General features: G+C 40.1%; 1 protein-coding gene and 1 long non-coding RNA gene across 9 annotated transcripts; one reads left to right on the top strand and one right to left on the bottom strand.

Moving 5' to 3' along the window:
* Nucleotides 1–16,840: 16,840 nt before the first annotated feature.
* Nucleotides 16,841–19,205, bottom strand: LRATD1 (LRAT domain containing 1). Its single transcript, XM_058178724.1, has 2 exons — nt 18,983–19,205; nt 16,841–18,115 (listed from the first exon to the last, which is right to left on the bottom strand). The coding sequence occupies exon 2, from the start codon at nt 18,076–18,078 to the stop codon at nt 17,200–17,202; it is 879 nt and encodes a 292-aa protein (XP_058034707.1). The 5' UTR covers nt 18,079–18,115; nt 18,983–19,205; the 3' UTR covers nt 16,841–17,199.
* Nucleotides 19,206–19,393: 188 nt separating this feature from the next.
* Nucleotides 19,394–62,456, top strand: LOC131196216 (uncharacterized). 8 transcript variants are annotated; one of them, XR_009154672.1, is made up of 6 exons: nt 19,394–19,580; nt 19,747–19,924; nt 20,253–21,448; nt 34,166–34,343; nt 36,610–36,748; nt 38,805–45,184. It is a non-coding gene; the product is annotated as an uncharacterized LOC131196216 (long non-coding RNA). The 8 variants fall into 8 exon arrangements; XR_009154668.1 differs by lacking the exons at nt 19,394–19,580; nt 19,747–19,924; nt 38,805–45,184 and adding exons at nt 50,742–50,906; nt 58,229–58,364; nt 60,875–62,456 and having other exon boundaries at nt 19,936–21,448; XR_009154671.1 differs by lacking the exons at nt 19,394–19,580; nt 19,747–19,924; nt 38,805–45,184 and adding exons at nt 45,201–46,847; nt 50,742–51,692 and having other exon boundaries at nt 19,932–21,448.
* Nucleotides 62,457–72,089: the final 9,633 nt, after the last annotated feature.

Here is a 72,089-nt window from a genome sequence, read left to right as displayed (position 1 = left end):
GCATCTATCCGGTCATTTTACCATACAATGTCTAAATATTCTGTGATTAAGAAACATATATTACTAGGCATTTATTTTGTAACATTAGAACACCCATTCTTTTGTCTGTGATGTTTGAATTAAGAACCTCATAGCCGTGCTTGAAGAAGTATACTGACCACCAGAAAACTGTCTTTTACCCTATATAGGTACTCCATGACTTGCAACCACAACTGAACCCAAAATTTCTGTTGCTAAGCGAGACAGTTGTTAAGCGAATTTTGCCCCATTTTATGACCTTTCTTGTCACATTTGTGGTGAGTCACTGCAGATAGTAATATTGTTGTTAAATGAATCTGGTTTCCCCATTGACTTTGCTTGTCAGGAGGTCGCAAAAGCTGATCACATGATCGCAGGACACTGCAGCCATCATAAATATGAGTCAGTTGCCAAGCGCCTGAATTTTGATCACCTGACCATAGGGGTGCCGCAATGGTCGTAAGTGTGGGAAATGGTCCTAAATCACTTTTTTCAGTGCTGTTATAACTTTGAACCGTCACTAAATGATCTGTTGTTAAGTTGAGGACTACCTGTATAGTAATTTAGAAGGAAAAATTGTTTAAAAATCCAAATTTCAATTAATCTCCAATTCCAGCAGCTAGCAGGGATGATGGGGCACATTTAACTTTTCCTCCTAGTTCTGTATTCAGATTTAGAGTTCCCGTGTCAAAATTACTACCCAAAATGGAAGAAAGGAGAATGGAAAAAAAGAAATAAGGAAGAGGAAGACACAGGCAAGATATATTCACCTGATCTCTCCCCTCCCCTTAAAGGGGACTAACAACTGAGGGAGATATTTAAGCCAGAAAAGTACCAGCAAAGAAGAAAAGTTGTCTGCTCCAATCACAATCACAAGCATGAAGGAATAATACCTGCTTAGGGAATATGTAAAGCCAAGAATAGGACTCCACCCGGACTAGATGGTCTACCCCGGTGAGGGAAACTGTAACGAGCATATATGGGTGTCAGGTGAAAGGTAGAGATAAAAAAGACTACCAGGGTGGATCGAGCATACGTGATAAGAACATGAGGGTGAATGTACCAATATAACGGGTGCAACCAAAGGCCTTGGAAAGAGCAAGTAGGGAGGGATGGTTCCGGGCCATTGAGATGAACTTGAAGGTGTAACCAGCGGTCTTGGAAACCTTCAGGCTGGATTGGCTTCATCTAAGTTACAGAAGGAAAGATATATTGCCATCAAGAAGCATTGAGGGAGAAAAACACAGTTCTGACTAGAAATGTTTCAGGGAATGGCTCCCCCCCCCCATCATACTTATACATGATTAACTGAACTATTAAGCCAACATTAAGGGCTGGGAAGTGGCTCACCAAGCTAATGCAGCCTGTTATTAACACACAGCTGCCTGCAATTACAATTACTGCAGGCTCGAGTCCCACCAGGCCCAAGGTTGACTCAGCCTTCCATCCTTTATAAGGTAGGTAAAATGAGGACCCAGATTGTTGGGGGGGCAATAAGTTGACTTTGTATATAAATATACAAATAGAATGAGACTATTGCCCTACACAATGTAAGCCGCACTGAGTCTTTGGAGAAGGGCGGGATATAAATTCAAATAAAAAAAAAAACATTCTGGACTTGCATGACCTAAAATCATAAAATAACAACTGGGCCATGTTTATAGCCATTTGCAGCACCTTGAAGTCATGTGACTGCAATTTACATTTTTGGCAGAAACTAGCATTTTCTTCTGGTTTCTGGTGAAAATGCCCCCTAGTGAACAGCATTTACTTAATGGCTTCCGGAAAAAAAGGTTATAAAACTGGATCTGGTTATGAGGGTGATCCACTTTATGACCATGATGACTGACAGCTATAATTGCGGAACTCCATTATAGTCATAATTTGAGGATGACCTGTCATGCATAGGACCGGGTTATTTACGGGACCGCCTGCTGGTACCAATAGGGTTATCATGCATAGGACCGAGTTATTTACGGGACCGCCTGCTGCTACCCTCCCTATGGGACCCGTGCACTCCCATAGGGAGGGTCTCCTCAGGGTGCCATCAGTCAAACAATGTCGACTGGCGACCCCCAGGGAGAGCGCCTTCTCTGTGGGGGCTCCTGCCCTCTGGAATGAGCTGCCTCTGGGGATACGTCAACTCCCTGACCTCCAGACCTTCCGACGCGAGCTAAAGACTTCTTTGTTTCATCGTGCAGGGCTAGCTTAATGTAGTTGTAATGGGGGTTTTACTATAGTTTTAGTCTGTTTTGGCCTGATCGAATTAGTTTCTTAATATGTTTCTTAATTTTTATGATATTTGTTTTTATTTGGCTGTAAACCGCACTGAGTCCTTCGGGAGAAGGGCGGTATATAAATTAAATTAAATTAAATTAAATTAAATAAATAAATAAATAAATAAATAAATAAATAAATAAATAAATAAATAAATAAATAAATGCTGTTCTGAGCTCAAATGAACATTTAGGTGTACCTGAGTTTAGAAATCTAATTAGAAATCCATGTTATTATTGAAATTTAATGTTCTGGAAGTAATAGGGGCCTCTGTGGCTCAGACTGCTAAGACAGTCTGTTATTAACACAGCTGCTTGCAATTACTGCAGGTTCTAGTCCCACCAGGCCCAAGGTTGACTCAGCCTTCCATCCTTTATAAGGTAGGTAAAATGAGGACCCAGATTGTTGGGGGCAATAAGTTGACTTTGTATATAAATATACAAATAGGATGAAGACTACTGCTAACATAGTGTAAGCCGCCCTGAGTCTTCGGAGAAGGGCGGGATATAAATGCAAATTAAAAAAAAATAAAAATCTGCATTTGAATAAATTATTTCAATGTAACCGAGTTATACTATTTCTTAATAATGATAATAATGATAGAAACAATATAAAAAATAGGACTGATAATGACTTAGGCTTATTTCCCCTTTTAATTCAGCCTGACATATATAGCCTCCCTTATCTACAGTTGGCTGGCTGCTGGCAATGGATTTGAACTATGCGATAATCTCTGACATTTAGTGAATTTTAAATTTTAAAAAGAAACGTACTGTTTGAGAAACCAAATCTTAAAACGTAGATGGTCAGTTTACCTGAGAACATGCTTTTCCAGCTATCAACCACACCCTCAGTGTGCAACCTTGCAGTAAATCTCATTGTACACAGAAACAAACTATCCTAGCACAAAATAAAATATAGAGATAGCTGGAACTTGCCCATGCTATGCACTGGCTTAGTAAAAGCAGATAAACAACATGTTTACCTGTAAGGATTTGAAAGGAGAAGTAAAAGTCAGCGCTTCTATTTCATGAAAAATATTTCTAACTCCAGATGTAAGAGCCATGTGAAAAATCACACCTTAATCCAATACATTGGTAATCTATTGTAGGTCCACAATAATCCTATTTTAAGAAATCTCCCATACAATTAAAAAGAGAGAGTACTATAAGGCTGCCACCCTTTTAAGTGAATCATCAGTTCTTCTCAACATTGCTGGGTTTGCAGAACAAGCAATGATTGTTGGTTCTGCGAAGTCATGATTTCCTGCATAATCCTTAATTGGCTGAGTCTGCACATCGTATTAAGCCATAAAGCATGTTAGGTAGGATCATGCTACATTCAGAGCAACCAAGCCACATGTTGTTCCTTATTACAGGTAGCCCTCAACTTACGACCTCAATTGAGCCCAAAAGTTCTGTTGCTAAGCGAGACATTTGTTAAGTGGATTTTGCCCTATCTTTCTTGCCAGTTTTTAAGCGAATCGATGCAGTTATTACATTAGAAACAGACTTGTTAAGTGAATCTGGCTTCCCCATTGACTTTGCATGTCAGAAGTTCGCAAAAGGGGAACATGATCCCAGGTCACCACAACTGTAGTAAATACGAGTCAGTTGCTAAGCATTTCAATTTTCATCACGTGACCAGGAGTATGCTACAATGGTCGCGAGTGTGCAAAACGGTCGTAAGTCATTTTTTTTTCCAGTGCCATTGTACCTTCGGTCATTAAATGAACTGTTGTAAGTCAAGGACTACCTGTATAATGCGAAACGAACCGAGGAAGCAAACCTATTGTTCATATCTTTGAAAAAAAATCTCTCTAGAGGAAAAAAAAAACAGTTAAGACTTTTGACTTACATGTGCGTTAGGCAGTTTTATCCTTTGCTGCTGAATGTAAGACTGAAGGGGACAAAGTATAAGAACAAAATGAGAGCTGGGTTTAATACTTGTTTTCTCAGAGCTTCTTTTTGTGCACGTTGGTTCTGAGGTAATCTGCGCCTGGGGATGAACAATGACTGGAAAATGAGGTCCCTACAACGTTGTTGCCCCCCTTCCCCCATCAATCAGTTTCTCCCTTCTCCACCAGTCCTCTGGGAAACCAGGAGAGGATTGAAGGGGAATTCCTTGGCCATCTCCCCAACAACCTGGTTAAAGATAGAGAAGGAAACCACTACAGCTTTGGGAATCTGGTGCTCAGCCAACCTGAGGCAGGTGCTAGAGGGCTTCTTGTCAACTCCAAGATTTAAGCAACTTTCTTAAAGGTGCCAAAAGGAAAGAAGCTTCTTTCTAACAATGCAGTTAGAAAGAGGTAAAACAGGTTTTTAGCCAAACAACTCAAGTTTCCAACCTTGCCTGAGGTCAATCCCTCATCTGTGACAACCAGCCAGTTCTCTAAAGCCCCCCCCCAAAAACATTTATCCCCCTCCCCCAAATCTGATAGGGCTGCCTTTTCCTCTATTGATGGTCAAGACTGAGGAAGAGACATCAGGCTGGCTTGTTCTGTAAAGGGCAAAGATCTCCCCGGTGTATTTTGGAATCATCTACTGTGTTCATCCAATTCCTCAATGGGTGACTTTGTTCCATCACTAAACATGCTTCTGTTGACACCAAAGCAGTGGTGGGCTGCTGCCGGTTCGGACCGGTTCGGTCAAACTGGTAGTTCCGACCAGCATTTGGCTCCGCCCACCCACCCTGGTGCTAACACGTCTTATATAACCACCATTTTTTCAATGCCGCGCAAACATTTTCGGTTCCGAATGAACTGGTTGTTACAATCGGCAGCAGCCCACCACTGCACCAAAGAGCCAGAGGAAAATCGTTTTATAACTCTGCTTCTTTGGACTAGTATCCCTTCCTCTCCCGAAATTAGGCTGCTTCCTAAACCTAAGAAGCAAACAAGCAAGCATGCATGTCCTGATGTTAAAGCTCCGTGAGACAATGTTTGGTCTCACATGTTTCATTTGCAGAAGAAGAAAAACCAGAAAAAGGGTACCGTGTTTTATGCCTTCTTCATTGTCAGTGTAAAATCCTGTACTATTTCACATGCTTTTTAAGGTGAATTTTAAAAGAAAAAAAAACGATTAACAGGCACATTTCAGCCTTTCAAATTGGAAAGTGTGCGCCTTTGCTGGTAGTTTTGTCTCTCCTCTGATGTTGCACCCCTATTAGAAGAAAGCAAAGCTTCCACACACCCAAATACGAAATACATCTTGCTCCAGAAACTCAACCTGCAGAAAGTGTCCAAAGAGCTGCAAGGAAGACTCATTTCTATTCTCCTATTTGCATTCTCCTAACAGAAACAAAAAGCGGCAGAGAATCCTTTGGCAGAGGATTTTTTTTTTTTACATTTATATCCCGCCCTTCTCCGAAGACTCAGGGCGGCTTACAGTGTATAAGGCAATAGTCTCATTCTATTTGTATATTTACAAAGTCAACTTATTGCCCCCCCAACAATCTGGGTCCTCATTTTACCTACCTTATAAAGGATGGAAGGCTGAGTCAACCTTGGGCCGGGCTTGAACCTGCAGTAATTGCAGGCTACCGTGTTCTAATAACAGGCTCCTTACAGCCTGAGCTATTCCGGCCCTTCCTAAACCTAAGTATGATTTAAGTATGATTTTCCATCCTTTACACGAAGGAGCAAGGAGAGAAGCATCTCCTTGTACATCTTCCTTGAGAAATAAAATGATTAATTGAAAAGGCCTCATTTCTCCCTGCATGCCATCTTTCCAAGCCATGGGGAATAAAGAGAGAGTAATGAAGGTTCCCCCCCCCCCCGCCTTTTAATTTTTGGGTTTGAAGTTGCTAGCTGATTGAGCATCTGAGGTAATCTTCATTCTCAGTGAAATTCCTTATGCATTAAAGATGAGAAAAGGGAAAAGTAACCCCATTTTATTCTGAGGCCAACCAAAGGACAAGAAAATAATACATCTAAACTAGTCCACCAACCTACCTACTACATTCTTTTTAAGTTTCTTAGGGGTCAATTGAAATTTTCACAAATTTTTCAGTTTTTAACCTCATTTTGTAGGTTTTTCTTTTGAATATTCTCCAGCTTCTTTTTCTGGTTAAGGTGCCAGTTATCATTTTTCTACACAGACTTAATAATGTTTCAGGATACCCTTTGCACTGTTGAAGGATTAGATCCCATCAGGTCAGCATCAACTCTTAGCAACCATGTAGACAGATTTTTTTCCAGAGCTATCTGTACCCAACCTAATTTTTCAGGGCTTCCAACAGTGCATCTATTGTCATTAGAGTTAAGCCTATCCACCTTGCTCCTCTTCTTCTTGTTCCTTCCACCTTTCCCAGGATTATAGACAATTCCAGAAAGTTGGGTCTGCACATAATGTGGGCAAAGAATGACAAATTAAGGGCCTCTGTGGCTCAGACTGGTAAGACAGTCTGTTATTAACAGCAGCTGCCTGCAATTACTGCAGGTTCAAGCCCCGCTAGGCCCAAGGTTGACTCAGCCTTCCATCCTTTATAAGGTAGGTAAAATGAGGACCCAGATTGTTGGGGGCAATAAGTTGACTTTGTATATAATATACAAATGGATGAAGACTATTGCTTGACATAGCGTAAGCCGCCCTGAGTCTTCGGAGAAGGGTGGGATATAAATGCAAAAAAAAAAAAAATATTGAAGCTGGTCACTTGTGTCTTGAGTGAGAATTCTGGATTGATTTGTCCAATGCTCCATTAGTTTATCTTCTTGCCTGTCCACAGTATTCTCTTTTAAGTATGATTTTCATTAGAATTTTTTAAACATAGATAAAAGATAAATATGGGAAAATATAGAAAATGATCATTAGAAAAAGAAGAAAAAGTGCAGTAGAAAAGGAATGAAATACTTAAAAAAGTTTATAGAAGCAGTTTCTGATCTTTCTTACAGCAGGCACAAACATACTTTTTTCCACTTCTTCCCCATCAAAGACATAGTTCACTTATTATGATATTCAACCCTTTTCAATCAGCAAATCCAGAAATCATAGCTGTCCATGGTATACTTAGGAATCTTCCATTTCGAAAGCATCAATACTCTTATAATTTCGCTTTTCAAAGTCCACTTGGCATTGTAAGACATTAAAAAAAAAAAAAGCACTTGGACTGCCATTATGGCAGTAACGTACCAGTTAATTTCCCATCACTCCTCAAAAGTGGTTAGAGCAGCTCTCCTTTTGTAACAATAAAGGAAAATAACTCCCCTCCCTACACTTTGCTTGCACAAATTGTGTGGAGGATTTTCAGAAGCCATGTGACCGCAGAGTCTTCTTTAACATCAATACAGGACGGAGACAGGGATGTATATGATCACTATTCTTATTGCTCCTCTCCATGGACCCTGTTATGCAGAGAGCTATGGTTAACCCTAGCTTTAAGCATCCCATGGGCAATAGCCCATCTAACAGATTTATATTTTGCAGATGTTATCACACTGCTTGGTGAAACAAAGGGATGCTTGCAAGAAATGACCACCAATTTAGATAATGAGGCCAACAAGATTGGCTTACGTGTAAAGTTTGAGAAGACCAAGGTCATGCAAGTCAGAAGTGCTCAAGATAATACAATACGCACTCATGATGTCTCGCCTGGATTACTGCAATGCTCTCTACATGGGGCTCCCCTTGAAGGGCATCCGGAGGCTACAGTTAGTCCAGAATGCGGCTGCGCGGGTGATAGAGGGAGCCCCTCGTGGCTCCCGCATAACACCCATCCTGCGCAGACTGCACTGGCTACCTGTGGCCTTCCGGGTGCGCTTCAAGGTTTTGGTGACCACCTTTAAAGCGCTCCATGGCATAGGGCCGGGTTATCTACGGGACCGCCTACTGCTACCGAATACCTCTCACCGACCCGTGCGCTCTCATAGAGAGGGACTCCTCAGGGTGCCGTCAGCGAGGCAATGTCGTCTGGCGACGCCCAGGGGAAGGGCCTTCTCTGTGGGGGCTCCCACCCTCTGGAACGAACTACCTCCAGGACTTCGTCAGCTTCCGGACCTTCCGCCGCGAGCTTAAAACATACTTATTTAACTGCGCAGGACTGAGTTAGATTTTAAATTATGGGTTTTAAATTGGTTTTACTTTTATATTTTTAATTATTGGGCTTTTAGAATAAGTTTTTTAATTGTTTTTAGATTGTATTTATGTGTTTTTAAATGCCTGTAAACCGCCCTGAGTCCTTTGGGAGATAGGGCGGTATACAAATCTGATCAAATAAATAAATAAATAAATAACAATCCACGGTCAGGCTCTAGAATAAGTCCAACAATTTACTTGTCTTGGTAGCATTATGTCTATCAATGGAGGTACAGATAAGGACATTAACTATCAAATTGGAATGGCAGTGGATGTGTTTCAATGCATGCGCCCAATTTGATCTATGGCAGCCGTAAGTATTACTACGTAGATAAAAACTCTTCAAGAGTGTTGTTATACCAGCTGCAAATATGCTTGTGAAACATGGAAGTATACAACCAAGAATGATTAAACGGTTAAATGCTGCTTGAGAAGACTCCTCCATGTCTTCATATTGTGACCGCCTCACTAATGAAAAGGTCCTACAAAGATCAGATTTAGAATACCTATCGAGAACTGGGAATGTAGCTTGTTGGCCATATATTACATATGCCTAAAGATCGGCATTCAAAAATTATACTATGTCGGAAACCTCCTGGAGGAAAATAGGAAATAAGGCTAGCCTTGGAAAACTTGGCACAAAACACTTAAGGAAGATCTTAAGATCATTAATGTCCCTTTGGGTGCAGAAAATGCTGTGAATGATTGAAACTGTTGGAAAATATTTGCTGCCCAATGTGCCCTGCATAGGACTTGATGATGATTTGATCTCATATTTAAAACTTAAGCGTGTTTTTCTTTCTAGAATAGATCAATATAATATCCAAGTAGAATAACTCCAAAATTAATAAAAACAAAAGAAGAGGCAAGTATTACAAGTTGTGAAACCATTTTAGGTTTAAAAAATCCCAACAATCCAAAATGTGGTGGGACCCACCATAATATTGAACTTTACAAGCTTGTAAATCCATTACTACCACGCATTTAAAAGGAAGTGCAGTGCTACAGAGATTTACATGTGGCTTGTGAACAAATAATAATTGCTGGTGTCACCCAATGCCTGCTATAATAAACTGTGGTCCACAAAGTAGGATATCTGTTTCACACAACGTGCTAATGCCCAATCATACAAGCCCCATGATGCTTATAATGCAAGTCTAGACTGCAGTTGTTAGATGATGAAGTATGCTGGTGAAAGTTGATTAAGCTAATAACAGCATGTTTAGCCTTCAAGCAGCATCAGCGAATGACAAATGAACAGGAGGGAAAAAATATCAGCAGAATTGTGGAATAGCTCTTCTCCCCAGATTGAATGGCAGCTGCTGAATGAAAAAAACAGAGATACTTCATAAAGAACTACAGTCAGGTGTTCTCTTCACAGTTTTGTATGGCCCAGGGCAACTTTTTGGAATTATTTTTGAAGCCTAGCCCCATCCACCTATTATTACTTTATAAGTCTGCTATAATGTTTTTGATTCCATGAAGTCACAGACTAGAGTTTTTCCTCTTATCATCTCAGGTCTTATTTTCCGGCCCAACCTGACAGACATCCTAACAGGAAATTAAAAAGGAATGGAAAAGAAAATCTGGTTTAATAACTATTATTTAAGAGACTAAATTTAGAAACACTCTTTGGATGTCTTGGGAAAAAGATCATTTTAATGCTGCTTGCCTTAAAATTAAACTGATATGTTTTATAAAAGCAAATTATGATTGAGCAATGCTTGAAAAGCTCTCCAAAGATATTGCAACAATGCTTAGAATAGGAAAATCAAGGGAAGATGAACTACCATAATAAGAAATCAATTGGTATTATGTGGAGAAATTAATAATTTTTTTAAAATGTTCTGAAAATAGAAAATCAAGAAAACGTAATTAACTAAAAATCCTAAAGTAGGTTGCAGCCAGAAGTATACAGCTTCTTTTGCAATCCCATGTATACAGAACTGGTCTTTCTGGTGGAAATGAGGTGCTATTTACCCAGAGCAAAGGATTTCAGATTAAAAGCTTACTGTTCAGTGGGAAACTTTTAAGCCCTTATGCAATTCGGCTGGTGAAATCACCCGAATTTAACGTGCTTCACTGCACTTGGCTGGATCAGGATAATGATTAATTAATTTCTTCCTCTCCTGAGTAATCCACTACCATGTGCAAATAATCAGAGTGAAAGAGAGAAGGTCTGCATAATCAGTAGTTTGGAAAGAAAACAGAACCTTAACTACAATTAGAACTTTGCTGCCTACAATGGAGATATAGCAAGGCTATTTTGGGGACGATCATCGATGTCTTTGGAAGATTTATATTGCCCTCCCTTATATGCATCCTACTCTGATCACAGCTTGTGTGGGGGAGCTGGAAAGAAAGATTGCATAGATTGGTAGAACATTGTATCACATCTAAGTTCTATCCCTTAGACACACTCACATAGGAATAGGACATTAAAATAGGGATGGACAATCATCATTAGGAATGAACAAACCTATTTCACTCTGAATATCATTTTCCCGATTATACATTGATTTCAGTCTATTCCAATTGGATCCGATTAAAACAAAGACAGCATGAACATTAATATAACTTGTGCTGTTTCACATGCACTTCTCCTAATAAATCTATTTTACAGTATATGCACTTTCCCAGAGGTAAGATACTTTCAGAAATTTCTACTCACAGAAAGCATTTTTGTTCAGTCATCCCCCATAGGAAAACATAGGCAACCTGTGTCCTCCAGATACTACAACTCCCACAACCTCTTGCCATTGGCCATTGAAATTGAGTGCCTTGGGGGTTGGTTCAAATCACCTGCAAGATACCTGGTTGCCCATCCCTGCTCTTTTAAGGCACTCTTTTTTTTTTTGCTTTTGAGCAAAAATGAGTATGTTGCCTACTGTATTACAAATTCTGGAAGGGATGTTTTGTAAAGATTCACAAGGTGCCGTTTGCACAAACCGAAGGAACAAGTTTTCTCTCTTACCCTAATCAAGTTATAACAGGTTAAATCAAATCTGTACAATATGTAGTCCACCAAACTGAAAGAAAGTACATGGCATCCAGTTAGTTAATTATAATCAAGTGTGCATTATTGTTACTGAGCTCTTGATAAATTGCCATCCTAGATTACCAAAAGACTGGTGATGGTGATCTGATGGGAGTCCAAATTGAGCAGTTTAGATAGAATTAGGGGAGTTTTTTAAAAAGGGGTTGTCAATCATTTTATTAGTTTTGGTACAAAGCCCTGAAAAGCTTTAAGAATCCAAGTAGGTATTTAATTTCTAAGCATATGAAAGTCTATTGTAAAACCCACATAAACCAGGTGCCTGGATTTAAGATGATTTAGTGCTAGTGAAACCATATCATAATAAAAACCAATGGAACCAGACTGACCTAATATTTTTAGCTGGAGTGTAGATCAATTTCAAAGTTTCAGCCAAGTATATTGCTATTTATATGTTGAAAGCTGAGCTTGAGGAGAATGGCTTCTCTAAATTGCTCATTCTCAGCAGTTTTCTTTTTGAATGGGATTATACTATGGGCAAGAAGGCATACTGCAATTTTCAGTTGCGGGGGGCCTTTCTATAAGTCAGTCCTATAACTAAAATAGAATAAACCAAGAATCCAAAATGAATTACAGGTTGTTTTCTACTTCACAACTACAATTGAACCCAAATTTTCTGTTGCTAAGTGAAGCATTTGTTTGAAGTGCATTTTGTCCCATTTTACGAGCTTTCTTGCAGCAGTTATTAAGCGAACCACTGCAGTTGTTAATTTAATAATACGGATGTTAAGTGGATCTGGCTTCTCCTTTGACTTTGCTTTTAAAGTCACAAAAGGTGATCACATGACCCCAGGACACTGCAACCATCTCATGAATATGAGTCACTTGCCAAGTGTCTGAATTTTGATCACATGACGTGCTGCAATGGTTGTAAATGTGAAAAATGGTCAGAAGTCACCATTCAAGTTGTAACTTTGAACGGTCACTAAATGAACTGTTGTAAATTGAAGACTACATGTAGTTATTCCTATGATTATCCCAGTGTGAGAATAACTTATTTGCAAATTGGAATTTTCATTACAGGAGTGACTTGAAGAGTTTCCAGAAGCAAATATATGGCAAAATATTTGGCTCTGAGAAAGACTCAAACATGCTTAAATGCTTGTTCTTTCTTTGCATCTCTAAAGTCTACAATGCTCACTCAAGTGCAAATTCAAAGTACTGTCAAACTGAAATCAGTACTTGAAATGGAATATAATTTGGATCCTAGATTCTAAAATATCCATACACAAACATCCTTTCCAATGATCTCTATAAAATTCTATTGAAGTAAATTTTAAGGAATGAACATGAAGTCCTGAAGGATTGATCTAGCTTTGAGGGTTAACACACACAACACTTTCTATTAAAAAAATTAACCCACAATTGCGATGCTTCTAAGAAATTGGCATGCTTCTGCAGAAAACATATAACCCTAACCCTAACCAATATATAACCACTGTTGATGTGAGTACAAGCCACCACAAAACTATAGCTACTCAAATATTTTGCGGTAAGCATGCTCATTTCAAGACCCCCTAAAACAATGCAGAATGGATTAGTCTGAGCAGTTCAGCATGGAGTGGGATCAAAGGGAATGATAAAGTATTTGCTAAATAGGCAGGGTTAGAAGGTATTCTAACCTTTTGCCTCAAGAAGCTTAATTCATCCAGCCAACCAACCATCACATATTTAAGAAAGGGGGAAACGTCTTTTTCAGGTGTTACTTCTCCTCTTATGAGAGGCTCTGGTGAAGGCGTGTCTCCTGCTGACATCACTGAGATGACATCATTCAAACGGGAGAAAGAGGTGTTATTCCATTAACAGTGGTGTCAAAATCGCAGCCCGCAGGCCGGATGCATCATGCATTGGCCACGTCCACCTTGGTTTATCACGTGACGACAATGTGACGATGCAAATTTGACACCCCTTCATGAGAAGTTTTACATACTATACCCTTAGTAAGGAGTGATGTCCAATTCATGCGGAAGGTGGAGGCCTTCAGTGACTATTGGATGTATCCGTGATCTTCATATGGATTACAGCACCAATAGTGTGATTGTGCCAAAATACTTTGCAGAAAGCAATGCAGATGCAAGTGTGGCTACATCTACTGTTTCTGTTCACACATAATAAGCATTGCATTGGTGATCATATGAACAAATGTTAAACCCACACCGATTTAGCGATCACCCAAGCTATGAACAGCAGGCACGTATCTCACTATATTCTCAGTGGGATTCTTTCCAATTGAATATTTACAGGTTATTAAATCTAAAGGAAGTAAAATCCCCTCTTATTTATTTAATGAATGTCTACAGATCAGAAAAGTTTAAACTAATAAACTAGCTAACATTGGAGGTCAGTTTTCTTTCCTACCCGGGCTTCAGATTTGATGTATTTTGGCCATGCTCATTATTCAACTGTCAGTCAGTTATTCTATAGCAAAATAATATATTGAGGCAATAAATATTCGTTAATTTAAGACATGTGAAGATTGCATTGTGAAGGGCAAAGTAATGCATAATTTCGTATGCTATTGCTTAATAAGCTTTCAGAGTAAGAGTACGTGCAAGAAATGGATCAGTTGAACAAAAACATCATGTTAATAGAATTAGAATGTACTCCGCTCAGAATACTTTATTTTGGGAGATGTCCCTGTTTTTCTTTACTCAGATTTGATTAACACTGAGGACAGACAATAAAGATTTTAAATATATGAAGCACTCCGTTCTTTCAACGTACGGTACGGTACATTTTCTGTACTTAACAACAACAAAGAAGTCAAACCAAATAGGGCTTGTGATCAGTTTGAATTTCAAGCAACTCAGCAACAATCTTTTTGCGGCTTTTCAAAGAACTATCACTAACCAACAGCTTATTATCGTCTGGAATCTATACTTACCTTTCTTTGTTTTCCTGAAGAAAGGTGCCTTCTGGGAAGGCAGAGAACAAAGCTGTGCAATATGTGGGAGTCCAAAGTTGAAATGATCCATAAATCACTTAAGCAAAGTAGGCCCATGGAAGAAAAAGGATTATTATGCTGGAGTAATTCCACAGAAGAATTCAAGTATTATTCCAAAGAAACATATACAAAAACATAATTATATAGCATTCAATATGATTCATGGGTTACCATGTAGTCAATCCCCACAGCAAAACTATTTGGCTTAGTTTTATCTAAAGATAACAGTTCCTACATATTTACCTCAGAATAAATCTCACTGAATCAGACAGTATTGCATCTGACTGTAGATGCATAGCAGAAAGGCTGCAATCCTGGGTCCACTTACCTGAGAGTCCACTGGAGACAAGAGAGACTTATTTGAGTAAAAGGACAGAGTAAATCTATATATAGAAATGTGAGAATTCCAACCCACAGCTGAATTATTGTGGTTATGTTATTGTTGTTTTCATTTCTATTAGTATTGACTTCTTGAGAGGTATGGATTATGGGAATAGATTAAGTCTCTCGCCCTCAGTTCCCCTCAAGCACCTCATTATAATTGGAGAAATAAGCAGTAGCACAGTCCTATGCAAGTTTATTCAGAAATAATAGTCTCAAAGAATGCAGATGGGATTAAAGTAATTTTTTAGATCACTGAAACATGGCTGCCTTCCAAGCAGAAGGAAACATTTAAGAAACCACTAAGAATATTAGCAAGTGAAATACAAGCTAAAATCTTGAGTGGGTCATTAAAAAGGAAACCATCTTCTCTCCCTTCCAATGTGTTTAACAGAACAACCTTTTAAGTCTTGTTCTGCTTACCACACAATTTAGTTTAACTCTTTCTACTGTGTGCCTTGTAATTTTTGATCCAGTCCAAGCCTGCCTTCCCCAATCATGCCCTGATTAAAACACCTAGAATTTACATTCAGGAGAATTTAAAAGGCAAATTGGAATTCTAAAAGCAGCAATTCCAAGGTCTGAGAAGGCCATGTACAAAATATTTATATTTCATAGGGTATAAACACAAAGAGCAGCAAGCCCCAGTTGCATTAATATGGGGATGTCTCTGAATAAACAGATATGGAATTGCAGCTTTAAGGTCTTTTTAATCTGCATCACTTGGTCCCTTGGTTGAAACATAGGATAGGCTAAATGAAATTTATCCCCCAACTTCCCAATTTTAGCCACACCATGCCTGTGAAGTCTAAAACAACAGAAAGGGAGGAGGGCATTATAAAGGAACTAAATCCCCTTCTTGAAATTTCAGTGCAGTTTCAGGAAACAGAACAGATTCAACTGCTTCTGCAGTAATTGATAGCAAGATGGGAAGTATGGTAATTTAATAAGTAAATACATAAATAAGTAACCATATTTATCATACGGTCATTTGCAGGGTGCCAAACACTGAAACATGTGATATCATTATGCAAATGCTGTGACTTTCCTACATGTAAATATTGTAATTATTGTATAGGATACAAGTTCAATCAACACAGTATTTATGGGCCAATGTTACCACTGATGTGCTGTCATTTTGGCATCAGGCAACCCTAAATAACACCATATGGCTTTACCATAAAGTAAAATCTCCACTCCAAACAAGAGACTGTGTTAATTGCTAAGTGGGGGGGGGGGGCAACTGCTACCTCTTTAAAGAAATCATAACTGTAATAAAGATAAAGCATCTCTTGGTGACTTTATATCCATAAAAGAGAATTTTGGCAATTTCAGATTTTTTTTAAAAAAAATTTCTTAGCCTAACCCAAGATCTCCTGATGGCCCCCCATCCAAATACTAACCAACCGCATTCCGCTTAGCTTTTGCAAGATCAGTCAAGGTCACTGAGGAAATGCTACGCAGACACCAATATAGCTTAATTTGAAGGAATTTTTTGCTGTTTTAACCATATAATGGCCTAAGCACAACCTTTCACTCTACCTAATGCCATCCAAGCAGATTAAGACTGTAATTCCCTGGGACTGTAATTGTCCAGGTGGCAACAGCTGCATAAAAGTCAGATCCAGGACTGAAACTGTATTGTGAAATCCTATACATGCTTACTCAGAAAACAAGCCCAGGTAAGTTGCATCAGATAGCTATTTTTCCTTCTTGCAATTCTACGTCATGTTTGTATCAGTCTTAACACTCTGGAAACTGATAAAGAGCCTTTCAGGAAAGTGATTTTTAAAACCCTGGTGAGTAATTCTACAAAATTTATCATCCTATAAAATTGCCATGCTGTAAAGAAGTAACTGCACTCCCTCTGCAAATAGTGGTCAAGGGCAACACCAGCCAAAGTATCAGGAGGGCATCAGGTTGCTCACTCTCCCCCACAACACCCCATCAAAAGTTCTTGCACACTCAGAACCCCCAAAAAACTAATCTCTGTTTTTACCTTAACAAAAAATTCGCCATGGTTCTTAGTGGATTAAAGCCAGGAACATCTTTTTTTTTTTTTAGAAAAAAAAGGGGGTGTAATTTTTTTTAAAACATTTTTTTTTTATTTAAGCAGGATGGGAAGTATGATGAACACGGAGTGACTTTGTCCACATAATTTGCTCATCGCGTGGCCGACCCCACCCCTTTCCACCCCTTCCTCCGGGCGGTCGGGATCATTGTGACGGCGATCCCGGTTCGCGGGAGGCGAACCAAGCTCCGGCCGAGGCCAAGGGGAGGGCAGCCGCTGGTTTCGTTTGCAATGTGCCCATGATTTTCCCTCCATGGGAAAGACCGGAGGAGAAAAGGCGGAAGAAGCCGAGCAACCAGGCGGCGCTGCGAGTCCGCGGGGAGGACGGGTGGTGCTTGCCGATCGGGCCACGGCCGGCGTCCCTTCTACCCACTCGCGCTTTTTATTCTTTGCCATCATCCACGATCGCCAGCTCTTGGATCACCCTCAGTTTACCACTGGCGTCGATCCTGCGCTTCTCCCTAATGAGGTCCTCCAAGCTTTGGAACCGCACCGTGTGGCCCTTATTGTCCGCCAGGTGGATCTTGAGATAGTATTGCTGCTGAGGCTGAGAGCCCGAGGCCGGCTGGAGCTCGCCGCCCGCTTTGAACTCCCGTTTGCCGAAGCGGCACCAAGCGGCGAAGCTCTCCGAGTTCGTCCAGCAGATCTCGTGGCTCTTTAAACCCAGGTGGCTGCAGGCGTTCTGCACTACCAGCTCGGCCACTAGGGGGCGGAAGCGGTACCAGCTACTCACCACCCGGCCCACGTTGCCGGCGGCCGCCTCGTACAAACTGTCCTGCCGAATCTGGCCCTGGTGCAAGTGGATGATCTGAGCGTTGCCCACATAGACTGCCCACTGCGGGGGCGGCGGAGGGTGGTCGGACGGGCCCAGGTAGAGCAGCTCCAGCAGGTCTCCCGGCTTGCACAGGGCGGGCAGGGAAGACGCCGGGTAGACGCTCAAATCTCCAGTCTGGGAGTCTCCGCTCACCTTGGAGAAGATGCATTCCTGGCCGCGGAAGGCGGAGAACTGAGTCTCACTCAGCACCAGCTGCGGCGTGTGGTGGTGGTGATGGTGGTGGCGGGTGGGGGACTCTTGGGCCGGGCTGCTCGAGCCCTTCACGCAGTACTTGTCCGGCTGCCCTCGCTCGTCCAGATCCTCCTCCTCGTCGGAGAAGAAGTAAGCCACTCCGACGCGCAGCTCGTCTTTCTCGATCCCCGAGGGGTCCCCGGTCGGCAGCTCGCTGTAACTCAGGTGAGTGATGCGATCCAGTTGATTTCCCATCAATGACAGGGCGCGGCGAGAGCAGGAATCGCCGGATCTGAGAGACAGCAAACGGGAGAGAAGAAGCAGGAGATTAACGCCATGAGGGGTGCCGGGGTGGGTGGGGGAACATAACAATGAAATACGCACACGGCACGGAAAGGGGGCGCAAGATGAGAGGGGGGGAAAATCCTATTGTGCGGGGTCTCAGCGCCCCATCTTGGCCAAGGAAGAGAAAAAAACTGTCGCTGGCGGATCCTTGGTTTTGGGTTTTTGTTTTTTTTGCCCCCCTAACACGCCCACCCTTTCGCCCGACCCTACCCTTAAGACGGGCAGGGGATGGTTCCTGGTCGCCAGAGGTTGCGAGAAGCCCCCCGGGCTGCCCTGTTTTGCCAAACCCACCCACCCCCTACGATCTGCTGCCGGTTCTCCTAGGAGACCCAGCGGTGCACAAAGGGGGAAGAGAGAAGCGGCGGGGAGGTCGCCTGTTTCGGACGGCACCCAAAATGCTCTTCCCTCCCCAAAGAATCAAAGCCACATCCAGGCTCGGGGTGGATTGGAGATGTCCCGGCGAGAGGTTCCTCCCGCCCCTTCGCTTTGTCTCTCCAGTTGTCGTCCTCCCCTTCCCTTCTCCAAAGCAGCAGCGGCGGCGGCCACTTCTCGCCGAGAAGTCAGGGAGCTTCCAAGCCGCCGCTCTCCGGCTTTATCAACGCACGCTTCTGCTTCTGCACCCCGACCAGCTCGGTCGTGGCTCTGCCCTTTCTTGAAACTCCTGGCCCGGTAAAAAAATAAAAATAAAAATAAAAATAATCTCCCAGTGGCGGGCAAGCAAAACCTGTCCCGCTGGCGGCCTTCCCAGAAAACGAGCAATTAGACGCGACGCGATGCAAGGTGGGAAGGATCCGAGTCGACGACAGCTCCGTACCCGGAATCGCCCAGATGCCGACCAAGCCCCCGAACTCCTTTAAAGTCCTTTGGTCGCCATGGGGGCTGCCGCCGGGGAAGCCGAGGAGTGGAGCCGGGTGGCCCCTCAGCAGGACCCGCCGCCGTCCAAGCGCTGGCGACTCCCCGGCCCCGTGTGTCCGAGCTCCGGGTCTCTCTCGCTGGCTTGCTGGCTTCGCGCGCCCTTCACCTGCGCCGTCCGGCTCGGCTCTGGGCTCCCCTCGGCAGCGCCGGCGAGTCTAAAGTAACAGATACTACTGATGCCAAGGCCCGCCCCCGGGTCGCGTTCATTGGCTGCTCGGCTCTGCGCTTGGAAAGCTCGAGCCGTCCTCTGGGGTGTCAATCACGGGAGCTCCAAGGGTGGGATTCCAGACGCCCGCCGTCTGCTCGCTCGCTCGCGCTCTTATTTCTCTCCCTGCGGCGGGGCAGACCCTGACCGACTCCCTCTGCCTGGCGTGCCCGGCTTCCTTGGCGGGGTTTGAGGTGGTGGTTCCGCTGGTGGCAAGCCGCCGCCGTAGGAGGGGAAACCCAGGGCTAACCCCCGCCCCCCACCCCACCCCACCCAGCCGGTAGCCCACCAGGTAATGCATAACCGTGCCATTAATCGCGCTTCATTCTATATTATTATTATTATTATTATTATTATTATTATTATTATTATTATTATTATTATTATTATTATTATTATTATTATTATTATTATTATTATTATTATTATTATTATTATTAACCTTCCGATCTTCCTAGGCTTCCAAACCGCGCTTAGGTTTGGAATCCGCCTTTGCTTTCCAACAGTTACCCAGACTTTCCGATTACACGCCAGCTCGACTTGGCTTGCGAAGGGAAGAGAAAATAATAATAAAAAATTAGGTATCACGAAGGAAATCTTTTGTGTATTTCTCGAGAATGTGCCCATTACGTTTCAGTGAGTACCTCGTTTATGTGGTTTGCGTGTGTGTGGGGGGTGTGTGTGTGTGTGAGTGGAAGGGGAAGGCTTTATGGCATGCTCTGAACAAAAGCAATAAATACAACTGTATCAGAGGTTGGGGAGTTATAATCTCAGTTGCCACAGATACCAAAACTGCACTGCCTTCCCAGCTATCCCGACAATGAGGGGATTTTGCAGAAATGGTTGTCAGCGGGGGATAAAGTAGTTGTTTTGGAAATGGTGGGCGCCCTTTCTCTGGATGTCTTCAAACACAGGCTGGATATACAGGAAACTCTTCCTTAATTTGGATTTCTGCACCAAGCAGGGAAATGGACCCGGAAGACTGAATGTCCTCTTCCAACTCCAAGGAGGGCAATTGGTAGAGTATACTTTTCCATGCATACCCAGTTAAGGTAAAATCGGTTATTACAGATCGTTTATAAAAGACAGATAAAAGAGTTGGACCAAAATGCACATGGTGCGACATAGCAGAACCAAGCAAGGAAGACATTCCAAAGCTAATAATAATAAGAATGATTATTATTATCATGCAGTAGTGAGGTGTGCAAATTAAATGGCTCTGAAAAACAGTTGGCAGTAAAAGAGAAGACAAAAGGGAAGATAGGGAACAAAAATCTATAAAGAACTATAACCATCAAGGGTCAAAGGCTAGTGAATAAAGTAGGTTAAAAGAATAAAGGACCATACCCAGACAATATGAAGAAACGTAAAATAACCAATCATATGTTTGCAACTCTGTATACAGTAGTTCAGGATTGAAAATATTTTATGTGGGAGCAATCTTCAATGGTAAATCCCATTATTTCTTTCCAATGTGGGGAGTTTTCTGTATTCTTCTCACCCTGTATCCAGGCTTAGTTAAGTTGGTCTTGGGATGTTTACCCCACTGCATCATTCATTGTGTAGCCAATTGCTGTTATCACTGGCACTGTGAATTTTCCTCAGGTAATTTTTTGTGTTATCTCTGGTATAAATTAAAGGTACACATGCTGGCTTTTTTCATTTAGTTCAACTCAGAGCCCTATTATTGAATGTTATTTTATGCATACGACTCTCTTCTCCATTTAAATAAACGGTGGGCCTTTAAGGGTGTATTACCACCCAGCCCCACTCTTGCTTCAAATCCTGCCTTGAAATGTGTTTATGGGAGTGTCTATTGCTAGACAGTAGGGCACACTCTTTAAGAGAGTCTAAACCCTGAGAAGGAGGAGGGGGAGTAGTAGTATTGGTATGCTAGATCTACTTTGATGCAATGAAGAAAAGTAATAAGTCAACTCCCTCTTTCTATTTTTCCTACAACAACCTTGTAAGATGAGTTAGGCTGAAAGAAAGTGACTGGCCCAAGATCACCCACCTGGCTTTCATGGCAATGATGGAACTAGAACTCACAGTCACCTGGTTTCTAGCCTAGGGCCATAATCACTAAACCAAACTGTGCAACTTGCTGCTGTCCAGGAAGATACGGTAATCACCTGACCAGGGAAGAGACCCAGGTTCTAGGTATGTAAGTAAAACCAAGGAAAGGGTTCTCGACTTTTTGGATCTGGGGTTTTGAGAACATTGTGTAGGACTTTTACGAATGATTGATGAGGATGCTGCCCATTCATAAGGGGGGGGCATAATCAGTTATAAGCACTAATACTCCCTGCCATTTCCTGTCCTTTTCCTTCTTTAGGAAGGGATGGGAATGCCTCTAGCCAAACACTGGCTACAGCCAACCTCATTTTTGGGAAAGATTCTTGGAAATGACACATGCCAGAAGGTTGCTTTTGGTTTACAGCGCACTGACTTTCCATTTTCATTATGTAAAAGTACATTTTAATATAGAAGTCAGGTAAGGCAGAGAGGGCTCTGTAGTCATGGATGGATTATTCTGTGACAAATGTTAGACTGATCACTGTATGAACTTCCAACAAGGTGATGAGTCAAATATGTGCCTCACCTCAAGCACCTGAAAGATCCAAAGAGTTCCCTTGTTTCTTGTCTTGTAATACTTGTTCAAACTCTGGATATATGACATAGAGACTAACCTCTTTTAACTGACCAGTAGGCGCTGTCCACATCTGGAAAGAGACGTTGGGGAAGATTGGCATAGTTATTATCCCTCATAAGCACTGCTTCCTTTTAGAGCAGCGGTGTCCAAACTTGGCAACTTTAAGACTTGTGGGCTTCAACTCTCAGAATTCCCCAGCCAGCTTTTTAGAACCAAGATAGCCCACCGGTTTAATGACTAGTTGACAGCTGCAATGTGAAAGGGATGGTAGCTTGAACCTTAAATGGAGGATGTCTCAATAAAATAATAAAAATGAGCACAGAGAAAAGCCCACTCAGAGTGTTACACCGTCACAGTGCAAGCAGTAGCCGAATGCCTTCTCCTCTGCCTCTGTCACGTACCCACAGAACGAGCTGGTGTTGTTCTTCCACACTGCAGTGCTTTCAGGACCAGAGACTCTACACTGCCTCGTTTCGTAATTAGTTTTGCATGTTGCTTGCTTTCTCATGCTGTATCGGTGGATAGGAGTGCCTTTGTCTACAGCTGGCATCTCATCAGGAACTTGCTTCATTTAGATTACTCTTTTAATTAACTTCAGAACACAAGCATCAGTTCATTCTCAGCAGCCTGACAACGCAAGGACCTGCCAGATAAATAGGCTGCATTTCAATGTCAGAGTGGTTCAAGGTGGACCCCTGTCAACTTCTGAACAAATAAGCTGCTTAGTAGTCAGATTAGCCATTGGGGTTTGCATTGTGGTTTGTGTGACCTCTTTCTCTTCCCAGCCACAAAACAAATGTTTACTCGCCTTTCCAGCTGCAGCAGTAGTTCCAATATGTAGCACCTGTGAATTGCTGGTTAAAAACAAGACTCTTGTAACCCAAGAAAGAATAGTTAGAAGCAATTTGTTCCTTGCAAGTTATTGCTGGGGTTTGATGGGTACCCCAAGATGGGGAAAATAAAACTCTTAGGGCTCATTGCTTATATATTGCTAAACAGATAGTCCTCGACTTATGACCATGATTGAGCCCAAAACTTCTGTTGCTAAGGGAGACATTTGTTAAGTGAGTTTTGCCCATAATGCCATAATTGTTAAGTGGATCACTGCAGTTGTTTAAGTTAGTGAGATGGTTGTTAAGTGAATCTGGCTTCCCCATTGACTTTGCTTGTCAGAAGGTTGCAAAAGGTGATCACATGACTCAGGACACTGCAACCATCATAAATACAAGTCAGTTGCTAAGCATCCAAATTTTGATCGCATAACCATGGGGATGCTGCAACAGTTGCAAGTGTGAAAAACGGTCATAAGTCACTTTTTTCAGTGCTGTTGTATCTTTGGTCACTAAATGAACAGTTGCAAGTTGATTACAACTGTAATATACTGATTTTCTTACATCCAGCCTTTTGATTCACAAGGAGATCCATTGAAGCTGGGGCTGGGCTGGCTTCTCTCTATACGAATGCTATAATCCTAGATGGTTTTGCCCAAGAACAAATCCCATCCAATTGAACTGGACCAATTTCAGAGCAGATATACATTGGATTGCCACCTCTTGATTTGCATATTTTAAAAAATACTTTGGTATATAGGTAGTCCTAAATACATGAATATTTTGGAGAAAAATACTTTAGATTTTATAGACTATAACAGCAAGGTGGTATACTTAATTAGAACTTGAGATAAGCCTAAAATACCACTAGTATAAGCAGAACTCTTTCCTCTTCCCTTGGAGTAGCTGCAATGTATCTTCCTTCAGCAGGCTATAGGATCGGGATTGGATTGCTTCCATGTAGGCAAATTTTGGCACTTTCCTAAGTACATACAGGTAGTCCTCAACGTACAATAGTTTATTTAGTGACCGTTCAAAGTTACAGCGGCGCTGAAAAAAGTCCCTTATGACCATTTTTCAGTTACAATCTTTCTAGCATCCCGATGATCATGTGATCAAAATTCAGATGCTTGGCAACTGGTTCATACTTATGACCGTTGCTGTGTCCCAAGGTCATGTGATCCTCTTTTGCAACCTTTGTACAAGCAAACTCAATGGGGAAACCAGATTCATTTAACAACCAGGTTACTAATTTATCAACTGCAGTGATTCACTTAACAATTGTGGCAAGAAAGGACGTAAAATGGGGCAAAATTCACATAACAGAAACGTTGGGCTCAATTGTGGTCAAGGACTACCTGTAGTCTCATCAATTACTGCTTTGGAAAAGCAGTCAAAAGCAATGACTAAATTAAGCCAGCAGGAAGATAGGGTTAAAATTAGGGTTAGGGTTAATATTCCTTACCATTAACATCCAATCTCACATATGCATATCATGCATTGCACATTGCTTAATAATGAAAGTCATAATGGTATAGCAATATAACTGAGTGACTACAAGCAAACTGCACTGTGCTCCAACTTGCTCGTTTCTTTATTTCGGGTTGAAAGGTTGTTGAAGCGGCCAGGTAAAAATGAAGGTACAGGAAGAAATGATGCTGCTTCTTTCTTGTAGGTGTGCAGTTCACAAGGTACAGGATCTGGGAGAATCCTCCTGCAAATAGAAAGTCAAAAGGCTTTTTTAAAAATCCTGTGAATGTTTTCCTGTGACCTCTGCACAGGAGAGGAAGTGAATGTTATCTATTCTGCCCCTAATCCTGATTAAGGTCTGGAGAATTGCAAAAGAAGAAGGCCTGAGATTCTAGGGGAAAGAGAAGATTCAGTATCTTCTCTCCTCTTTCATGTACTGTAATTGTTCTCAGCGGAGCTACATTCAAAGGGGCTTGCATTGACCAAGTATGATTTTTTTATCCAGCCCCATATCTTTAACATATTCATTTTCTCAAACATTAAATAACTCTCCTTTCCTTTCCTTTCCTTTCCTTCCCTTTCCATTCCATTCCATTCCTCCTTCCACTTACGACTGTATGACTGTAACTTTGTTGCTGGTAATCCTTATGATTTATATTGATACTGATTGTTTCCTGATTGCTTATTTGTACCCTATGCTTATCATTAAGTGTTGTATCATTAAGTGTTAAATTGTACTCTATGACCATCATTAAGTGTTGTAAGTGTTGTACCTTGATGAATGTATCTTTTCTTTTATGTACACTGAGAGCATATGCACCAAGACAAATTCCTTGTGTGTCCAATCACACTTGGCCAATAAAAAATTCTATTCTATTCTATTCTATTCTATTCTATTCTATTCTATTCTATTCTATTCTATTCTATTCTATTCTATTCTATTCTATTCTTTCTTTTCCCCCTTCCTACTTTTCCCCTTCCCCTTCCCTCCCTCTCTCTTCCAGCCCCAACATTTTAATGTACTGATTAATAATTCTGGATCCAATGGCTTCTTGTAAATCCTGAAGATTAACCAGCATGCTATCCCAGACATTGCTGAACTCTACTCCCAGGAACTTTAGCCAACAGGATTGCTGTGTTGGAAGCTAGTTGCAGCAATTTGTGAGTTCCACAAGCTTCCAGTTTAATCTCTTCCAAATATAGGCAAAATTATGGCTCAGTCATCAAAGCAGTTTGTTGCATATGTGAACTGAGTTTTCATGAACTGCAAGATAATTCCCTCAGATTTTCAATGTGGTAGCACTGTTTCTTGTTATCTTAATGTGTGGATTCCTTTTTTTTTTCCTTCCTCAAAAAAAGAAAAAAAAAGAAAAAAAAAAAGGAAAGAAAGGAAAGAAAGAAAGAAAAAGAGAAAAGAAAAAAGGTTCAGTAGATGAGGGCAGCAACCTACAGCAGTCCTGACACAAAGCAATAACATTCTGTAATCAACATTGCCCTCTTCTTTGTGTTATTGCAAAGAGATGTCTGTTGGACAAAACAGATAAATAATAGGGAGAAGAGATTTCATATTTTTGTTGAATCATCAGTTTGATAGCTTGTAGTGATAGCTTTCATGTCAGGTTTCTTTAAACAAGAAAGGAAAAATACTCTATTTGTTCATTTGATTTATTTTTCATCCTGAATTTGTTTTGGATTATATATCTCTAAACAGTTCCTTATAAAACCGGTTTTAACTAATCTACAGTTTAAACATTAGGGCCAAAGAGGTCATGGCAAAAATTATTTCTAGTGTTTACTCACGAGGCTGTCACCATTCTCCTCCATCAAAAGCCGGTATACACGTGCCATGTTCATGCCCCTCCCATAATAACAGACAGATTGCAGAACAAAAGTTCAAAGTTTGCTGTGGGTAAACATAATGTGTTTTATTTTGGCCTCAGCTTTCACACAGAAGCCATGTAAACATCAAATCCTGTATTGCTATGGTGGAGGCTGGGAACATTTACAAAGATCAGAACTGTCTGAGGAATTCTGGTAGCTGAAGCCCACAAGTCGTAAAGTTGCCAAGGTTGGAGACCCCTGATATAAAGAACTAAATGGTCCAGATTCCTCCTTACAGATTCCTCCTTAATTACCATAGCTTCATAACAGAATGAACAAGCTTGTGAAACATTGCCAGATCTCTAAATCATATTCAAACACACACTTATAGCCCAATAATCACATTTTTTGAAACCATTTAGCAAGGTTACACATTTTCTTGATTATTTTCTGGACAGTTATTGCCTCACCTTTCTCATCTACAAGCAAAACTTGTTTATTTGGGTGTGTTCTTGCCACAGCTGAGCGTTCTCATGCACTGATTTTGAAATGTCAGCAGTCTTGGCTCTGCTGCCACTCGCTCTTTGGAATCTGCCAGAAGCTCCACTTTGCCTTGACCCTGAATAATGAGGGTCAGTTGAGGCAAAACCAGCTAGGAAAGCCAGCCACACCTACGTGTGATAGATTTGGAGCAAGATCCATAGTTCGTTTGAGAGAAATACGCCCCAGAAAGAAGGGAAGAAACTTCTGCAGTTCTTTCCTGCTTTTCATTTTGGCCCAAAAAACAATTTCAGACCCAAGTGGAAAAATGGATGACCTGGTAAAGAACCTGGATAAAAAAAAAAACTACCAGTAATTGTTAAATGTCCACATAAGAATAAAAATATTCTGGAATCCCCTAGCTCAGATTTCCCCAACCTTTTCAGCTTTGCGGACCGGCAACGGGGTGGGGATAGTTGATGGTTCAGCGCAAGTGATAGGCAAGCTCACGGAAATAAGAATGCGCATGCACCCTCGCCCACCTCTTCTGTGGCCCAGTTCCAAACAGCTCACGGCCTAGTAGTGGACCACAGTCTGAGGGTTGGGGACTCCTGCCCTAGCTCTTAGAAATGTTTTTAGGGAAAAGAAGAATATGAAATACTAGGCAATGCTGACTAGAGTGCATATGAGGATTTATTTATGTAGAATATCTACAAAATGGATCTCTTAGTCATCTTCCAAACAATTCTGAGATATGTCAATTAGAGATGGAATTGTGATTCGAGAGGCAATATGGCTTTAGTTGTTAGTAGAGCTATGCACAAATGCCTTGCTTTTATCTTATTGATAGGCAAAGCAAACACAGGACCATTTTGCCGTAATTTCCCAGCAGTTTCCTCAAGCCTGTCAGGAGCAGTAACATAGAAATAAAGCAATAGTAGTATGAACAGAGCCAGTTTGACCTAGTGCTTAAGAGGATACAGTGAGTTCTGGTCACACCTGAGGCATGGAAGTCAGCTTGGTGACACTGGCCTGGTCACCCTCTTAGCCTAGCCCACCTCACAAGATAGTTGTTGTGGGGAAAATAGGAGGAGGGAGTATTAGGTTCACCACCTTGAGTTATTTAAAAACAATAATAAAGATGGCATAAAAATTAACTAAATAAATTTTGGTGACCCTTTTATCTGTTCCACAATGTTAGAGATGCAGAGACCCAATGTTGTTGGACGCTGGATATGGCAGTAGGATGGTGATCACTATAAGAATAGGGGAGAACATCCTGCAAAACTGGTCCTTTTCTATAGTAAAATACATTAGTGGGACACCTGATCTTCCCCTCACATCTCCATGCTCTTTCCCAAACCTCCATGCTCCAATTTTCAATCCAATCCACACCGTAACTGATTGGAGGGTGCATCCATATCCACATTTTGGGGAAAATATTCCGATAGCTGTGGGGTTCAAATCGCCAACAATCTGCAAACATGGAAACTTCCAAAAATATCAGTGTCAAGGATTCATTCTTAAATCATTTTTAAGTTGTTCCTTGTTTAGGAAGCCACTTAGATGAATGGAGCATTCATAACAAATAATACATAAACATGACCCACTAGGGCTTGATAACACATAGTCTGTGTTCTGTAGGAATGTGCAAAGAAGCATCCATCAGATGAAAAAAGAATCAGCAAAGTAGGGATCAGGTGGATTCAAAGCAGTCTGAGGTATTTTAAAGCAGGGGTCTCCAGCCTTGGTCCCTTTAAGACTTGTGGACTTCAACTCCCAGAGTCCCTCAGCCAGCAAAGCTAATACTTGCATATGCACCAAGACAAATTCCTTGTGTGTCCAATCACACTTGACCAATAAAAAATTCTATTCTATTCTATTCTATTCTATTCTATTCTAATTCTTAACAGCGAATGGTATACACAGGTACTAGCCTCAACATTTACTCTTTTAAGTCTGAAGGCTACAAATGCCTATACATCTCACCAAGCCTGCTTGCTTTTGCTGCCTCTGCTAAGTTACATTTAGAATGTAAGCTCCTCATTGCTAGTCACCTATGAATGACTCCCCCCAGGAGAGCTTGCCAATTAGTTATGCAAATGCTTTAGTCACACTACAAATTAAGTAGCAGAAGCAGCAAAGCTACTTCACACAGTAAGATCGCTTCAGGAGACATTCTTCCAAATCCAGCTCTGAAGAGGTCAAACATCGGCAATATGCCTTCCCAGCCTGGTACCCCAATTAACCCAATGATGGAAGGGTAGTTCCTAGGTGGGGAGCTTCTTAAATAACTCTGCCAATCCTCCAGGTATCCCAAAAAGGCTATCAGTCCACAAGGACAAATTAGTAATAATTGTGCAGTGTTGTGCCAGGTTGGGAAGTCCAGAATAGCAAGTGGAAAAGATCATATTTTAAACCAACTTTGGCGATAGGTTAACAGGAACAGAGTTGGAAGGGACCTTGGAGGACATCTAGTCCAACCCCCTGCTCATGCAGGAGACCTGTACTAGGGATTCAAACCGCTGAACTGCCGACCTTTCTTATCGATAAGCTCAATGTCTTGGCCACTGAGCCACCTAGTCAGATAGGATAGTTGCTGCTCTAAGCCAGTGCATCTTAGGTGGTTTGCTGGGCTGTCCTCTTCTCAACCTTTTTATTTGTGCCTCAAAACAGGAGAAACTCTTGAAAACACCCAGCTAAAGCTAGACAGCAACCATGTCTTCTAATGAATTTTCCGTTCCTCCTATGTTCACCCCATGAAATACCCATAGGTATTTTGATACCATTACAACTTTTGAAGAGGCTCAAATCAAATTCATTTGTTCCCAGATCTTGAGATGCAAATTCAAGTTGAACTCTACCTTCTTCCAATCTTTAATCTCTAATTCAAATCAAATCAAATCAAATCAAATCAGGGCACAACCCAAATAAAGCAGATCATGTCAACGTTGCATTAGTAAGAACTAGCTACTAATCCCTGTTGCAGGCTCACTGGATTATTTTAAACAATCTTAATATTTTTCAACATAGAGTAACCCAGGTATAAGATCATCAAACATAACACATCATCATGCTCTTAGGAAAATAAATGTACACTTTTATCAAATTTGCCACTGAATGCCTAATTTGTATTTTTACCAAGACAATAGCTAATTCTTTATTTAAAACAAGGGAAACAATGACCTACTATTTCAAACTCTATCTGGAATGTTGATATAAAATCCAGCTTCAGAAATACTTTTTTGCATACGTAAATCAAATGCAGGTGTGTTTTTAATGCTGCACTTCCTCATTTTTATGAACTGAGCCAATATTCTTGAGATTATAGTTGCCCCATCTATTTCTTCTAAATCAATCAGAATATGTAAATAAAATACTTAAAACTTAGCTTAAAAATATTATTAAAACTATTTTCAATATCACTTTGAGTAAAAATGTAGTAAAGGTAATGTTTGCTTTGAGTCAAGCTTGACTTTGGCAGCTTATTATTATTATTTATTTATATTTCTAGACCGCCCTTCTCCCAAAGGACTCAGGGCGGTTTAAAGCCATATAAAAAACAATATTACAAACATTAAAATAATTTAAAATGAAATATTTAAATTTAGGCTAACTCCATTAAAACCCATTTAAAATTCCCAATTAAAACGATCAGGCCAGTCCTGCGCGATGAAACAGCCATGTTTTCAGCTCGTGTCGGAAAGTCCGGAGATCAGGGAGTTGGCGAATACCAGGTGGTAATTCATTCCAGAGGGGTGGATCCCCCACAGAGAAGGCCCTCCCCCTGGGGGTCGCCAGCCGACATTGTCTAGCCGACGGTACCCCAAGGAGGCCCACTCTGTGGGAGCACACTGGTCGCTGGGAGGCCGTCGGTTGCAGTAGGCGGTCCCGTAAATAACCAGGTCCCATGCCATGAAGCGCTTTAAAGGTGGTAACCAATACCTTGAATTGACTTCATGGACTTAAGTTTGTTTTTAGCTTCATGGAAATGGTTTGTTATTTCCTTCCATTTGGTGTCCCCCCCCCCCTTTGTTTAACTGGGTTTGGAATTGAAAAGCCTAATATTCACTTATATCAGCTGATCACTGATAAATTTTGCATGTATGAAAAACATATATAGCCTTAAAAAATAATGTTTCAGAAAAGTGAAAGGGATACAATTGTATTTTCCTATTTCAAAGTTGGAGCTTCAAACTGAGAGTGCATAAAGAAAGTTGACACATTTTGTACAACAGCATATAAAGAAAATTTTGAGGGAAAGTATTTTCAGTTCTAGTAACTGAATAACAATAGAGACAGTGGTGTTCTAAATCTATGCCAGGCAACTACCAATCTCAATGCTAATTAAGACTGATAACCAGCTCCTTGATATGTTCACAAGACCATCAGTAAGATCTAGTTTTCTTCCATTTCTTGCTTTCCAAACAAAACTTAAATGATTTGTTAAATAACGCCCCTGAACGGATACTTTCTAGCATTAATAGCTGGTTGACAACATTGAAGAACATGCAAAAGTAGAAAGGGGTTACAAAAAGAAATCCAGAATAAAGAGATTTTTCAAACACTCATTTTATCTGGCATTATCAGGTTCCAAACAGCTCTTCCAATATCCCTATCAAGTGAATTATTTCAAACTTGTGTCCTGATGCCTTTTTTTTTCATTGTCTATTCCAGGAAGTTCAGTTGTCCTTGTGTGTAACCTTTCCTGAACATTCCAATGTTTTAAAACATTTTTGTTTCTTTTGTTGTGAATCTTTTATGTTATTAGGGCATTGTTGTTTCCTCATTCTTTGCTCTTCCTGGAGAACAGCTGCCCAAAGGTTAGCTCCTTCCTCCAGATGATCATCTAGCTTTCAAAGGCTTAAAATAGAGACACAGATCTTTGTTTATTGCCCAATTGGTGGACAGAGGAGATATTTATTTGATTTTTATCCTGCCTTTATTACTTTATATGTAACTCAAAGCAGCTAACATACTTAATAGCCCTTCCTCCTCCTGTTTTTTCCACAACAACCACCCTGTGAGGTGAGGTGAGTTGGGCTGAGAGAGTATGACTGGCCCAAGGGTACCCAACTGGCTTTCGTGCCTAAGGTGGAATGAATTCACAGTCTCCTGATTTTTAGGCTAGAATGTTAACCACTACATATTAATATAAACACCACGGAAGAAGAATCCTTAGTTCTGATTTGTCAATATTAGCCCTCCAGATATCATTTCTGCTCTTTAGGAAGTTCTGCTATTTCTTTAATTTGATGAACTAGCTCATAAAGAGCTTTTTTTCAGTTTACGGTAGATAAATACATGAATCACATAAGGGGGAGGATAGGAACATGCTAGCAAGGGATATTATCTATCCCTTATGTCTATCTAGACCCGTTCCAGTCCGGCTTCTGGTCCGGATATAGTATGGAGACAGCTTTGGTCGCGTTGATGGATGACGTCTGGAGGGCCAGGGATAGGGGTTGTTCCTCTGCCCTGGTCCTGTTAGATCTCTCAGCGGCTTTTGATACCATTGACCATGGTATCTTGCTACACCGGTTGGAGAGCTTGGGAGTGGGAGGCACCGTTTATCGGTGGTTCTCCTCCTATCTCTCTGACCGGTCGCAGACGGTGTTGACAGGAGGGCAGAGACCGACCGCGAGGCGCCTTACTTGTGGGGTGCCTCAGGGGTCGATTCTCTCACCTCTCCTGTTCAACATCTATATGAAGCCGTTGGGCGAGGTCATCAGTGGCTTTGGGGTGAGTTACCAGCTGTACGCTGACGATACGCAGCTGTACTTTTCCATCCCGGGCCACCCCAACGAAGCTGTCGAAGTGCTGTCCCGGTGTCTGGAAGCCGTATGGGTCTGGATGGGGAGAAACAGACTGAAGCTCAATCCCTCCAAGAGGGAGTGGCTGTGGATGCCGGCACCCCAGTACAGTCAACTGCAACCGCAGCTGACTGTTGGGGGCGAGTCATTGGCCCCAACAGAAAGGGTGCGCAACTTGGGAGTTCTCCTGGATGGATGGCTGTCGTTTGAAGATCATTTGGTGGCCGTCTCCAGGAGAGCTTTTTACCAGGTACGCTTGGTTCACCAGTTGCGCCCTTCCTTGACCGGGATGCCTTATGCACGGTCACTCACGCTCTTGTCACTTCTCGTTTGGATTATTGCAATGCTCTCTACATGGGGCTACCCTTGAAGTGCACTCGGAGGCTTCAGTTAGTTCAGAATGCAGCTACGCGGGTGATCGAGGGAGCCACACGTTGCTCCCGTGTAACACCGCTCCTGCGCAGTCTGCACTGGCTACCTGTGGTCTTTTGGGTGCACTTCAAGGTTTTGGTTACCACCTTTAAAGCGCTCCATGGCTTAGGGCCCGGGTACTTATGGGACCGCCTGCTGTTACCTTATGCCTCCCACCGACCCGTATGCTCACACAGAGAGGGTCTTCTCAGGGTGCTGTCCGCCAAGCAATGTCGGCTGGCGGCCCCCAGGGGAAGGGCCTTCTCTGTGGGAGCACCTACCCTCTGGAACGAACTTCCTCCTGGTTTGCATCAACTACCTGACCTTCGGACCTTTCACCGTGAACTGAAAACGCACTTGTTTATTCAAGCGGGACTGGCCTAAATTTTTTAAACCTTTTGAATTTTAAATAATTTTAATTGGGGTACTTTTATGAACTTTATGGGTTAAATTTGATGGTTTTAAATTTTCGGCCATTAGTAGAATATGTTATTTTAACTTTCTGTTTTAATTTGTATATTGTATTGTTTTTTATAATCTGGCTGTACACCGCCCTGAGTCCTTTGGGAGAAGGGCGGTATAAAAATCTAAATAATAATAATAAATAATGATTATTTTTCTCAAGTGAAGCCGAAAGGGAGTTTTGTCAGTTCAGGGCCTGTGTGCTTGGGGGAAGCAGAACCTGTAGTGACAAATGCTGACTGGTTGGCATATGTAGTAGCATCATCCCTACAGTTCCCCAAGATAGATGTCAGGCAAAGGGAAAAATGTCTCAGACAGAATCCAATTAAATTCTAACACTCATCTTTCCGAAGTTTGGGGATGAACTGTACATCTACAACGAGCTGTTCATCCCATTCTGTCTCTGGCTTCTATACCATATGACAGCAATGTTAACTCCCGAATGACTGCTCCATTTTGAAGTTGCTCCCAGTTTTGGAGGGTGGTAGTGGAGAACCTGAAAAGGAATAGGCCCTGGAAATATGTAACCTTACCATGATGGGAGGGAAGAGTCTTTTAAATAGGACTTCTAAATAGATACTCACTCCCTAGGCCCATCCCCAAGCATGGAATGAAATAAAAGTTAATAATTAAAAAAAAAAAAACCTGGCGTATATTGTTCTATGCCGTTGCAACTACCATAATTGTCTTTCTCCTGAGGATGCCAGGTAAATAGCATATAAATGTAAAGCAATAAGCGGATAAATAGACTTGCTCCTCAGCCCACACAGATCAATAATAATATTTTCATAGACTTCAATTATCATAAATAACCCTCATCTTCTTTTGACATAGCAAAAGATTAGTATGCAGTTTTGGTCGCATTTGCTTTCCTTGTGTAACTTGATTTTGCTGATTTACTCATAAAGCTGCACAATTCCCATTTTCTTCCTCTTAGGGTTTCTGCCTTCAGAGCACCTTCAGCGTTTGCCTCCCTTTTTATTACGATGAAAAAAGGTTATCAAGTTTTGGAGTGGTGGGCAGAAGAGAAGAGGAGAAAAGAGAAACGACTCATGCAGAGAAAATGAAATGTATTTAAAGGATTAGAACATACTGTAAGAGGTTTGTTAGCTCAGGTTAGTGAACCATCTACCACATTCCCACTGTTTTGTACGACTGGACTCTACTGAGTTCTCTCCTTTGTCCTCTACTTGTTGGGTTTATTGTTGCTGTGGTAGGCATGTGCTATTAGGGCCTTTTATAAAATCCCCTTACTGCTGCCTATTGATGTATCAGTACTGGATAAAAAAAAAAAAGCGTTCCAGAAAAAGATCGAGGGCACGGGAGCATTCAGTGTTTTTAGAACTGGCTTGGTTTATTGCTGAATTTACATGCCTCCAAAACTGCAGGATAAGCAAAGAGAAATGAAATATCCATATGTTAATTTAGATCTTCATATGCAGATCTGGAAACGATTTCTAGTAATTTAAGTAGCCATGCAATGAGTTGCAGGAAGCTGAAGGAAGAAGTACCGAACAGTTATCAATTACTTATTTATTTATTTATTTTAAAAGCTACAGGCTCTGACACTGAGATTGATTCCTAGTACTTTTAATATCTAATGTGAGACATTAAACATATCCAGTTAGTTTTCTTGCAAGACATACTGAATTGGGGTGCTATTGCTTCACTTTTTTCCCCAAATTCCCAAGCTGATCTTTTCCCCCCAATTTCCTAGATTTTGCCATCCATGTACTAACCAGGAGCAATAGAGATTCTTAGTCATCCAGGTCACGGTTGTCCCAAAGGTGCTTTTTTTCAGGAGGCAACTGGACTTTCTTGTTTTTTCTTCGAAGTTGTTTCACTTCTCATCCAAGAAGCTGCTTCAGCTCTGACTGGATGGTGGGGAATGGAAGGATTTATATTCCTTGCAGGCAGCTGTCATTTTCATTCTTTTAGATCACGAGTGTCAAACTCACCACATCGTGTTGCCGTCACATGGCGTATCACGATGGCTTTTCCCATTGTGGAGCTGGGATGGGCATGGCCGGCATGTGACACATCTGGCCCGTGGGCTGCCATTTGACACCCCTATTTTAGAGGGTCTTTGAAGCACTTGGAGGTCCTATGCCACTCGGCTATTTAGGTAGCATGCTGCTACCTCTTGTGACTTTATTCAATCTGTTCAATATTTAGCATGTCTGCCTACTTGCATAAAATTAAACAAAGCCAAATTGAACTTTATAGATTGAACTATATTTAGAAAATTCAGAACAAAACACTATCCTCTAAATACAATTCAAATTGGACTGGCATATATTTAGAAATAATTACGAAACAATGATCAAAACTTGTTTTGAATCACAGCGTTTACATTTCTGTGCGAGGCTTTCAATTATTTGTATCTCAGTGGATTTTGTTGCAGTTGCCCTCTCCCGCTTTTTCATTAACCTTAAAGTTAGAATATTCTACAGCTTAAGCTATAGCTAACACTGGCTTGTCAAAGAAGCAAGGAGAGCAGGAGAGAAACCCAAGCAGATCCAATCCTGAAAATCTAGCTAGGTCTTACCATCAACTGGCGAGGCTGAATAGGACCTTCCTGATCCTGACACCATCTCTGCCTTCTGGTCCTCCATCCGAACAACTGCAGCATTCATGGAGGCTGGAGAATCTTGAGATTCAAATAACTTCAGTGATTACCCAGTCTTATGTATCTTGTGCCGGAAGGTGATGCCCACTTCCTATTTCTTCATCAGTTGCTGATAAGAAACTATGGCTTATCTTGGACAGGGCTAACTTAAGCTTCTCAATCAATTTATGACACACATTTCTGTGGGCCAGAGCAAATTAGGAGAAACCTTCAATTCTGGTTTTTCTTGGTTAACTGGGTTTTGGGTTTTTTTTAGCCTTTTTCTCCTACTTTTTTCTGTGATGGCTTGTTCCTTTTGAAAAACACATGCCAAAAAGTGTGCAGATTCATGTGGACTCCTCCCACTGTGAACAGTTTTCTGTAGCAGACATACCTTGTGCGCATGCTTTGAACCACATTGCAAGGAGTGGATAACGTACAGTAGCCTATTGAAGGAGTGGAAAAGTTGGATTTGGCTTTATAGCGTGACCTCTGAAGAATAATTATATCAGGGAATGGAGCCTCCCCCCCCCCAAAAAAAAAGAAAGAAAGAAAGAAAGAGAGAAGCCTTGGTCCCTTAGGCAGTGCTCAGTACCTAGGCCAATTTTGTCTGATCAGTCCCTGCCTTCTCCATTAAGTCCCATCTAGTGTTTAAAAAGGCTCTCTAATTGGAACCAAGCTCATTGCTCTCTTTTTGACCTTATCACTGATCAGCAGCTGATTGGAACTACTCAGCTGAGGAAGGCTCAGTTGTTTTTGTTTTTGTTTTTCAGCTGAATTTAAGGAGAGAGAAAGGAGGTGGCAGGCTGAAGCAGCACTCTGAGGCCGTAGCCTGGCAGACACACCTGGGAAGTGCAACTTTTTCTTCAGTGTTTGCAACCCTTCCATAACACTTGACAGACAGAAGGCAAGGTAAAGCATCTCCTGTCCTAAAGCCTCCATTTTTCCTGTCGGTTTCCTCATGGGGAACCTTTTGCACTTCCTATTAGGGAAGTGGTTTTTTTCAAAAAAAAAAATTATGGGAGAGAAATAAATTACACTACTGAACTTCGCTTTCTGGGCAGTGACCAAATGAATCAGCTTTGAACCCTGTGGGTAGATAATCACTCCAGTATTCCTCTTTCTCATCCACCCCAGAGTTTCAACTGTAGACAGGTACCAGCCACAGATATTTTAAGACACCCAGAGGAGTTTTATGAGGTTGATTTATCTTCTTCCAAGATCAGAGTCTTCTCTCTTGTCACTGGAGGTCTGAAAAATCCTATAGCACATATGCACTCTCAAGACCACTGAATGGCAACAATCTTTTTACATAACAATAAAATAATGCCTTAGGATGAGTAAAGTGCTTTTTTCCTTTTGTTTCTTTTTCATTGGCACTTTTTTCAAGATTTATTCATTTTCTCTGAATAGATTTGGGTTTTTAGAGTGTCTCTCTGTTATAGCAGCTATAATAAGTTGTTCTTGGTACAAAATAATATTTTCAGCATATTGCCTCTTTCTGGAAGCAGGCCCTGCATTCTAGCAGCTGTGATATACATGGGACTAAGTACTCAGGCCTCTGTCCTGAGCACACTCTTGTACAGCAGTGAGTCTTGGACCCTTTACACATGGCAGGAGAGAAAGTTGAACACCTTTCATATGTGCTATTTCCAATGTATTCTTGGCATTACCTGGCATGACAAAGTTCCAAATCGTGCAGTCTTGGAATGTGCTGGAATTTCTAGCATGTATACCCTATTGAAACAGTGATGTCTATGCTGGCTTGGGCATGTCGTGAGAATGGCTGATGGTTGGATTCCAGAAGATCTCCTGTATGGAGAATTAGTGCAGGGAAAGCGTCTCAGAGGGAGTCCACAGCTGCGATGTAAGGATATCTGCAAGAGGGATCTAAAGGCCTTGGGAATGGACATTAATGACTGGGAAACCTTGACCTCTGACCGTTCAGCTTGGAGGGTAAAAATGCAGCATGGCCTTCTCCAATTCGAAGAGACACTTGTTCAGCAGGCTGAGGAAAAGAGGCAGTCCTGGAACCAGCGAAATCTGCGGGGGCTGGGCAGGGGACAGAATGTATCTGCCCTCAGTGTGGAAGGGATTGCCACTCTCGAATTGGCCTTTTTAGCCACACGAGATGCTGTTTTAGGATTTCTTTCCAGAGCACGATACCATAGTCTTTTGAGGCTGAAAGTTGCCAATGAATAAATGAATTACTCACAGATTCTTCTGGGTTTATTACTGTATACCCCTCTTTCCTTCCTGCCTATGTATCCTGGGCAAAATGTCATCTTCAATCAAAGTCATAAACGTTTCATGGATTTCTTCTATAAATTGTAGAGAAAAGAATTCCCATTACACACAATGAAAAGCTGCATTGCACTGTCATTCCATTAGTTGGTTGCTTCTTTTTTGTATATACTAAGAGTTTTTATTAAATCTTTCCTCTGTAGCTGCATTACGGTTTAATATCACCAATTTGTATTATTTAAAAATTGCATCTGCCCTCAGGACCTTATGAAAATTATATAAATGGGAACATTTTTTTCCTTTTCCACTCTTGAGCAAACATACATTTTTTTAAATTTTATTTCCATTTCAAAAGGCCTTTTATTTGGCCCTCTCTGATTTCTCTTCTCTCACCTACTATTTCCAAATATATACCAAGTATTCTAAAAAAAAAAAAATACTATGTGATATTGGATTGAATAACAAAATGGAAAGAAATGGAATCTTGGTGGCAGCTGAGTTTTGTAAAACAGTCAGCTATGCTTTAAAGGTTTATGATATTTTTAGAGTCAGCTGATTTATTGAGCCAAATTCAATTTGAGCGTCATTACTTTTGGGGGGTGGGGAAAACCATTTTTGCTACAACTTATTTTTTCCTCTTTGAGACTGAGGTTCCAGAGCTAAGTCATTCAATGGTAGCTTTGTCTGCACTGGCTTACTGATCGGTTTACTTTATGTTCTGCAGGACCACTGTACATTAATAATGTGATCTGAGGAAGCAGATATATATATCCTCTTCAGGCATTTGTGAAAAGAATGCATATAGGAAGTATCATGCACAATTTCCCTCTGATGACCCATGGAATGCAATTTTATTTGACAAGCACTGCTGAAACTTAAGGTTGGCCAAGCATTGTTGGAATTCACCATGAAACTTGAAACTCACCCTTTCTGATACCACAGAAGGGTGTAATTACCTTCACCTGAATTCACAAACTGCCACTCCTCTCTGGAAGAGTCCTCTTCCAAAGAACAGCAGGAATTGCTGGTCCCTCCCTACACAGGAAGACCCTAGGGGCTTACACCTCCTTAAAGATGAACTATGCAGTCAGGTGGAAGACGCATCAGATGAGGATGAGTTTGCAAAGGTATCCTGGGTCCTAAAGAGAGATGGTTCTTCAAAGGTACAGGGTTAGTCCCTACTTGGTGCATAGGCTGTAGAAAGTGAGGAAGGTGGCCTTGACAGAGACATGCAGGAGCATAGGCAAAAAGGGCTGAAGCAACGTTTAAATCTAGAAACACAAGATTACATTCACAAGTGGTTTAGGCCGTTGCCTTTCTAATCTGCTGAAGTGTGAGGAAGAGTAGGTACAGCACAATCAGACTTGCAAGATTCTGTTAGTGTAATCAGTCTTTTTTTTTATTTAAAGTAGTTTTAACTTTCCTGTGAAAGTTGACTTCCTGATCTGATCTAATTAATAGAGCTGATACAGTGGTGGGTTTCAATTTTTTTTACTACCGGTTCTTTGGGCGTGGCAGGGGAAGGATACTGCAAAATCTCCATTCCCTCCCCAATCCATGGAAAGGTTATTGCAAAATCTCCATTTCCTCCCAATCAGCTGGGATTTGGGAGGCAGAGAATAGATGGGGGCGGAGCCAGCCAGAGGTGGTATTTACCAGTTCTCTGAACTACTCAAAATTTCCGCTACCGGTTCTCCAGAACTGGTCAGAACCTGCTGAAATCCACCGCTGGGCTGATATACACTGTACAAAGGTGCTTTGTAGTTTTGTAATGACAATCTTGTCAGTCGGGGTCATGTTTCATAACCCAATCAAGAAGCACGGCACTTGGAATGCCTAAAACACTGGTTGCGTTGTCCAAAATTTGCCTTACTTGAGATGCCAAAATAAGCTGTTGGGTTGCTCCCTCCTGTCTGGACTTAACAAATTGGACTTTGAGGTTTTCCTATTTCTGTGAGGCTGTTGGACTTATCATGACTTCCCTTTTCAGATTGCTCCTATAAATGGTTTATTGCTGGCTCAGGCAGTAAACCTGACAATTAAACCCTCACCATAGTTCTTTCCTGTCTAGTTGGGGAGATTGCAGTGGAAAAAACAGGAGCCATACAGCATCTCCATTACTCATCCTTTATGAGCAGAATTAAGAACATATGGAGACAAGCCCATTTCTAAATAATTTAAGGAAGCGTCTTACACTATTATGATTATTTAATTCAGTATTGCCAACACTGATTGGAAGCAGCTCTCTTAACATTTCAAGGAGGAGCTTTTCCAAATCTGTTGGGAGATACAAAGCCTTAGAGTTGGGTTGAAAAGATACCTTTTCAATGGAAAACACAAGCTGAGTCTCCAGGGTATGGGACAATTTGCCCCAGCCAACTTTTGCGGCCAATTTGCCTTGGCCAACTCACCACAGCCAACTTGCAGTGGGCAAACTCGCCATGGCCAACTCACTGCAAGACACAACTCACTGCAGGACAATTTAATAATTCTATTTAATTATTTAAAATAAATAAAAATTATTTTAATTTTAGCCATTCATATTTCATTCTGTCCCTCCTTTTGCATCCTTTCTTTAATGATTCCATTCCACCATATCTTTGATATTAGCGTAACTCTTGTCCTGCAATGAGTTGGCCATGGCGAGTTGGCTGTGGCAGGTTGATCATAGTGATCTGGCTGTGGCGAATTGTCATGTGAAAATATTTGTGAAAATATTTACAGACCCCTCGCATCCTGGACATAAACTGTTTCAACTCCTACCCTCAAAACGACGCTATAGAGCACTGCACACCAGAACAATTAGACACAAGAACAGTTTTTTCCTCCTTCACTCTTCTAAACAACTAATTCACACAACACTGTCAAACTAGTTACTAAATCTTCATCTTCTCATCGTTCCTATCACCCATCTCCTCCACTTATGACTATGACTGTAACCTTCTTGCTGGTATCCTTAAGATTTATATTGACTGTTTCCCTATGACTATTATTAAGTGTTGTACCTTATGATTCTTGACCAACGTATCTTTTCTTTTATGTACACTGAGAGCATATGCACCAAGACAAATTCCTTGTGTGTCCAATCACACTTGGCCAATAAAGAATTCTATTCTGTTTTATTATCATAGACCCATGTCACCAAGCTTATATCTTTCCTTTGATCCCTTAAAAGTAGACCAAAGTAGGGAACCATAATTATGAATGTAAATGTTACTTTTATTATAAGGTTACATTAACAGAATCTCACAACTCTGAATGTGTCGTTCTTCCACTCCCCCCACCCCAATTACTTGAGAACTAGGGAGAGTTTTTCCTGACATGCTTTCTCAGGTTACACTCCTAGTCTTAACAGGTTCCACAGCCTGAAAAAAATTTTAAATCCCCACTGTGGGGCATATTCATTAGGAAGTACCCTGCCAAGGCAATTAGATTGATCCCCAGTTAAGAGTGGGTGGGATTGAATAGCAAGTGTTGATTGGAGACTTCCCTTTCCAAGATTCTCTGGAAAGCCAGTTTAAATTCTAGGCTTTGGGGTGGTGGGGGAACTTTTTACATGCTAAACTGCAGGTTTTATTTTTTCAATTTTTATTGTACCTTTCTATCATGGTTTTGCTTTGTTATGTTTTACCGCAGGAATGTACATTTCTGATAAAGCCCCAGGTTATAATTTTACAATGTAAACTAGCAAACCAATAATACCTAATAGATTTCAGCGGGTGAGATTAATGTTTGCATAATTTTCCCTTTACAATCAGTAATATGGAGAACTTTGCCTGGAATATTATAATATTAACACAATACTAATGTAATACATGCTGTAGAAACAACAGGCAACAGAGAGAACAATAGTTGGGATGAAATGTTCTGAATTCTGACCTAAAAATTCCGGTGATGTTCTAAAACTTACCCCCTGCTCTCTAGTCCTGTTAGATAATTGGAATCATTGTGAATATTTACCATAGGGTCGTGATGCAGAAACAAGTAATGCTTCATCAATTGGAACATGTTTTCAATTTTTTTAAAAAAATGTATACACCAAGTTTAAGGTGGCTTGCAACAATTAAAACTATATAAAACAGAACAACTAACTGAATGCAATTAAATTCACTAATTAGTCAAATAATTTAAAAGATGTAACAACGAATCATTGCTAAAAAACAATGAAGAACCTTGATCCTAGACTAAAGCTCTAAACTGAAATGGCTGTTAGATATTGGGCCAACAGCGCTGCATAATCACCTAAGAAACTACTGTAACATACGAAGCGTGTCCTTGGTTTGTGACAACACATCTATGGAGTCCTACCGAGCCAATTTACCACACTCAGAAGCAAATACTGTGCTGATGTCAGTGGAGATCGTGAATGACAGCTTTATGGCATTAGAATGAAAGATGTGGGGATAATACATGTCTGTCGAGAACTGCTTATAAAAAGAAATGAAACAAAAACAATCTGATGCGGAGGCGAGATTATTTGAGTTCAGTCTGGTTAGGCTTTATCTGAATTTGGTTTACCTTGGAAATATTGAGAAGCATATTATACGCACTGAATAAAACACAGTTCTGCAGCTACCTATGGCACCTCGCTGAGTTCTGAGTTATATGAAAGGAAATAGAGGATATATATATAATTTTGTCACAACAGTATACACAAGCATCAACATAAATCAACAAAATATCATATAAGCATATATATGAGCAAAATTATGTAATAATTGTATTAATTTGATATAATGAAAGGCAACATTAGGATAGGAACGGTAGGCACTTTTGTGCTCTTATGCACGCCCCTTATAGTCCTCTTAGGAATGGCGTGAGGTCAATGGTAGACAGTTTTTGGTTAAAGCTTTTGGGAGTTTGAGAAGAGACCACAGAGTCAGGCAGTGTGTTCCAAGCGTTAACAAAAATCATATTTTCTGCAATCAAGATTGAAGCGGTTAACATTAAGTTTGAATCTATTGTTTGCTCTTGTATTATTGCAATTGAAGCTGAAGTATTACACCTGAATGTATTACATATATTACACCTGAAGAAAGTCTTACTTTCTCAGTTTCAATGTGGTTGCTGTGAGAGTCTGGCTGGGCTTCCCTTCTTTATTTGTATCGGAAGCATGTTTAAATTATAGACCTATATCATTCAATACTGAGCAAATAAAGTAGGATCATTTGGATGGGCTGATGCAGATCAGACTAAATGATAATTTACACTGCTTGAAAACTGTTAGGCAAGATCATCTTGGACTCTGATCAGTGGTGGATTTCAGATTATGTTACTACTGGTTTGTCCCGCTTGTGTGCGCCCCGTTTGTGGATACCCTTGCCTTCCACGCATGCACCTGGGCTTCCGCACATGCACTTTTCTCACGTGCGTGCCTTCCCCATATGCGCCTGGCCTTAAAAACCTGCCTAAATAGGATGGCATATAGCCGGAGTGGGTGGACGGCCCCACTTGCGATTTCCACTACCGGTTCTGGAGAACTGGTCCGAACCAGCTGAATACCACCTCCGGTTCTGATATATCCTTCCACCTATAGAGTTCCAAGTTCTCGCCACACCAAATGTCATTTTTGCTTGCCAAATCCCCAGATGTTAATTGAGGTGGACTGAGTGCCCTACCTCTGCCCAATTTCTTGAGCTCGCAGGGAAATGAAAGCTCAAAGTTATGGCTGCTCAACTGGGGAAAAACAACAGTCAGGACCCAGAAGAGTTGCAAAAGTTCTCACCCTTGGGAAAACCGCCTACAATATATCCAACCTTCACAGAGCTCCAGCCTTGCTCCTGTTGAAACACTCAGCGCATTTCCTGTTGAGCTGTAGCTTCACTGGAAATACCTCAGCATGGGACCACATGAGCAGAGAGCAAACGCAACATGTTTGAAGTGTCTTCAGCAGGCGCAAACTGCAGTTTGCTGGGCAACTGAGCAGGTTGTCCTGAGGGTTATTTTGCCATCATCCTCACCTCCCAAGGAAGACCTGATTTGATTTTGTCAGTGCACATCTTGGGCTCTATTAATGAGATCTACGTTGATTATCTTTGCAATGGTCTAATGCAGGCTGAAACATTTCTGAGAGCGGCTTTCAAGTGCTCTCAATCAAGCTCAGATATGACAACTAGATGGCCGTTGATTAATAGCAGTTGTGCTTCTGGAAACTGACACCATGAGGCCTTTTTCCTCAGGGTCTTGTCAGAAAATAGAATTAAGTACTTAGTTGGAGCCCAGTGGCAATATGAATTTGGAATTTCCAGAGCTTTTGTCTTTTATTGTCTTTTATATATTATAAATACATGTAGCCCTCAATTTATAACAGTTTGTTCAAAGTTGGCACTTTGTATTAATAAAATGTTATTTATGATAGTAGTTGAATTCAAATTTTTTTACTATGGTAAAAAAACTACGGTTCTGTGGGCGTGGCTTGGTGGGCGTCGTGTGGCTTGGTGGGCGTGGCAGGGGCAGGATACTGCAAAATCTCCATTCCCACACCACTCCAGGGGAAGAGTACTGCAAAATCTCCCTTCCCACCCACTCCAGGGGAAGAATACTGCAAAATCTCCATTCCCATCCCACTCCAGGGGAAGGATAGTGCAAAATCTCTATTCCCTCCCCATTCCTGGGGGAAGGATATTGCAAAATCTCCATTCCCACCCCACTCTGGGGCCAGCCAGAGGTGGTATTTGCCGGTTCTCCATTTCCGCTACCAGTTCTCCAGAACCTGTCAGAACCTCCTAAATAGCACCACTGATTTATGACCATTTTTCACAGTTATGACCTTTGCTGCATCCCCATGATCATGCGATCAAAATTCAGATGCTTGGCAACCAGTTCATACTTACGACCATTGCTGTGTCCCATGGTCATGTGATCTCCTTTTGCAACCTTCTGACAAGCGAAGTCAATGAGGAAGCCAGGTTCACTTAACACTCAGGTTACTCACATATCAACTGCATTGATTCGCTTAACAACTATGGCAAGAAAAGTTGTAAAACGAGACAAAACTCATTTAACAAATGTCTCACTTAAGAATAGAAATTTTGGCCTCCATTGTGATTGTAAGTCGAGGATTATCTGTATATACTAAACCATATATTTTAACCATATTCCCCTTATCCTCAATACACAGTGAAACAGATCAAAAGAAAAAAATGGGCTACTGACATAGAGAAAGCAAGATCAATCCTTGGAACATATTAGACAATATTGGACAACTGTTTGGAATAAAATGCAAATTTGTTTCCTTGATTTCTGCCACCAACTTGTTTTGTGGCAGGATGGCAGGATCACACAAAAGCTGATCAGCAATGGCTGCAACCTGAATGCTCAGCATTCTCTCTCTGTGTGTGTGTCGTACCACAAGCTGCAATAGAAAATATTCCTGTCATAAACTGAAGCATGAAGCCCAGCGTCTGGACATTTTCTTCAGGGATTTGATGAAGATTAAGTAGAGAGCAGTTCCAATGAGATGATGAACTGCAGAAGAGGCAATTAAATGTTCCACTGATTATGGTTAATGGGGCTAATTAGAGGATGTATTTTGAAATCGAAACAGTTCGACAGTTGAGGGAAGGAGAAGAATAGAAAATGCAGAGAATAAATAAAATGTGTCAGTTGTTCAAGGCCTTTTCAACTCCTTCAACATCCCATGTTGGTCGCACTTTATCCTGTTTTATGCAAAGCCAAAATTCCTTCCTGTCACAACTTTGCTACTCTCTCCATCCCTTGGATGCTTAAAATGGTTTCTATATAATTGTTAGGTCATAGGCTTTAGATCAGTCCCTGCCTTTCAGTCTTAATTTTCTGTACTTTTTCTTTTGAATATTGTGTACACGGGTGCATGTGTGTGGAGGAAGATATACACAAGGTTAGAGCAAGGGTGTCAAACTCAAGGCCCGTGGGCCAGATCTGGCCTGCAGGGTGCTTAGATTTGGCCCCCAGGGCCACCCTTGAAACAGCCCGCGGTGGCTCTGCCAGTGAACACGGAGGTCAGGAGGGCCCTCTGTTTTTTGGCTGCAATAGCTTCCTGTAGCCCTCTGCCAGCGAAAACGGAGCTTGCTGGTAGAGCGCTTGGGCCACCACTGGCGTCCCTGATGTGAGTGATGTCAAGCTGGCCACACCCACCCCGGCCAAGCCCACCTGGCCACACTGATGAGACCCTCAATGAAATTGAGTTTGACACCCCTGTGTTAGAGGAAAACTTGAGTCAGAAATACAAAGACAAACAGATACACATAGTTTTCAGTTCACACGAGTTTATTTAGTGAACGTTCAAAGTTACGAGGGCACTGAAAAAAGTGACTTACGACCATTCTTCACAGTTAGGACCTTTGCAGCATGCCCATGGTCACGTGATCAAAATTCAGGTGCTTGGCAACGGTTCATATTTATGACTGTTGCTCTGTCCCAAGGTCAGGTGATCTCCCTTTTGCAACCTTCTGACGAGCAAAATCAATGGAGAAGCCAGATTCACTTAACAACCGGGCAATACTAACTTATCAACTGCAGTGATTCACTTAACAACTGTGGCAAGAAAAGTCGTAAAATGGGGCTAAACTCACTTATCAAATGTTTCACCTAACAACATACATTTTGGGCTCAATTGTGGTCATGAGTCAAAGACTACCTGTATGTTAAAGTGTAACACCTATGGTATAATTTTGTAATTATTTCACCACCCTGTGCTCTTTCAGATCAGATAAACTGTAAGGAAAAGAAGAAAAATTAGAGGAAAGAAGGGAGAAGATATACTTCTCACTCTGGACCCTAAAGAGAGGTAGAAAGTACTAAAGATCGCTAAGAGGGGAAAATACTTCAATTTTAATTTTATTTGGGAGGTGGAGAAAACCCGCCATATTATTTTTTAAAGCATTTTATACATATTTCTCCAAATATAAAAATTATGTATATAATTTTGCCCAATGGCACATTTTTGCCAGTTTGCTGTCCAATTATTTTAGCCACTTTGCTACTTATCGGTGATTTCCCTAACAAGAAAAAAATTCTACATTTGCAAAAGGATATGAACTTCCTTGCCTATGGCCAGTATGATACAAATGTTTAAACAAATCTAATTTGGGAATAATTTGGCTGCATGGCATTATTGCATTGATTCAAATGTTAATATGTTTTATATGTCCAATGAAAGATGATCCAGAATTTAAGATGCTGCTTTCCAAATTAAAAAAAAAACGAGTAAAAATGTCTGTACAATGCATAGCTTTCCTTATTTTGACAACCCAGAGTTACCAACTGTAGCTGAAACCAACACTAATGATTTTCTGAAATCACCCAACCAATGTGCATGTGATGCACTTATACAGTGTACTGTATGTATGGGGGTACATATATGTCAGTGGTGGGTTTCAAATTTTTTTTACTACCGGTTCTGTGGGTGCGGCTTGGTGGGCATGGTATGGCTTGGTGGGTGTGGCAGGGGAAGGATACTGCAAAATCTCCATTCCCACCCCACTCCAGGGGGAAGGATATTGCAAAATCTCCATTCCCAGCCCACTCCAGGGGAAGGTTACTGCAAAATCCCCTTTTCCTCCTGATCAGCTGGGACTCGGGAGGCAGAGAATAGATGGGGGTGGGGCCAGTCAGAATGTTTACTACCGGTTCTCCAAACTACTCAAAACATCCGCTACCGGTTCTCCAGAACTGGTCAGAACCTGCTGAAACCCACCTCTGATATACGTGCTGAAAGCTTCACTCACCATTCTGAAGGCCAGGACAATGCGATGCACACAGCCATACAATAACTCAATTGGTTTATAAAATTAATTGATCCCCACATCTCCTCTCTTACATATGAACTATTATTGGATGGGGTGTGATGCTAGTTTGTGGTGCACCTTGGATAGCACGGTAATGTGAACCAAACAACTGGCAACAAGTAGCAACCAGACTACATTGAAGAATTGGCAGTTAATGACAGTTGGTAGCCAGACATCTTTCTAGAACTCCTGGCTCTCTATGGATAAACAACTATAAGTCCATGTATTTGCCATACGCTAAATAAATAAACAAACAAATAAATATTCTTGGATGTTGAAATATACACATAGCAATCTCTCTGGTGGAAAGAGCAAGGAGGGGAAAAAACAAGATGGGGTAGGAGTTTTATTGGGTGAACAGGGAGTCCTCGACTTACAACAGTTCACTTAGTGACCATTCAAAGTTACAACATCACAGCAAAAAGTGATTTATGAAAGTTTTTCACACTCCTGCCCATGCAGCATTCTTACAGTCACATGATCCAACATTCGGATGCTGGGCAACTGGTTCATTTTTATGACGGCTGCAGTGTCCTGGGATCATGTGATCCCCCTTTGTGACCTTCTGACAGGCAAAGTCAATGGGGAACACCGATTCACTTAACAAACCCTCTAACTAGCTCACTTAACAACTTTGGCAAGAAGAGTAGTGAAATGGGGCAAAATTCACTTAACAACTGTCTCACTTAGCAACAGAAATTTGGCGCTCCATTGTGGTCGTAAGTCGAGGATTACCTGTATTACTCTTTTATCAACCTTTCACATCTGTTTTGCTTTTTTAAAAAAGTACATAAGCAGACATTTTTAAATATAATTTTCCCGGGCATAGATATATAGCATATGTTTTATAGACATGTCTTCTAGTTCATGAAATTTTCCTATGCAGCTCTGCTAATCGTATACATCACTGTTTGCAATACATAAGCAATTTTCAGGGCAAGAAATTGGATTCTCTGTCCCTATTAATGCTACAATGGATTCTTGAAATGAAATGCACTCCTTCAACATTTCTACCGTGAGTTGTTCTCAACAAATAGATTATGGCTAGGAGTACACTATAAATATATAAACGGCACAGGTATTTTTACCACATTCTCTTACATTTGGACAAAGCTATATTTTTCATAAAAGCCACCATTTTAGTTATATGCATTGTCACTCCTCCTCTCATTTTAACACACTGCAGACAAATCAGAAAAGTACCAAGGCGGTCTTTTAACATTTCAACTGCTTTCCTCATCTGGCTACAATTAAGCCAGTGAGATTCTCTTTCAGAGAAAACAAAAGAACAGGGTGCTTGCTTTTTTCCCTCCTAAATTTTCGCCATGAGAAATAATTTTCTGTAATTTCTGCTGTCATTTGGCTGTTCCAATTAGAACTCAATATTTAGAGGCTCTCATGAGAAAAATATTCTTTTTATCTAGCATAAATTGAAAGTGGCTTCCGTTTGTAACCTAATTATCTCAGAAATGAAGCGCTGAGTAGCAATGTCTGCACATTGCTAAACGTCACTTTAAAGCAGCGGTTCTCAACCTGTGGGTCGGGACCCCGTTGGGGGTCGAATGACGATTTGCCAGGGGTCGCCTAAGACCATTGGAAATATGAGAAGTATACTTGTGAGTCGAAGAATCACGCTCCAATGGTTGACTCCACAGGCCAGCTGCAGGCTCTTCAAATCGCTAGCCGAATTCGGCTTCAGGCACGATGAATTAAAAAAGAGAGAAATCTTTGCTCTGATGTCTCCCTCTCAAGCCAGCTGCAATCACTCCCAATCGCTAGCCTAATCTGGCTTCAGGCACCATAAACTTAATAGGGGAGGAGTCTCCGCTTTAATGCCTCCGTCCTCAAGGCAATTGCAAGCAGTTCAGATCGCTAGCCAATATGGCTTCAGGCGCGATAAATTCAAAATGAAAATAATTTTACAGTTGGGGTCACCACATCGTGGGGAATTGTATTAAAGGGGTCACAGCACTATAAAGGTTGAGAACCACTGCTTTAAAGGTATAGATGGACTTCATTCAAGAGAACTTTCACCGGGCACCAAATTTACTTTGACTTTCCCCCAAGTTCTCAGCATATTTTATCTGAGGCCTTCAACTCAAATAAAGAACAAGAATGATAAATGTTTCTTGCATGATCTCTGTTGTTGTAAGGAAGCTATACTACATTATTAAAGGAATTTAGAATAGAATAGAATAGAATAGAATAGAATAGAATAGAATAGAATAGAATAGAATAGCATAGCATAGAATAGCATAGCATAGCATAGCATAGAATTCTTTATTGGCCAAGTGTGATTGACACACAAGGAATTTGTCTTGGTGCATACACTCTCGGAGTACATGAAAGTAAGATACGTTCGTCAAGAATCATAAGGTACAACACTTAATGATAGTCATAGGGAAACAGTCAATATAAATCTTAAGGATATCAGCAACAAGTTTATATGTATATGTACCTGTATGTATTATATATTATATTATATGTATATATTTCATGTATATGAACCCAAGAACTTTTAGCAACCATTTGTTCTACCTCTTTCTTTCTTCCTACTATCAGCAACTCATAACATAAAATAGAAGGAAAGCAGTAATGTATTCGAAGTTTAAACAAACTCATGGATATTTGGCAAATAGAATTGTTTTATGCACAGGAGGCAGCAGAGTAACTATTCTGGTAGGAAAATCCTCAGTTGATTTCAGATCCCATTAATTTTCCTAACCAATAAGCACTATGTTTGCTCCCTAGGCAGCTAATAAACAAATGTTCAACATCCAGGGATTTGATGATGATGATGGTGATGATGATGATGATGATGATGATGATGATGATGATGATGATAATAATAATAATAATAATAATAATAATAATAATAAGACTTTGGAATACAGATTGTCATTTGGAACACAACATGCCAGATACAGCTGTCGAGGGCTGAAGCATACAATTTATTGATATTGCTGTACCAGGAGACACCAGAGTTGAAGAAAAAGAACTGGAGAAAATCATGAAATATCGCAACCTGGCCATCGAAACTACACTTATGGATGAAACATGTAAGAGTGATACCCATTGTCATCAGGACAGTTGGTACCATGTCCAAGAATGTACTCAGAACATCATATATTTTTAAGAAGATGCTTGGTTGATACCTAGGACGCTAGCAGCAACCCATATCAACCATTAGCACCAGTCAATCATATTTGTGACATATTTTTAAATGTTCACTTGACCGAGTTTTATGTTTAATAAATAAAAGAGATGATGATGATGATGATGATGATGATGATGATGATGATGATGATTATGAATTGGGGCCTTTGGTGGCTCAGCAGACTAAGTCTGTCTGTTATTAACACAGCTGCTTGCAATTACTGCAAGTTAAAGTCCCACCAGGCCCAAGGTTGACTCAGCCTCCATCCTTTATAAGGTAGGTAAAATGAGGACCCAGATTGTTGGGGGCAATAAAAGTTGACTTTGTATATAATATACAAATGGATGAAGACTATTGCTTAACACATTGTAAGCCGCCCTGAGTCTTCGGAGAAGGGCGGGATATAAATTCAAATAAAAAAAATTGAATTATGAATTATTATTATTATGAATTGCAGAGACTCTGGCATAAACCAGTGCAGGTGGTTCCAGTGGTACTTGACACACTGGGAGCTGTGTCTAAAGACCTAGGCAAGCACTTAAAAATGATTGGCGCTGATAAGATCACCATTGGTCAGCTGCAGAAGGCTACCTTACCGGGATCTGGCTCGCATAATTCGCTGATATATCACACAGTCCTAAATGCTTGGGAAGTGTTTGACTAGTGATCTGTGATACGAAATCCCGCATAGTTATCTCGTTTGCTGTGTATAATGTCATTTTGTAACACACACACACACACACACACACACACACACACACACACAATAATAATAATTATTATTATTATTATTATTATTATTATTATTATTATTATTATTATTATTATTATTATTATTATTATTATTAAAAAAGCCCTGGATCTGTATTATCTAAACAATTTAAGTATTCAAGGAAGGCAAGTACCTAGAATGTACTTGCAGTGTTCTGCCCTTTTTTAAAATTTCTGAGTGAACAGTTTTGAAGTTTTTAAAGTATTATAAAATTTTACAAGATCTACTGATTATTGCAAACGATTAGAGCGTATTAGAGCCAGGGATTTGGAGGGCAAACCCTTTTAACCAGATCTACAAGATATGGTCAGGGATCCTTCCTCTCGCTTTGAAAAGTAGAATAGCACAATAGAACTTAATCTTCATGGATCATCCATCCCAGACTATAATGCGATTTATTTAACGTGACTTTCAGAGGGCTGAATGGGAATTCTGTGTGCTCAGCAAAAGGAATCTTTATAAACAAGGAAGCTTAGATGAAAGTCTACTATTTTTTAAAAAAGCAAACAGAAACCCGGAACTTGTTTCTATGACATATGTTTGCCTACTAGCTGATCTGATGCTGAGTGCCAGGAATGAGCAAAATCTATTTTGAAGAACTGGAGTTGCTGAGATTTTCTGGAAGCCTGACAGGAACTAGAGCACAGAAACCAGACACCAGCTGCCAGGCCTGGTGAAAGTCGGTGGCAACTGCCGGGCAGGCAATCTGCAGTCCCCAGTATGCAAATGACCCTTCAGAGCTTTTAATTTAGCCCTGTTTTTTCCTCCCCTCTCAGGGGAGTTACCACTGTGGCAGCTGCTGCTGTACACTTTTTGACTCTGCAATACCAGGTGACCCCAGAGTCCCCTCTGGGCAGAGGGCAAATGGGTTGGTTTCTGCACTGCAGGGAGTCTACAGTTGCAGGCAAAGAACAACAAACCTCAGGAATGGCAACAAAAGTGAATCGGGAGGAAGAAAAGGCAGGCAAGTGAAGATAGAACTTTAACCTTCTCCTTAATATCAAAATTCTGTGTTGAGATCACAGCAGGTGTCGAAGCTGTGATAAATATTTCCATCAGTCGTCATGCCTTCAATTGTGAATCCTTTCAGAATTAAGTAGGTGCGTAGATCACCTCGTCTTTCAATCAATCTAGTAGCAGTTTGTTAGGATTACGTCCCAGATTTGTATCGGTAGTTCTGCATTTGAGTAAATAACTTTGTCATTTAGCAAGGGAATTTATACATCAGCCAATTAAAAAAAAACGCATGGTCCATAGCTATAAGTAACTGAACTTCATGATTATGCCATTGATTAGGAGCTTAATGCTTCTCTCTGTGAGGACACAGCAATAATGGTGGCTTCTAGGAGCGCACATTCTTATTTTTATTCCCGCAGATATTCAAACAGATTGCGCAATAGCTTTTTTAGTTCCCTCATTACTTGAATCTTAATTTTGTCAGAGTTGGGAAGCAAACTTTGGCACTCCCAACCAAGATAACAGAAGATACTTCAGATAAAGGTGCAGCCTTGATAGAAGGGCTCATCAAAGAGTCTCATAACTGGAGAATTTTGACATTCCTTGGGTCAATGATGTTATACTTAGGAAGGGGAAATGCCAGTTCATGGCAGCAAACGCAGATTGAAAAACACCCTGCTTCTTATTCCTAAGTTTCTGTCCTAGTGGTATGTTGCTTTGACTAAGTGAAGTTGAAGTCTACCTTGACCCTTAGTAACTACCCAAACTTGTCTGTATTCCTTTCATGGCAATAGTATGAAAGTGGTTTGATGTTGTCTTCTTTATTTCCCAGACCAATTTATTGTCCTGAGACTTCCTGGTAGTTTCTCACCTAAGTATTAATCAATATTGACCCTGCTGTAAAGAAGCTTAGTGTTGATCTTGGAGAAGGCATGAATAAACTTTTAAGAAAGGATTTGAACAAGAGTACACATTCCAAAGACTGAAGGAAATGGGAAAAAGAAACTCAAAATATTGATTTTGTTTACTGCATGACAGGGCAGAGAAAACTATGGAAACATCTTTCTTAACGTTTTTGTTATTATACCTCTAAGAATAAAATAGTGTTCCTGGAATCTTTGCAAAATCTTTCTTAAGTTAGTCTACCTCTAAGGAAGACGCGAAAGACGTGCCCTTCCTGAGACTAAGGCACGTGCTTAAAATAGGAGTGTTGGAAGAAATGTCCATTTGTGTTCAGTTCCAAGTAGGGAAAAAGACACTGGATTCATGGAAGTTGCTTGGAAAAAAGGTTTATTGATGAACAGGATCACGTGGCTTGAGATCCTGGGCAAAAAAAAAGGGCAGAGATGCTGAAAGTGCCTGGGTTTTATGCCATCTGTTGGGCTTTGAATTTGAGCTTGTGTTCTGATTGGTTGTCAGACTCTCATGGGGCCATGCAGGTGTAACTTTGGAGGTTGTCTTTTGAGTCCCAGGCTTGGTTGACTCTTGCTGGGTGATGATGTAATGAAAGGGCTTTGAGCAATTCCTACTATGGCTCTGTCTGATGGAGGTAGATCTTTGTTATGTAGAATAGACTGGCCCAGGCCTTAATGGCCCATTGACTAAGGTGTGTGTGGGTGGATGAGTTTCTGCCTCCCTTTTAGGGAAAATATTCTGCCCTTTTAATATTTCCTAAAATATCTCATTTTCCTAGCAGAGGGGTGGGTGCTAACTTCCTACAGGAGAAAGATTTTTGTAGAACACATTGAGGATTGTATTTTAACTTTGTCCCGAAAAAAATCAAGTCCCATTGGTATGCACATAAAGTGTGTGAATGGGTGTGGGTGTGGTATAAAGAAATATTTTTGCATCCAAAGTGCTTTCCTATGTGAATTTCACCAAAAGCAGAAAGTTTTTGCCAGCAGAACAATAAATGGGATTGCCTTCCAAGAAAACATGCACAGAATACACTGTTTGATTGAAATTGAAATTTTATATTTATATAAATAAAATAAATAAAACATGAAAAAAAAAAGAATAGGGCTTACTGGGGCACAGCAGGGAATCACAAAACTCATGTTTTGTAATGAAAATCTCAGAGAAGAATTGATGTTGAAATCTTGCAATTCCGTGCACCCACTGCAATTCAAATCAAGAACAATATTACAAATTCAAAACTAAAGTGAATGTGGTTGCTGATATACAAGTTAGAAGAATTACAGCTGACTACACTGACAAAAAAGTTAGACTCTAGATATTTAAGGAACTTTTGTTTGGTATTTGCATTTTATACATTTATATTTACATTTTACATGGTTAGGCACACTATTATCAAACTTAAGTCAATTGCCTCCATTGGCAAATATCCAGAAATGGCTAAGCCAACCTCTTTGTCCCAAAACTAAAGCTAGACCTAATTTTCCTTGGTGCCCTTCCATGCGGCGGTGGTGGAACCTTTCCTTTTGCCAAGTATTTTTTAAAATTACTGTCACAGACCATCTTTTGCTAAAATTAAACTATGATTCAATGGCCATCTCTGTTAGATTTTTATGCGGCCTGGAGTCAGGACTCCACCTTTTGCCTCGGGCCTGATCATGGCATACTTGTCAACATACAGATGACCAATAATTCTTTAAACAGACACATTAGTATGAATTTAAACATATTCTGGCTCAAAGATTTATCCAAGAAGCAATTTATTCCAAAATGTTGGAAGAAGTGTCCTTCTGGGTTCAGTTCCAAGTGGAGAAAAAGACACTGGAAACATGGAGACTGCTTGGAAAGATGATTTAGTGGTGGACAAGATCACATGGTTTGAGTTCCTGAACGGAAAAGGGACGAGATGCTGAGAGTCCCTGTTTTTTATATCCTCTCTGGCTTTGAACTTCCTGGGGCACAGGAAGAGTACCTGGTTTGGTTGCTGTCAGAGGTCATAGCTAGCCTTGCTAGCTGATGTAATCTTCCCAGGTGTCATTTGGGGAGTTTCTGTTGCTAGATGGGTCCTTTTGTGTTGCAGATGATGGTCCATGGACAAAGGTGTGGGGGGGATTTTCTGCCTCTGGCCCATTTTTTATTTTTTTTTATTTTGTCACAACAATATATGTAAGTATCATACAGAAAGGTTATATAGTATATAAACATACATAAACATATATATGAGTAAATATTAGGAGGTATAAACATATATATTAGGAGGTATAAACATATATATAGGAAGAAGAAAAGAAAAACAATAGGACAGGAACGGTAGGCACGTTTGTGCACTTATGCACGCACCATTGACAAAGGTGGGGGGGAGGCAGGAAGATGGGAGCTGTTTTGTCTTTAAAACATGTTTCTCCATTTCTCATCCAGGGAAATATATTCTGCGTTTTTAATATTTCCTAAAATATTTCATTCTTCTAGGAGAGGGGTGGGTGCTAACTTCCTACAAAGGGTTCATGAGAGAGTAACTGAGCTAGTTAAGCTTGAGCTTTCCAGTATTATACTTTCCTGGAAACCACTGATGGTTATTTTGGTTAAATGCACTCCAAAAAATTTAAAACAAAATCTACCATATTTTCAAAAAATTAATGCTAATGTCAATTAATATATAAATATTATTTCTGACATATTACAAATAGATGGAACAAACCAATTTCAGATTTTGATTTGAACTGAACATCTTTGCTGATCATCCATTTCCCCTGAAATCTTAATCCAAATTATAAATTTATTTATTTATTTATTTTGTCATAACAATATATGTAGGTATCATACAAAAATATTATATAATATATAAACACATATATGGGTAAATATAAGGAGGTATAAGCATATATGTATATAGGAAAAAGAAAGAAAAACAATAGGACAGGAACGGTAGGCACGTTTTGTGCGCTTATGCACGCCCCTTATGGTCCCCTGTAAATAAATAACCAGAATTCCATTTTGGAGCACTGGGATTTTAATTTTAATTTTTTTTCATCAGAAAATTTTTAGACAACGACAAGCAGAACTGGGTGAAATGTAAGGATCTGGCAGCTTTTTCTGAGTGGATGATTGACTGCAGGATCAGGGAGATGATTATTGGTTTAGATGCCAAAATTGTACACAATCCTTTCATTTTAAAGAGATAGTACTAAAGCTACAGACTTACACAAAATTACCCAAAGATCTCTTAACCCAGCGGAGATCATTGCTATATAAAGCGGTACAGGATTGTCCATCAGCTTGTAATTCTATGCACACCTTTCTGCTAGTAAGCCTAGTTGAACTTAGTGGGGCTTTTTTCCAAATCAACTTATTGCAGAGCTGCCAATTCACATTTTAATCTTTGGACTATTGGCTCCAGGCATAGGAAAAACATGTTTTCTTCCTTTAATTGGGCTGAGACAAGAATGTGTGTCCCTGAGTAAGTATCAAAGTGTGGAACACACAGTTTTTAAGGCCAACTTCAACCTGTCCTTTCCCATTAGCTCCCTGAAACAAACAAGAGTGACAAAAAAATAAAGGTGCTAAGAAACCCACAGAGAAATAATTATCAGTATCTCATTAATTTGCACTCTGTGATACTCAGAAACAGCTCCTGGGTCCATTTACCTTAATTTATTTATAATAAATCTTCCTTTTCCTCCTTCCGTATCTCTTCAGTGCCTGCAGAACATATCTGCACAAAAGTTGACAATAGTAGTTTATTATTTCTTTTTTTAAGACCACAGACCGCCTATACATGGCAATTAAAGATAATTCAGCACTCAGACCGGAACAAAGGAAATGCTAATATGTCTGTCAGTAATGGCTGCTCAGAGTAATAAAGGGAAGAAGCATCAAATAATTAAGTCATTTCCCAACTGGGTTTTTTTCATTATTATTTAAATATACTTCCAAACTTGTAGCAGCAGCATTCATGATGGCCTGTCAAGCTAAGCTCAGAAAGGTTGTCTTATTCCTTTCAATAACCCCCCCCCCCATGTATTAATTGTTCAAAGTTCCCAATATCTTAGGAAGAAGACTTGGGAGTGTTATTTATTTGAAAAACAGATTAGTGGGTGCATTTCAAAATCCAGGAAGCTTGTATATGAACTAGTTCTTCTGTATATGGACTAATTCTTTTGAATTTACTGAACGTAGCTACACTGCATAAAAATGTGTTTCATTGTCGATTAGTTCTCCACAGGAAGTATTGGCAAATTCCTAAGGGACTTAGGATTTAATGGAAAATTCTAGCACCTGCAGCGAAGTGCATCACACAGGCTTTTATTGCTTTTGCAACAGCAGACCATAAGAGATCCAAGAGCATAGGAATGGAGAGATGGGTCACCAATATATTTAACAGCTGGTCTAAATTTGGTGCCTTACCTGTGTGTATAACATGCCCTGTCCATTGAAATGTTTGGCATTGTGCTACATTCTTATTTTTAAAGATGGTTCTGCAATGTAATTCTGCACTTCAGATTCAGCCTCTGGGTGAGATCTTGATTCTCCATCTCATACTGCCTTAGTTGAAGCTTGTCTTCTTCCATTTTTTTTTTTAGGTTCCACTCATTGCTACTATGGATCAAGGCTAGTATAACTGTGATACTGGACTACTTAGGATGTGGCAAGATGAAATGTAGAAAAACTCTGGTCCCAGTTGGAACATTGTACCAGACATACTGCAAGCATCTTATGGTATTGTCAGTTTGGATGTTGAACATGGTGGTTGAAATATCAAAGTAGTAGAGACATGGCAACATGGCTTCTGCCCCCAATTCTACTGTTATAAAATCATTTTTTCTCCAGTTTCTGCCTTATAATGAGTGAATGTGTGTGTGTGTGTGTGTAGGTATTTGTATTTGTATATATGTGTGTATATACTGTGTATGTATATGTGTGTGTATGTATATGTGTGTATACACACACACACACACACATATATACACAGTTTTGTTGATTCAAAAAATAAAGGAAGAGGACAGATTCATAGAATTTTGAGATGAAACATTTATGCAGTATTTGAATTTTTCTTGTGAAAAGAGTACCTAAGAATCTTAACAATCCCTTTCTGAAATAGGTTTGCCTTGATGGGGACCGTAACAAAGGAATAACATTGAAGCCCTTTTAGAGAGGGGACAATTTACAGCTGTCAGAGATCCTCACCATCACAGGAGTGGGTTTGGGTACCCAAACATTGGTTCAATTCACGAAAAGAGTCATAAAAATACCTTGCTATTTCTGTTAAAGCTTTGTACCATGTCTCTGAAAGCAAGGGAGCCATTTCTGAGGGTTCTAGTTCAAATTTGGTTTCATAAAATGCTTAACTATTTAGGAAGTTAGCACCCACCCCACTCCTAGAAGAATGAAATATTCTAGGAAATATTTTAAAAAGCAGAATATTATACCTTCCTGGATGAGAAAAGGAGAAACATGCTCTTGGAAAGCGGCCCCCACCTTTGTTAATAGCCCCATAAAGACAAAAGACATCTTATCTACAACACAGAAGACCTTCAGCTCCAGGGTGATGGGATTAAGACATGGTCCTCAGGACATGATAGGATTAGCCTCTACCCATCTCACCACATGGCACCTGGGAAAATTACATCAGCCAGCAAGGCTCAGGCAAGCTTGAGGGACAACCTACAATGTTAGCTAAGACTCCCACCCCCTGGGAGTCTGACAACCAATCAGGATACTCTTCCTGTGCCCCAGAAAGTTCAAAGCTCAGAAAAAGCATAAAACCAGGGAGCACACAGGATCTCAGCCCCTTTTCTGTTCAGGATCTCAAGCCATGTGATCCTGGCCACCATTAAACCATCTTTCCAAGCAGTCTCCATGTTTCCAGTGTCTTTGTCCCCACTTGGAACTGAACCCAGATGGATATTTCTTCCAACACTACCTAGGATGTGGCAAGATGAAATGTAGAAAAACTCTGGTCCCAGTTGGAACATTGTACCAGACGTACTGCAAGCATCTTATGGTATTGTCAGTTTGGATGTTGAACATGGTGGTTGAAATATCAAAGTAGTAGAGACATGGCAACATGGCTTCTGCCCCCAATTCTACTGTTATAAAATCATTTTTTCTCCAGTTTCTGCCTTATAATGAGTGAATGTGTGTGTGTGTGTGTGTGTGTGTGTGTGTGTGTGTAGGTATTTGTATTTGTATATATGTGTGTATATACTGTGTATGTATATGTGTGTGTATGTATATGTGTGTATACACACACACATATACACAGTTTTGTTGATTCAAAAAATAAAGGAAGAGGACAGATTCATAGAATTTTGAGATGAAACATTTATGCAGTATTTGAATTTTTCTTGTGAAAAGAGTACCTAAGAATCTTAACAATCCCTTTCTGAAATAGGTTTGCCTTGATGGGGACCGTAACAAAGGAATAACATTGAAGCCCTTTTAGAGAGGGGACAATTTACAGCTGTCAGAGATCCTCACCATCACAGGAGTGGGTTTGGGTACCCAAACATTGGTTCAATTCACGAAAAGAGTCATAAAAATACCTTGCTATTTCTGTTAAAGCTTTGTACCATGTCTCTGAAAGCAAGGGAGCCATTTCTGAGGGCTCTAGTTCAAATTTGGTTTCATAAAATGCTTAACTATTTAGGAAGTTAGCACCCACCCCACTCCTAGAAGAATGAAATATCTTAAGAAATATTAAAAAGGGCAGAATATTATATTTCCCTGGATGAGAAATGGAGAAACATGTTTAGCAGTGTCCAAACTTCTTTATTTTTGACTTCAACTCCCAGAGTTCTCAGCCAGCTTTGCTGGCTGAGGGACTCTGGGAGTTGAAGTCCAAAAGTCTTAAAGGGACCAAGTTTGGACACCCCTGTTTTAAGGACAAAGCAACTCCCTGCAGCTTTCTGCCTCCCCCCACCTTTGTCAATGGGCCATTAAGGCCTCAGTCAAGCTCGCTCATTCCCCCCACCTTTGTCAATAGGCCAGAGGCAGAAACTCATTCTCCCCACCTTTGTCAATGGACCATCATCTGCAACACAATAGCAACAGAAACTCACCACATAACACCGGGGAAGATTACATCAGCCAGCAAGGCTAGCTAAGACCCCCACCCCCTGGGAGTCTGACAACCAATCAGGATACTCTTCCTATGCCCCAGAAAGTTCAAAGCTCAGAAAAAGCATAAAGCCAGGGAGCGCACAGAATCTCATCCCTTTTCTTTTCAGGAACTCAAGCCATGTGATCCTGACCACCATTAAACCATCTTTCCAAGCGGTCTCCATGTTTCCAGTGTCTGTTTCCCCACTTGGAACTGAACTCAGATGGACGTTTCTTCCAACACTATGATGGAAAAGCCACTGGCCTATTCTTAATCAGAGCTGCAAAATACTACCCAGGGTAACAAAATGGTGGACTTGATTAGATCAAAGAGTTGTTTCTGGTCTTTCTAACCCTGTATTCAAGGCTACATAATGAGTAAAGGATAGGTAGGCATCTTAATATCAACTAAGTGAACTGTACACACGTCTGAAAATGATTCAGATGAAGTGCTTAGGATTTTGGTGTGCCTGGCTCAATAGTTTTTACGATGCTGTGGAAACCCCCCCAAAAAAGTAGCCACAGTTTTCATCGTTATTACAGCTAATGAGACTTTCAAAGCAGCAGCAGTTTCCTCTCTCTCCTCCTCCCCCAAATAAACCCCCTTATATGGAAATCTAAAAGAGGTTGGATTGCTTTGAGAAGCAGCAGAGGTGTGCAGATACTACTAGGTCTGAAACATTTTACTAAATCATTTTAAAAGAGTGTATGTTCCCAGGATCGAATTGTATCACCCTAGATGTATGACTCTAATTCAGTGGTAGTCAACCTGGTCTCTACCGCCCACTAGTGGGCATTCCAGCTTTCATGGTGGGCGGTAGGAGTTTTGTCCGATACTGAAGCACTTTCCTTTTTTTTTTAATTTAATTGACTTTTTTTAAAATTTTCATAGCGTTGTTTAAAAACATTTTCATTAGCTTTTCATAAAATTCCCCGTGACAATTTAAATTTCTGAAAATATACTATTTGTATTGCCCGTGCATAAGTTTAGTTCACGTTACGTAAGTGAAACTAAATGGCGCTATAGTGTGACCACAAACAAAGGAACCTCATCCCAGAATAGCTCGCGCATCTCCCCCCACACCACCCAGCTGTAACAGACAAGCAGAGCTGGTAACCAGCGCCCCTCCAACCCAATCCACGATGCGCGAGAGGCATGTGCAGACGACTATACAAGGCGCATTACTATGGAATCGGTGGGTGGTTAGAAAATTTTACTACTAACAGAGATACTAAAGTGGGCGGTAGGTATAAAAAGATCAACTACCCTTGCTCTACTAATATTGGGGAAATGGTGTTTCTATCTGGAAACCACATCTGGATTTTGTGCTTCAGATAGAAAACAAATGAAACATTGACTTTGGGATTTACTGATTAGATAAGGATTTTTTGCTATAGAAATGGCTAGTATGTACTGCTTGTGCAAAGTAAAAAGTTGAGGCTGTAACATTATGCTAATTTTACTGCACTGAAAAGAATCAGAAATTGATACTTTTCTTTTCTTTCCCCTCTTCATCCTACACTTCTTTTTCCCCCTTCTCCGCTTTCCCCATTATTTTCATTTTCATTTGCATGTTACACTCTTAACAAGTTTAATACAATGTATTTAAAATTTAGTATCAGAGAAAGGGTTGAGGAAAGGGAAATGGAAGTCCAGTATAAATCACAACAATGTCATATGCATTGTGATGTCACAATGCAACTGGTGTAAATTTCATCGTTGGTACAATTCATGTGATAACACCAGGATGCAAGTGAGGTTACCTGTCCTTTTCCCTTCCTCATTTTGTGTCTTGGGACCCAGCAATGGTTATAAATATGAACCAGTTGCCAAGCATCTGAATTTTGATCACATGATCATGGGGATGCCTCAAAGGTTGTAAGTGTAAAAAGGGATCATAACTTTTCTCAGTGTTGTTGTAACTTTGAACAGTCACTAAATGAACTGTTTGTCAAGCTTCCGAGTAATAAAGCCCCAAAAATAACTTCTAAGGCATCCATTTTTATTAGGAACATATCAAATTGGCAAGGACTTGGTGTAATTCCAACTCTGACCCGGATCTGAAATCCCACGCAATAAAAAGCAAAAGATTGAAACATCTCCCCTGAGTCACAGTTTCCAATCAATTCTCATGCCATCAGTCCAGTCACTCCAAACCAGGGGTGAAATGCTCCCAGTTCGGACCGGCTCACCCGATCTGGTAGCGATTGTGGCGGGTGGTTCGGAGGACCGGTAGCAAAAATCCCTGGCTCCGCCTCCTGCCTCTGCTGAGCCGAGCCATGAGTTATTATTTTTTTTTTACTTTTAAAAGCAGTTTTTCTTCAGCCAAAAACATGCCTTTAAAAGTAAAAAAAAACATGTTTTCTACAAGCTCTTTAGCCTAAGAGCTTGTAGAAAACCTCCTTTTAAGAGATTCTGGGCTGCCATAAAGCACTTACCTTATTTGCTCCTTTCCAGCTGCGAAAGCCATGCTTTAGATCAATTGCATCAGTAGCAACTGCCTGCCTGAAATCCCATCTGCTCAGTCAGCAACTGCTTTGCTGGCTGAGGAACTCTGGGAGTTGAAGTCCACAAACCTTAAAGTTACTAAGGTTGGAGACCCCTTATCTAAAAAATATAAATAAAATAAAATAAAATAAAATAATAAAATAAAATATTTGTGCAGCTTTCTGAGATTTGGTGTATTTCTATTGTATTTCACTCTAACTACACAAACACAAAATCTCACAAAGTTGTATGTGGCATTTTGTGTGTGTATGTGTCGGTTGTGTTATGTTGTGTGTGTGTGTAAAGTGTGAAAGTTGGTTTTTGAGGTTTTTGTGGCTGTGTGAAGTGTGAAGTGCAGCTGCTTTTACATTGTGTGTGAGTCAGTTGTGTTGTTTTGTGTTGTGTGTGTGTAAAGTGTGAAAGTTGGTTTTTGAGCTTTTTGTGGCTGTGTGAAGTGTGAAGTGCAGCTGCTTTTACATTGTGTGTGAGTCAGTTGTGTTGTTTTGTGTTGTGTGTGTGTAGAGTGAAAGTTGGTTTTTGAACTTTTTGTGACTGTGAAGTGTGAAGTGCAGCTGCTTTTACATTGTGTGTGAGTCAGTTGTGTTGTGTTGTGTGTGTGTAAAGTGTGAACGTTGGTTTTTGGTACCTCTTATTGTTTTGTATACTTTGTTTATTATTTTTATTATTTATTGTTATTGGCCACGCCAACCCAGTCATCTGACCATCAAGCCATGCCCACCAATTAAGACACGCCCACAGAACCGGTAGGGAAAATTTTTAGATTTCACCCCCTGCTCCAAACTCCACCTTCCTCCAGCTGCAGGCATCTTCTCTGTTCCCATGGGAAGGAATGCCACCTAGACATAACATTCCCGCTTTGTCTTTTTAACCCCACTTTCAACGGTTAGAGAGTGGTGAGCCGGAAGTAATACTAAATTCCTTTACTAGCAAACTTAAAAGCTTAGAAAAGAATAGACAAAGGCTTCAATAAAAAATGACTACACATAGGTGATCTTCAGAATCGGCACTGTTGTAAGTTGAAGACTACCTGTACTATGTCTCTGTGTTAATTGTAAGTAAACCATTTGGTGCCCAACCAGGGAAGCTTATTCCATAGTAAATACTTTCAGCTTTGCAGCCTGAGTGGATTAGAAAAAGCAGCACAAACAATGGGGTAGCAGGATTTAAATGGGAGTAAGCCTAACTCAGCTCAGTGGAATATACCCCTAAATAGACACAAATGGGACTTGATAAATTTAGCAATACTTATAAACTGCCCAGTGTCACAGTTCTCCCCCTATCTCACACCAGAAATACAATATTAATTTGGTGGGGTATCTGGACTCAAACTGGGCTGATTCCATAGTACCACAGAACGCAGCATGTGACCATAAATTCCATTGCAGCCAATTTAATGTCAATGAAATGTCCTGTTTTTAAGGGCATTGCAGACAATTATCAGGGTGGAATAGGTGTAGCCCATTTTCCTCTGTGGTTTTTTTTAAAAAATAAGCTTTTTTTTTAAAGTTTCTCTACTGTATTCTTCTATATAGCATAGCTGAGTAAAATGTCCAACAGCATGGCTCTTGAGTTCCTTCCTTTTTCCCCATCAAAACTCTTTTTTCATAGGCAGCTGTTTCCACATCTCCTGACACAGCCTAGAACAGGGTTTCTAACCTTGGCAACTTTTAAGACTTGTGTTGCTGGCTGGGGAATTCTGGGAGTTGAAGTGCACAAGTCTTAAAAATTTCCAAAGTTGGACACCTCGGTTTAAAATTTAAGCCATAAGAATTTTAGATAGCTCTTTCCACTCCAATGGCAGCCACCTCTGGCAGGGAAGTCTTGCAGTATGGGCAGGTACCGACTCGCAAAAATGAAATTAATTGAAAGTATGAGTGGCCACTCATTAGCATTCTATAAAGGGCTGAGAAATCTTCCTGAGAATGAATTGGCATTAGACATTTGGAATGAATTAGATATTTGGCAAAGGAGCTGCACTCTAGTTTACCAGCCATGTTGCTGTGGCATCCAAACCAGTCTTGACTGCCAGTTTTCCATGAAAGGCATGGCTGGAAACAAGCCTGGTTTTAATTACTCACAAGTCCTATGCATATCTTATGCAGATTACTGACAACAAATAGTTAATGGATAGAGCTTTAATCTAGGCATAAAACACAGATAAACAGAAGCCCTGGAGGCATACAGCTGGCTCAAGCCTTATTCAACAGGTGAAAAATACTTGGGATACATCCAGTGGTGGTCTGCTGCCGGTTCGGACCGGTTCAGGCAAATCGGTAGTTCCGACCAGCGGCTGGGCCTGCCCACTCACCCTGGCGCTATCACATCCTATATAATCGTCAGTTTTTCAATGCTGCGCGCATGCGTGGAAGGCACATTCACATTTTTGGTTTCGGGCAAACCTGTTGTTACAGTATGTGACGCGCACCTCTGGATACATCCCCATTGTGATACTCTAAAGATGGCTTTCCCAGCTACCCCTGCATGCAGGGAGCACTGCTGCAAGTAGAGTTCCCAAATACATTAATATTATAGGGTCACATAAGCCCCACCCCTCAAAAATGTGCTCAGTGGGTAAAGACTAGGCATATATTACTGGGGGGATTCTATGAAATGTAAGCCATAGGATTTATAAATTGATGTGGTATTAAAACTTGCTGTAGTGTGGATTATTGCCTTATTTTATTTTTTGGGCGTACTTAGGATTCTTCCTGTCAAGTTTTCATTAAAGAGGTATTGTTTTTTCTGTTCTCTAATGAACTTTGTCTCCTGACATTTTCCTCTGTGTTGGCATTAACCAGCCCATATATTGAAGCCAGAAGAAACCAAAGTCCACTAGATGCCACAGGGAGCTTTTATCCTGGACATATCTACTGTGTGAGTTATCAACAGAATACCCAGCCTTGGTAGCTATCTCACAAGGGGACTGAGGTGCCTACCGTTCCTGTCCTATTGTTTCCTTTCGTTATATCCAATTAATATAGTTATTACATACTCATGCTTATATATATATGCTTATACATTGTATAGTTATTTCATGCTTATGCTTATAAATACTGTGTGACTAAATAAATAAATAAATAAATAAAAATAAGTATTGTTAGGCAGTAATGTGACAAACTGGTACAATCTGGAAATAGTCATTGTTGCATCTGACAAGTATGGGATTGCTAGCTGTTTAAGGGCCAAGAAATGATGGGTTCTATTCTATTCACATTCCTTTACTGAATGTTGTTCTGTTGACTTGTCTAGGAATTCACTAAGGAATCTACCATATCCTGTAACAGAATTGAGCAGAAACTCCTCCTGTTCCTCTACTGCTCCCACCAACCTTATTACTAGGATAAAACATGTGATTATCATTATCTTTGGCCCATGGGTTCAAGTTGCAATAAGTAAGACTACGCTAAATAGGGAGGACTAGTTTTCAATCTTCTTTCTAAGAGTTTAAAAAAATAATCAAGATTTTTTTTTTCCTTTTTGGATACCCTCTTTTAATTGAAATCCACAGGGGAGTTTTAAAAAAACTGCCTTTGAACCAGACATCTGCCAAATGAGCCGATGTTGATAAGAAACTTTAACACAATTTAGCTATGTTGCCTGTGTTTAAGCAAACCTCAGCAAACTTTACAGTCTCAAAACAGCCAGTGTGGTGTTGGCATGACCAGCCAAAGCTTTATTCTTCCTTGGCGGAGTCTTGATTTAGAGGTCAACTATACAAAATCAAAAGTTTCACTTTTGTATGCTTAGAAATCAGATTGTCATAATCCTAATAATAGATGAGGCTATGAGCATCATTAAGCATCCATGCTTATATACAAGTACTTTACACCACAAGACTGATCCCCATATAAGAGAACACATGACTGTAAGATTTATGATTGCACTATATGGCTGTGTAGCTAATATTTGGGTTTTTTCGATACTGAATATATATTTTTAAAATGTTCCCTTAGAATAAGTGAAGACTCAAACTGGCTACAAGATTGTGACCTCTGCGTGCGTATGTCTCTCTGTCTATAAAATTGTAACTCTGGGTGGCTTACAGACATAAAAATACATCTACATTAAAACATGAATAAGTTAAAACCTAAGATAATGTTAATGTTAATATCTAATTTAATATCTAATATTTAATAATTTAATATCTATTAATGTTAATAATGTTAATATCTAATAAATCTTTATCTTTTAAAACTGCAATTAGCTTCACTTTCAAGTAACAATTTTGAATTCTCTAATTTCTGTAGATATTATAGTGAAAAGGGACTATTTTTCAAACTTGAGAACTTTTTTAAAGTTGTATACAGCAGGTTGGAACACACTCCAAATGATGGAAAAATCCAGGATTTAGGCAAAATGGTGGCAGAATACATTTTCAACAATAAAAAACAGCAAAACACAGTAATTTATGGTAACTTAGACAATTATGAATGTGCAGAAGTAGATTTCTTTCTTAACATTTAACCAATGCTTTTACTGAATTGCATATGCATGCATTATAGTTTTAAAATGTAAAACTTTCTCCAAAGGTCACTGAGAGGCAAAATAAGAGTAAAATTTGCGTAATTAGCAAGCATTTTGCATATTATGCAAATAAGATCCCTCAGTAATTTATTTATTTGTTTGTTTGTTTGTTTGTAATGTTTGGGGAATAATATACAGGGAAACTTACACATTCAAAAAGTTGAAGGGAGCCAGATACAGTAGCATATTTTCTAAAAGCGTCCATTGATGTTAGTTCTTAAATATTTTCTATTAAAGTCTCTAAGTCAGCTCTAGGATGAAATTCACTAAACGCTGAAATGTTGAAAACTATTGTGAGGAAAATCCTTTGTCAGTTACCACCTTGAAAATATAATAACATCAGAAAAGTTGAACAGTAGAAAGTGGAACATCTCATTAAAATTCTACTAGCTAATTCAGACTAGCATATTATTAAAAATTTAAACACTTTCTGTAAGTACTATTTTCCTTATATTAAATTACCTAATCAGAAAAGATTCAAATTGATTAATAGAGCATGAAATTTATGGTTCCAGCAAATAGAAAAGGGCCAACTGATTTGAAAGGCTTTTTATTACAGGAATTGTCTGTTATACTAGAATCTCATAATCTTCAAAACAGTTTACAGCGCTTAGCAGGATATAAATTGCCCATTTTATGCTAAAAACATTAAAAATTGAACTCGTTAAGCATGATAAGGGGGGGGGGAAAGGAACCCACTTTTAAATGTTGCAATGCAAATTACGAACAGTCTCTCTCTTCTGGCCTTAAAATATTTGTAAATATTTGTCTAGAGCAGTTTTCTTGTTATTATTTTAGTTCTCCCCAACACCATTTCCTCCCTCCATTTTAAAAAATCTTTTCTTGTCTTTCTCATCTTCCTTTTTTAATATTGGTTTTCCTGTAAATTGATAACTTTGGCATGAATATGAAGAAATAAATAAGGGCTAAATATATTTTTAAAAACTTAATTCTCTTTTTAATTGGATAAACTTTTACCGAAGAGTTTGACTATTAAGATTTGTGATTATAACACGAAATGGGAGGTTTGAAGCACGGGTGAAAGGTAAAATTTGTTACTACCGGTTCTGTGGCCATGGCTTGGTTGGGGGGGGGTTAATGTGACTGGGTGGGCATGGCAAATTTATATTTATTTATTTATTTATTTATTTATTTATTTATTTATTTATTTATTTTTTTATTTATTTCAATTTTTATACCGCCCTTCTCCCGGAGGACTCAGGGCGGTGTACAGCCAAGTAAAAATTCAATATATAAACATTAAAAGAAGTTAAAAAGAAATATTATAATGTGGCCGAAATTATAAAACCATTTAAAATCTTAAAACATAAATACCCCAATAAAATTTCAATCCAGTCCCGCTTGAATAAATAGGTGCGTTTTCAGCTCACGCCGAAAGGTCCGAAGATCAGGCAATTGACGTAAACCGGGGGGAAGTTATTATTTTTTTTACTTTTAAAAGAATTTTTTCTACAACCTCTTCGGCCGAAGAGGCTGTACAAAAAATGCTTCTAAAGGGTTCTGATGATACCAGCTGAGCCGCGCAATCATCAGAAGCTTTTTTTTTCTTTTAAAAGCATTTATTCGGCGGAAGAAAAAATGCTTTTAAAAGTAAAAAAAAAAAACAACGCCTGATGATTGCGTGGATCAGCTGGGCATGGGGGGGCTGGGCATGTGGGCATGGCTTGGTGGGCATGGTGTGGCTTGGTGGGCATGGCAGCGGAAGGATACTGCAAAATCTCCATTCCCTCCCCACTCCAGGGGAAGGATACTGCAAAATCCCTATTCTCACCCCACTCTAGGGGAAAGATATTGCAAAATTTCCATTCCCACCCCACTCTGGGGCCAGTCAGAGGTGGTATTTGCTGGTTCTCTGAACTATTCAAAATTTCCGCTACCAGTTCTCCAAACTGCTGAAAATTTCTGCTACCAGTTCTCCAGAACCTGGCAGAACCTGCTGGATTTCATCCCTGGGTGGAATATACGTACTATATATATGATTAGTCATTCAACTGTACTGATTAAGAAGGATTTCCCAGTTTGACTAAGCAAATAAGTGAACTACCAACCCACTTCATAAGATTTATTTCTAGGCTGTAGCTTGAGGCTCTAAAAAGAGCTGAAAATGAAGGTTTTAATTCTTTTCCCCAATGCTACTTGGTTGATTATGGATGAATATTTTCAGTTTCCCCCCCGATACTGAAATAATTCCAAGGGAAATATGCATCAAAACTTGTCAAGGAATAGAATCCAGGTAACAGGTAAGAGTAACAGAGTTGGAAGAGACCTTGGAAGTTATCTAGTCCATGCAGGAGACCTATACTAGGGATTCAAACCACCGAACTGCTGATCTTTCTGATCGACAAACTCAGTGTCTTAGCCACTGAGCCTAGTGGCTGGCTAGGTAGCCAGGTACATTGAAGTTATGTATATAAAATGCAATATGTTGTCATTATCCATATAAAAGCTCATTCACTTCCAAATTTTTTTGTAAATATTTATTTGTAATCCCGCCTTTATTATTTTGACTAAATACAGTAACTCAAGGCAGCGAAATATCCAACACATCTTCCTCCTCCTATTTTCCCCACAACAACAACCCTGTGAGGTAGATTGGACTGAGACAGGCTCAAGGTCACTCAGCTGGCTTTCATGCTTCAGGCTGGACTAGGTTTCCCGGTCTCCTGGTTTTTTTTTTATTTTTTTATTTAAAAAGTTTTATTTTAACATTCTTATCCAATAACATATCCAATAACATATTTAATGTACCATCATATACAATTAATCAGACCTGCCCGGTCACCACACCCTTCCTTTAACTCTCTTCCCTTCTCTACCTTCTTCTACTTTCCACAACCATCCTCCCCCTCTCTTATCTACATCCTCTCCTCCTTCCTCCCTACTCCTTTCTTCTCCCTCTTCTATCCCTCTTCCTTCCTTTCCTCTTCCTCCTCTTCTCTTTCCTACCTCCTTCTCTCTTCTACTTCCTTCTTTCCCATCATTCTGAAGTGCTAGCCAGGCAGCTCCGATCTTATATTAATTATACATCTTCAATCATCTTTATACATTAACTATCAATCCATTTTCTACCCTCCTCCCCTCCCCTCCTTCCCTTCCTCCCCACCCCCGGGACTTCCGAGAACCGAATACAGGGTATAAAACTAACAACAAAAATTAAAATATAGCACAAATCATAATCCTTAATCACACGTTAAAACCTGCACTCTCCTTCCAGAGACAAAGAAGATACTTTCTCCCAATCCATAATATATCAGACCATTCCACTCCTAGAGTTCTCAGAAATTTCCGATTGAGTTAGTGTTTGTTCTTGAATACAGTACATAGTTTTTAATATCCAACCTTCATCAATCAATATCAAAACAATGTTCCATCTTCCAATATTCACCAAGTGTTCTTCTAAAATGTCTTTCTTCCTTAAGCAGTCTCTCAAGAATAGTTCATATTTCCAACTTAATTTCTTTAATTTTTCTGTCCAACCTTCAAGGGTAAACAATAGTCCATCTTTTCACATCTTTAACATTTATATACAACAAATAATATTACAAATATCCAATATATCAATTGTAATAATTAAAATCTTCACTTTACCTTACTTATATCAAATAACATTATTAAAATTACACCTATAACTTATCCAAAATATATCTATTATAACAATTAAATTCTAATTAGCCATATAACTACATTACATCCATCTCTTAAATATAATATTTAATCCAAATTCCTAAATTTTACTATCTATCCTCCAAAGTTAAACAATATTCCATCTTCCTATTCCTTTATACCTTAAATATATCAAATAGTACCCTTAAAATTACACATTTATCTCCACAATAAATCATTTACAAAATTAACCATAATCATATATAATAGAGTTAAACATTCTCCTCCCTTCTTCTGTCTTACACATTTTCCACCATCTATTCACCATTCAACTTAACATCTATTAATAAAGAATTCCCAATCTTTAATACATTAGTGTAAAATCTCGTGCTTTACAAATTGTATTGAGAAAATACTTTCTTCCTTTATAATTCACTGTTAAACCAGCTGGAACCTCCCATCTAAAATATATCTGATGTTTCTTAAACTCATCCACTAAAAAGGCAAATTATTTTCTCTTTCTCCTGGTTTTTAGCCTGATGCCTTAACCACTAGACCAACCTGGCTGTCTTAACTAATTATTATTAACTAATTATTAACTAATTATTAATAATTATTAATACAATTAATAATACTTTTCTGCAAATGCTTCTACTTCCTAGATAACCTCCTTAGCCCTGTGAGTG

Source organism: Ahaetulla prasina, chromosome 1 (assembly GCF_028640845.1).
Source record: "Ahaetulla prasina isolate Xishuangbanna chromosome 1, ASM2864084v1, whole genome shotgun sequence".
Lineage (NCBI taxonomy): Eukaryota > Metazoa > Chordata > Lepidosauria > Squamata > Colubridae > Ahaetulla > Ahaetulla prasina.
Note: the sequence above shows the minus strand (reverse complement) of the source record. Positions and strands in the feature narration are given on the sequence as shown.

Coding starts and splice junctions, on each gene's coding strand:
- LRATD1 (XM_058178724.1), bottom strand. CDS start 18,078: ATGGGAAATCAACTGGATCGCATCACTCACCTGAGTTACAGCGAGCTG.